The sequence below is a fragment of the Euleptes europaea genome, chromosome 12, assembly GCF_029931775.1.
Source record: "Euleptes europaea isolate rEulEur1 chromosome 12, rEulEur1.hap1, whole genome shotgun sequence".
NCBI lineage: Eukaryota > Metazoa > Chordata > Lepidosauria > Squamata > Sphaerodactylidae > Euleptes > Euleptes europaea.
The window spans coordinates 23,359,711-23,421,618 of NC_079323.1; the positions used below are offsets into that span (position 1 = coordinate 23,359,711).

The 61,908-nt window shown below is 47.1% G+C and overlaps 1 protein-coding gene across 1 annotated transcript; it reads left to right on the top strand.

Annotated features, from left to right (window-relative positions):
• Positions 1–35,761: 35,761 nt before the first annotated feature.
• GSX1 (GS homeobox 1) lies at positions 35,762–38,382 on the top strand. The gene is made up of 2 exons (XM_056858690.1): positions 35,762–36,203; positions 38,018–38,382. The coding sequence occupies exons 1-2, from the start codon at positions 35,762–35,764 to the stop codon at positions 38,380–38,382; spliced, it is 807 nt and encodes a 268-aa protein (XP_056714668.1).
• The last annotated feature ends 23,526 nt before the right edge of the window (positions 38,383–61,908 follow it).

Below are 61,908 nucleotides of genomic sequence, written 5' to 3' on the forward strand. Positions count from 1 at the left end.
TGGTGGTAGTGATTTTTGTTGGGGGGGGGGAGACTGAAAGGAATGGGGTAAATATCTCCTCTCTGCCACCCAGCATGGACTCTGCCTTTCAAGCGCAGCCCCAACAGCTGCATCCTGTGAGAAGATGGGGGAGAGGATCAGTGAATTACACATAACAAGTAGTTCTAGATTTATTTAATTTATTAAAAATTCTTAATATCTTCCGTTTCCAAACTGGTCTTGTAAAGCCTGAAATCTTGTCAAGTTCCTCAGAGTTCTCACCAGGCCACTTCCCTATTTCAGCACACCTGACTTCTTTATCATAAAAGTCGCCTTCACACATGAAATGGATTCATAAGCAGGTGCCACAAAAACATCTTCTCCAAGGCCTGTGTCGACCACAGTAGCTCTGTCAGTTCTATCTGACTTGAACTCTCAGAGTTAATTAACATTCCTCTTTTTCTTATCATTTAAAAAATTAGCAGTATACCTCTGCACTGTTATTGAGAGCCAGTGTAGTAGTTAAGAGAGTGGTGTAGTGGTTAAGAGGGGTGGTTTGGAGCAGTAGACTCTAATCTGGAGAACCGGGTTTGATTCCCCACTCCTGCACATGAAGCCAGCTGGGTGACCTTGAGCTAGTCACACCTCTCTCAGTCCCACCTAACTCACAGGGTGTCTGTTGTGGGGTGGGGAAGGGATTGTAAGCCGCTTTGATTCTTCCTTAAGTGGTAGAGAAAGTCGGCATATAAAAATCAACTCTTCTTCTTCTTCTTCCTCTTCCTCCTCCTAACAGGACCTCACCCAAGTGGTGGTGGTGGAAAGTGCTGTTAAGTCACAGCTGACTAATGGTGACCAAGCAGGGTTTTCAAGGCAAGAGGTGTTGGGAGGTGGTTTGCCATGCCTGTCTAGGCTGAGAGAGTTCTGAGAGAACTGTGACTGGCCTAAGATTACCCAAGTAGGTAAATGAAGGAATGATAGGAATCACTTGTGAAAAGTCAGGGTAGCACCTGGTACTAAGTGCCTTAGACAACAGACTCTTTGGTGCAAGTTCTGATATTTGAGAGTTTATTGAATTCAAGGCCATTTCCACACAGGTTATCTGCCCCGGATTAAATGCTGCTGGGAAGTTTGTATTTTTCTCCTTCCCCACAACATTGGTGCATTTGTACACCTCTTGGGGGCTTCCCCAGCTTTTCTCAAATCTTCCTCAAACCTGGGCATGGAGTAGGGGTCACTGGATGTGTGTGGAGGAAGTAGTTGTGAATTTCCTGCATTGTGCAGGGGTTGGACTAGATGACCCTGGTGGTCCCTTCCAACTCTATGATTCTGTCTTGCATTCTGTCACCGTAGTAGGAGTCTGTATTGCTTGTTGGCCCTGGCCATTCTCTAAACCTTTATTTATGGATAGTTTGGATATGGAAACTACTTCTTGTGGCTGATTAAACAAATAGGTCATCCCATGCTCTCATCATCATCATCAACCCCCCCCCCAGTTATGCTTTGTGACTATGGAAAACATAGCGGCATCAGAAAGATTCTTCCACATCCATTAGCATTCCACCTGCATGTACCGAGGTGACCACATCAAACAAACATGACGGGTAAAGCTGATAGTGGAAAATCTCATGCAAGTATATAAATTTCTGCTAACAACAGCATGGATATTCGTCATCCCCAGACAAGCTTTTGGCTTGGCAATTCATTTTGGGCTTTCATGAAGTACGATCAACTGTTTGGGCAATCAATCATTCGAGCTGACCACGGCTCTGGCGCCTTTGCAATAAATGTTCATGGTTGTCTCTATTAACATCATTTAGTTTTTAGACTTTTCCTAATTAAGAAAGGTTCCCACCAGCAACAGCAAAAATCCTTACCACCTCTTTCATTAGCTTGGCTTTTCTTCCCTTTAATTACTATTGAGGTTCTGGCTGATTAAATTAGTTTTCTCGAAGGTCCTTTCTGAAAATCTTGGGGAAATTATCTTTAAAAAAATCATGAAATCAATTCCCTTACGCTGTTTTAATCTTTTATGCCTGGGGCTTCCAAAGGGACGGGCAGACAAGGGCAAGTCCTCCGAGAAGTGTGCAGCGCTGGACTGCTTGCCAGTCTTCTATTGCCTTTGTGGACCATCTGGGTCAATTTCCTTCCAACTAAATGAAATGCAAATAAAAATTCCAGCAGTTTTTCAGCTGCGGGCTGCCCAGCTAATTAGCATGATAGAGGCTGGGAGATGAGGCCTGACCCTGTGCACTTCCCCTCATCTCATTAAGTTGTAACTCTACCGTGGCTGCATTCATGGTGTTTATTGACGCTGAAAGGCGTCTTTATCCAAAACTAGCTAAATTCACATTCAGACTTTCTCTTTCCTCGGACGGCTTGGCCTGCTGCAGCCTCCACATGAAAGTGAACCTATTGTCGCTTGGCAACGCGCGTCCCGCTGGTTCGGTAACAATCTAGACGTTCACCCGCACCCCTCTAAAAATGTTTGGTTCGTCGTTTTAAGTCCTAAAGGTTTTCTGGAGAATTTAGTTAGCTTCATCTAAGAAGGATAAATGTTCAGTTGGGGGGATTGGCAAAGCAGATGACTGGGTGGATCCAACTGGTTTTTTCCAATGGGGAAAAAGGTGACCGCCGAAAAAGGCTACATTTGGGATTACAGGACCAGCATGGACAAAAGCTATTGGGAACCTGCACTGTAATAAGGCAGGGAATTGGCCTAGATTGAGTGAAAAAGCTGGCTGGATCCAACCCAGTTGCAGCATATGGAGCAATGTTATGAAATGTTACCCATACTAGGATGTGCTGAATAGAACTAGAGCTAGATTTATCAAAAAGATGGTTTAGCTCAGGGACCCAAACTAGGATTCCTCACAGTAATGAGATGGTGGGAATTCTTTTGTGTAGTGACTGCATTTAGGAGCCTTTAGAACAGTCTCAACAATGTGGATTATCAAAACTTTTCCTTATGATGCAATAGGCAAGTAGTAATGACCAGCCTAGAATGAAATGCTGTGTGAACCAAGGCTTCCAATATGAAGAGCAAGAGACCAACCACAGTGGAAAGAGAGTACTAGAGGAGAAGGAGAAGAAGAAGCCATCACCACACCCTGGCGCAGGGAGTTCCACAATTTAACTATGTGTTGTGTGAAGAGAAACATCTACACACACAAGCTGCCCTGATGGGATCAGGATAAATGTGTGTTAAAACTTGGACACAACTGTGTTAGATGTAGGATTGAGAACATGTGGCATAATGTGTGCCTCTATGTGTATTTTTTTGAATATTCCAATAAGTGTCTTGGGAAGCTTGGGAGAAAGGCAGGTGTAGAAATATACTTAGCATGGTATAGTGGTTAGAGCATCAGACTAGGATCTTGGAGACTCAGGTTTGAATCTCCACTCTTCCATGAAAACTTGTAGAGTGACTTTAGGTTAGGTTAGGCTGAGAGTGTGACTGGCCCATCTCGCAGGGTTGTTGTGAGGATAAAATAGAACACCTCTCTAGGTGCTTTATGCCATGCCAGTCATATGGATCATTCCAAGATGTTACCCAGTTACTTCCATTGAGCTATCTTGGTGTGCAAGACTTCCACACAAGCATGGGTACAGTACATAGATGCATTCTAACAGAAATTGATTGAAAAAGTGAACTGCACATCCCACCCTTTAATATAGTTTTCTGATTAAAGGTTTCCCTCCTAGCCTGACTCTTGACCAATCGCTTCAAATGTCTGTAGGGCTGTCAACCTCCAGGAAGTAGCTGGAGTTCTCCTGCTATTACAGCTGATCTCCACCTGATAGAGATCAATTCACCTGGAGAAAATAACTGCTTTGGCAATTGGACTCTATGGCATTGAAGTCCCTCCTCTCTCTAAACCCCACCCTTCTCAGGCTCTGCCCCAAAAATCTTCCACTGGTGGTGAAGAGGGACATGGCAACCCTAAAAGTCTGGATTAAAAGAGTTTTAAGGCACCAAGGAAAAACCAGCAATGATCCATCACCCCCCTCCCCGACAGTTTAGACAAATAGAGCAAATCCAGTAGACATCCCATACTTGGACTTCCAAAAAGGCTTTTGACAAGATACCTCTCCAAAGACTCCTGAGTAAGCTTAGCAGTCATGGGATAAGAGGTCAGGTCGTCTTATGGATTAAAAGTTACTTTGGCAGGAAGCAAATAGTAGGAATAAATGGACAGTTTTCTCAGTGGAGGGAAGTGAGTAGTGGGGTTCCACAAGGATCAGTATTGGGGCCCATGCTATTTAATATGGAATTGATTTGGAATTGGGAGTGAGCAGCATAGTAGCCATGGAGAGAAGGCAGCATAGTATAGCCCAACCTCGTCAGATCTTAGAAGCTAAGCAGGATCAGTACTTGGAAGGGAGACCTCCAAGGAAGGCTCTGCAGAGGAAGGCAATGACAAACCACTTATGCTTCTCACTTGCCTTGAAAGCCCCTTGCTGGGGTCACTATAAGTGGGCTGCAACTTGACAGCACTTTACACACATGGTATAGTAGCTAAGTTTTCAGACAACACCAAATTGTTCAGGGTGGTGAAACCCAAGGAAGATAGTGAAGAGCTACATGAGGATCTTTCTAAATTGGGTGAGTGGGCAAATGGAGTTCAGTGGGAGTGTAAAGTGATTCATATTTGAACAAAAAATTCCTAATTTAAAATGTATATTGATGGGATCTGAATTGACTGAGACTGAAAGAGAACTTGGGGTTGTAGTGGAAGCTTGATGAAAATGTAGCTCAGCAGTGTACAGCAGTTGGAATTCACACTAGGAATTCTTTGGAAAGGTAGTGAAAATAAAATGGCCAGTATTGTAATGTCTATATATAAAGCAATGTACATATATTGTAATGTCTATATATAAAGCAAAAACAATATGGTGCATTTCCAAAAACAATATACCATCAATAATTAATAGCGTGGTTTTAAAAATATGTTTTCACTCAGAATAGTCTGAATCTCAATCAAAGAAAGAGGACTCTGTAAGAGGAGAGGAAAGATATCATAAACTCATTCACTGAGATAATTTGAGTAAATATTGAGTAAATATTTCATTTGTGTATGAAAGGAAATACTTCCTCCCCCTCTTTCTTTCATTTGCATCTTAGACTGAGTGTGTGACAGGCCCAAGGTCCCCTAGCGTGCTTTGTGGATAAGTGGGGATTTGAACTGTGGCCTCCCCAATCTTAGACCTACACTCGAACAACTATACCACTCAGTGTTCTCTTCAGTGTGGTATAGTGGTTAAGAGCAGTGGCTAGGAGCAATGGACTCTAATCTGGAGAACCGAGTTTGATTCCCCCTCCTCTACATGAGCGGCGGACGCTAATCTGGTGAACTGGGTTGGTTTCCCCATGAAGCCAGCTGGGTGACCTTGGGCTAGTCACACTCTCTCAACTCCACCCACGTCACAGGGTGTCTGTTGTAGGGAGGGGAAGGGAAGATGATTGTAAGCCAGTTTGATTCTTCCTTAAGTGTTAGAGAAAGTCAGCATATAAAAACCAACTCTTCATCATCATCATCATCATCATCTACCATCAAAGGGAGCTTGAACTCTTGAAAGCATATACCCCAAAAGTCTCGTTGGTATGTAAGGTGCTACTGGACTCGAATCTAAGCTGTACTTACATCAGAGTTTGTGTTGCAGGTTATAGGAAATACATTCTTTGATCCAAACATTGAGACCTCCTGATTGCTAGATGGATTGGTCTTTCCCTTCCCCCTTCTTTGCTTTTTCTCTATCTCTGATGTTTCTTCACAGACAGTATTGTTCACTCAAGGCCTCCTCCACCTGTTATCTTTACAAAAACAAACAAAACCATCCCTGTGCCTTCTACAAACTTGTTAAGTTGCTACTAAGACAAACAGTAGGAGCCCCATGGCGCAGAGTGGTAAACTGCAGTATTGCAGTCCAAAGCTCTGCTCACGACCTGAGTTCGATCCCGACTGAAGTTGGTTTCAGGTAGCCGGCTCAAGGTTGACTCAGCCTTCCAGCCTTCCGAGGTCGGTAAAATGAGTACCCTGCTTGCTGGGGGTAAACGGAAGATGACTGGGGAAGGCACTGGCAAACCACCCCATAGGGCTGTTGATTCGGTTCGGCCCGAACTGAAAATCAGCCGAATTTCCCTTGATTCAGCGGTTTTTAGTTCGGGACGAACCGAACTCAAAACTGGCGGGCAACCAGGGAGCCGAATTCAGCGAGTTCGGGAGTTCACGAATAAATCCGGCAAATTCGGGGCGTCAGTAAGCAGCATAACCGTCAGTAAGCAGCATTCTCCTCCCCTGGCCAATCGGTGGCCAAGCTGGGTCTCCTTCTGGCCAATCAGTCAGGATTGAATACTGGAGGAATCAGCTGATGTGCGGCCCGGCCGGGGAGAGAGAGAGAGAGAGAGGGAAATCCTCCTGTGTGTGTGTGTGTGGGGGGTGCTTGTGCACATTCACTCCTTTCCGTGGCTGCAGGGGGTGCATTTTTGAGGGTACAGACCCCAAACGTTCAGCAGAGATTCAGACAAGCCTTCTTAAGAGACCACCCAGGTTTTGTAAACATTGGGTCAGGGGGTCCCGAGATATGGGCTCCCCCCTTTTTTCTTTCCATGGCTGCAGGGGGCGCATTTTTGGTGGTACAGACCCCAAACTTTCAACAGAGCTTCAGATGAGCCTTCTTAAGAGACCCCCAAGTTTTTTAAACATTGGGTCAGGGCCCCCCGAGATATGGGCTCCACCCCTTTTTCCTATCCTCCCTTTTCCATTTCCGTGGCTGCAGGGGGCGCTTTTTGGGGGGTGCAGCCCCCAAACTTTCAGCATAGCTTCAGACAATCCTTCTTAAGAGACCACCCAAGTTTTGTAAAGATGGGTTCAGTGGGGGCAGAAATATCGGCTCCCCCCTTTTCTCTTTCCGTGGCTGCAGGCGGCGCATTTTTGGGTGTGCCAACCTCAAACTTTCAGCGGAGCTTCAGACAAGGCTTCTTAAGAGACCACCCAAGTTTTGTAAACATTGGGTCAGGGGGGCCCGAGATATGGGCTTTCCCCTTTTCCCTATTGGATCACCCTCGAGAGATGCATACATATGGATCTCATATTGGATACAAATGGAATCATATTGGATTACCCAGCCTCCCAGCCCCTCCTGATGGAACAGAAGACAGCCACAGTAAGACCCCTTTGGGGGCTTTAATCTATAATTCTCCCTTTCTCTGTGTGTGTGTGGGGGAAAGCAGAGTCTGTGTGCGTGTGGGGAGGGAGCAGTTTCTTTGGGTGGGGGGGAGCCAAAGGGGGCTTTTGCCGGTTCTGCCTGGGGTGTGTGTTCCCCCTCCAGTCTCTCTCTCCCTAGTTTGAGTGGGGGCTTCAGTTTTGTGTCTTCAGGTTTTCCCTCATTCATAAGATCAGTTAGGTTATTTTGATGCTTGCTCAAAACTGGTTTTCAAATGGTGACTTAAAGAATGCATCTGCCTGGTCCCAAGTCCAATGCAAAAGGAGAAATTCCACCCCTTCCTGCTCATTATGCATAGCTAGCTGCCTCTGTCCCTTTCCATAGTTTGCAAACTCCCAGGTGCCAGGTGTTGCTTTGCACTGTTGCAAAGGTGTTGCATTGCGTGCTTGTGTTGCTTTGCAGTTGTATTGCTTTGCAAATTTTTTCACACGTGCCCCGCCCTTGCTCTCAGCTGTTTGTCGGGGCTGGGAGCTTTGTGCATGGGCGGCAAGCTCTACTCGGAGATACACATTAAGGGTGGGGGGACCCCTTTTGGGGCCCATATCTCAGCCCCCCCTGACCCAATCTTTACAAAACTTGGGGGGTCTTTCAAGAAGCGTCCTTTGAAGCTCCTCTGAAAGTTTGGGACCTTTACCCCCCAAAATGCCCCCCAGAGCCGTGGAAAGGCGCGGTTGTGTTTTTAATGGCTTTATTCGGCAGAATTTTTTTTCTGAACTTTGAATTCCCGCCGAATTGCATGGACCCGAAGCGGGGGAGTTCGGACTTCGGCATATCCCGAATCTAAACGGGCCGAATTCAGCCGAATCTGAACTATACCGAATTTTTTTAATTCAACAGCCCTACCACCCCATAAACAAAGTCTGCCTAGGAAATGTTGGGATGTGACGTTACCCCATGGGTCAGGAATGACCCGGTGCTTGCACAGGGGACCTTTACCTTTTAAAGACAAACAGTACTGAGCTCGAGAACCTGACAGCCTGAGCAGCTTCATGCTGCTACCTGGCAGCCGAGGGGGGCATTACCCTCCCTGGGAAATCCAGGGGGGCTTGATCCCCGCTGCCCCCCCCATAGTTTATGCCCCTGTTTGTGCATACTTCTTGTACAAATCCTTGGTGACTGTCCCAGCAGGGACACAGCAGACCAATAATCGCTGCTGCTGTCTCCCAGCAAAGGGACACCCACCAGGCAGAGGAGAAGACTGTAGGAAGGACTTGCTTGGGTTGCATTCCTTGGGGTCTCCAGCAAGTTCCACCGTCGTGGCAGAAAAAGCCCACATGAAGCGGCACGTGGCTCTGTTGTACCACATCCCTGCTCTCATTCAAGTGCAGCTCATACTGCTGCCACTTATATTGTGCAAGCTTTGCTAAAGTAAATAGAGCTTGGTCCAGAGTCTTTTGTGGGATTTGTGTTGGGCTGAGAAGCTCAGTGGCTTGGCCTTCCTTACCCATGGCTGATGTGGAGTTCTCAGAGAAGAGAAGGATTCTGAACACTGGAAGATCTTCTACCTGAGTGGTGATAACTGGCCCCTTTTGCTCTCAGACATTCAAAGAGCTTCTAGGTATACCATTGTTTAGGAATAACTGCAGCTAGATGGAATGTGGAAGGAGCCCCGTGGCGCAGAGTGTTAAGCTGCAGTACTGCAGTCAAAAGCTCTGCTCACGACCTGAGTTCGATCCCAACGGAAGTTGGTTTCAGTTAGCCGGCTCAAGGTTGACTCAGCCTTCCATCCTTCCGAGGTCGGTAAAATGAGGACCCAGCTTGCTGGGGGTAAAGGGAAGATGACTTGGGAAGGCACTGGCAAACCACCCCGCAAACAAAGTCTGCCTTGGAAACGTCGGGTTGTGACGTCACCCCATGGGTCAGGAATGACCTTTACTTTACTTAGATGGAAGTCTTGTCTGAGATGTGCACCATTAAGTATGTATGTTATGTGTTTTGTACTGTACTTAGTGTTTTCTGTTGTCTTGGGGGAAAAAGTAAATAATAAAAATTTAACAACAACAACAATAATAAAGAGCTTATGTTTGGTTTTTACCACTGATAGTGATTGGAAACGTCATCAGTCCTGGACAGATTATCCTTCTACACATTGACTCACCACGAGGAGCGAGACAGCAGGTGTGAGTGTGCCCCATCATGTGACCATTGAATCATCTGCATGGTGTAACTGTGTGGCAATAGTGTTCACATGCACATCCCCTTCCTCACAAACAGCAATTTTGAAAAGCAGCATCATTGGTCAGGGGTGGGGTGGTAGGCAAGGCACTTCTTCTACCAATTCTCACCTGGCAGATGACTCAGCAATTGCACAGAGGTAGGGCCAGCACTCTCGTGCCCATTCTATCTCCCTGTATTGTGACTCAGTGGGTGGATGGGTTGTCTGCACAGGGCACAGTAGGATACTAGACAAAATTCAAACAGCGATCTGGCCTAATTTATCCAGTAGCAGTGGTTACAACGGGGTTGGAAAGTGCCGTCAAGTTGTAGCTGACTTAAGGCAACCCTATAGGGTTTTCAAGGCAAGAGACGTTCAGAGGTTGCCTGCCTCTATGTAGTGACCTTGGACCTCCTTGGTGGTCCCCCCATCCAAGTACTAACCAGGGCTGAACTTTCTTAGCTTCTGAGATATGATGAGATCGGGCTTTCCTGGGTCATCCAGGTCAGTGATTACATTGTGCTACCTAATTTGGGGTCTGCTGTTCAAAAAAATAAAAATAAAATCCAAAACGCAGAGGTGAACAGAATAAGTCGCATGGGGCTATGGATCTAAACTGGATCAAGCAGCCTGAGATCGAAGTACCTCTGGATCCAAGCTCAAAAGTTCAATAGTGGCTGCTGCATCCTCCTCCCAGGAGGCCATTAGAAGAAGTAATCAGAAACAGCACATCTCCAAAAGAAGATGCAACAAGAATCATTGTTGAGTCAGCAGAAGTTTTCTCTTTTGTGAATGAATTTTACTTGTCCAAGAAGAATTTTTTTTTGCTCAACTGGCTGTTCCTAGAGACTGAAACTCACTGTCTTCTTGACTGCATATCCCTGAAACCAGGAAGTAATTCCCAGCAAATAAAGAACCTGCTCCTCCAATACTGGGCTGGGGGAGAAATCTGGTGTGGTGAGAGTTGCTTTTTATGTATTTATTTTAGATATTTATATGTGCCATCTCTCAACATCTACAACAAAAAGGTTCCTAGTTGGTGTAGCTGGTGTAGTTTTCTCCCTTTTTCATAACACTAGAAAAATCACCTAAGGATGTTGATAGGCAACAAGTGCATGACTGAACAAAGAAAATACTGTTTTCAATTACCTACAGGAACTCCCTATCACAACAGATGGAAATAGCCACTAGGCTAGATGGCCTGAAGAAAAGAGTTACACAAAGTCATAGCATGTATATCTAACAACTGTCCATGATAAAATGGAGCCTCCATGTACAGCAGCAGTATATTTCTGAACATCAGATGGTTGGGCCCAGCAACAGGGAGAGGTCATTGCCTTCTTGCCCAGCTTGTGAGAGCTGCTCAGGTAGCACGTGGGTGCAGCTGTTGGCAAGAGATTCCAGACTGGATAGCATTCTTCTGTTCTAACAAGCAATTCTTCTGCTCAAACATCACAAGGTCTTAATGCCAAGGAGGATTATTAAATTCTCACATATAAGCAATCCATGACAAGAACAAACATTGGTGGAGGACAACCACACTGTAGACACACAGTTGTATATCACACTGCTAAATCTGGATGGGGGGGATGCCACATCTGGATGAGCTGGGAGTCAATCTCTCACCTAAATCAAGACAATTGTTGAAATTCAAGGAACAAATTTTTATGTTATTTGTTTTTGTTTTTGTCTGTTTATATGCTGCTTTCTTTTCCAATAAATACCCCAAAACGCCTCTTCCTGAGGCAGGCATGTTTGTTTTTAATCTTCTACAGAAGCTCTATAGGGCAATAAAATGTAGAAGAAAAAGACATTTTTTAAAATGATCATTAGTTGGCGACTCACTTTCTGCCATGGCCTGCAGAGGGCAGCAAAGACTCTCCTAAACAAAGAGGGGAACTGGCAAAGATTCATAGAGGATCCTGCCACTTGTCGCTGCTATGCTGAACTCATTACTGGTGGTGGGGAAGAAATTTCAGTGAGCAAACCTCCTTCTGACTAGGACAGTTTCATAATCTAATGATTCACTACTTGTAGTTTAAGCAAAACTAGTAGTAGTTTTTGGGGAAAGAGTTAAGAGGCAAACCAGCAACAATTTCCCATCAACAAACCTAGTCAAACTCTTTTTTAAAAAAATCTATGGGATGGGGAGATTTTTCCAGGAAAGTTTGTCTTTTGCCATTTATTTCCTGATGATGGTTGTTTTTCTTGAGTCAGTGCATCAGGAGAAGCAAACTATCTGGAAGGGGAAAAAAATCTCTTGGCAATCCCCAGCAAGTGAGATGGGGGGGGGGCATATCTCAGACTGCTCTTCCCATTAGCTCAGTGAAGGTTAACGAGGAAAACCTTTCTTCATTTTGATTAAGGATCACTTACAATACCTTTGGAAGACCCCTTGTTGGTTAATGAAAGATAAGCCACTATATTCTTCCCAGTAAGAGGGCTGACATGCATATCTGATTGAGCCATGTTTTTTTCCACCACATCTCAATGATCCATACAACAAGCTAGCTCAGAACTTTATTGTTGACCTCCTAGGATGGATTTTCCAGTTGCTGCCCCTAATCTGTGTAACTCTGTATCCCAGGAGGTGAGATTATTGCCTTTGGCACAGGCAGGTTAAAGACCTTGATATTTATTTCCTCCTTCTTCTCTTGCCCTTTCTTCAGATAGTTCAGGGTAGCATATATGCTTCCCCCCCCCTCTCCCATTTCATGGTCTAAGAGAAAATGACTAGTCCAGGGTACCCACTGAGTTTCATGGGAAGCAGGGATTTGAACCTGGTTCTCTCTGGTCTGAGTCTAACGCTTTACCCACTACACCACACTGGCTGTCTTGTTTTGTAAGGGCATTGAATGATGTTGATTTGAAACATGCTACTACTTTACCTAAGGTTGGGTGGAAACTGTTTTATGAAATTGTTAATCTTTTACCTGTTTGCATTTTTATATTTTTGGGGTTGTTAGGCACCATGTCTCTGTGTGACAGATAGCGTACAAATGAACTCAATCAATTTGCTTATGGAAAATGTAGAGCTTAAGTTCATGGCTTAAGTGGAATTTGAAACAAGGATTTCCTTGTTTGCTTTCTAAAATACTAATCTATAGCAGCTCTGTAAGTTTCCTAATAGATTGGAAATGCTTTTGTTACTAAAAGACTTGGGATGCTCTTCATAGGATTTAAAGTTGTTAACATTATTTTTGGTATAAGTCTATTATGTAAAATACTAGATCCAGCCTCACTTCTAGAGAAACAAGTTAGTTCAGCAGGAAAAAATATTTTCTTCCATCTTCATTTAGCCTGGAAAATGGCTCTCTTCCTTGACATGGTTGACCTGACCACATGGACCCTTGGTGACCTCAAGCTAGACTACTGGAAAGCACTCTACATGAGTCTTCTCTTGAAGCCAATCTGGAAATTCCAGCTATCGCAGAAAGCTGCTGGAGTACTACCAGGAGCTAGTCGGAGTAAGCATATTAACCTATACTGCTGTTGCTCCATTGGTTAATAGTTAGTTACTAGATTCAGTTCAAGGTACAGGTTTATCACCAACAAAGCCCTTTGTGGTTCCACTTGTCTGCAGGACCATCTCTCTGAATATGCCCGCTGCAGCAGCTTTGCTAACCTGAGCCAAGCCCTCTGAAGGTGCCATCCTGCAAACGGGTAAGATCAACAGCTGTCGTTCCCAAACCTTCTCTGTTGTAGCTCTTCCACCTGGTGGGATGACCTATTTAAAAGAGGGCCAGGAAAGCTCCCATATTTTTACCATTCCCCAGAATGTTTGTAACAAAATTTTTTTGGGAGGGGGGAATTTATGTAAACAGAACAGGGCTGTAGTCATGCTTCTGAAATTTTAGACAGTTCGTTGCATTGTGCATTGCATATCCACTACTATTCTTTATTTTGCAGCCTGGTTTCATTGCATGGTTCAGTGTATGTATTATATTTTCCTTATTTGCATCGTTTTTAATTGTGAATCATGACTGTTCAAAGAAAACAAGTAAAAAATCCCACTAGGCATGTTCCCAAGACTCTTGGATCCTGGACTATATATTCCCGTCTGAGAAATGAGTGGCATAACCCATGTTGGTAGGATCTAGCTTTTTAGGAATATCTGCTTCGGATTACATTGGGTGGATCTTATTCTCTCTTCCAGATTCTACTGAATGTTAGAACTGTGCTCTGAAATCCTTCCTGCATCCTCATGTTCTCATTCAGTGTTAAACTAGCTGGAACACATTTAGTCTGACAATGTCAGGATTTTCACTGTAGTAGATGCCTTGTTGAGCATATCTACAGATCTGTGACAGGACCTGATAGATTCTAAATGAACCCCCTGTGGTTTGTCACAGATGCAACTGTTTTGCAGTCAAATTCTGCCTTTGGTCAACCTCCCTGGCATCTTTGTTTGAGATGATATGAATAATTTAATCTCTCTTAAACGAATCACTGGCCAAATGTTTAGTTTCTGCATATTTAATCTCAAAAACAAATTATGAAGAAGTATGACTTTCAAAGTTTTATTTACTGTGTTGGAGAGACTCTAGCACCTCAGAACTGTGAGTGACAAAAAGTATATTATTCTTTCTGAATCTGGAAATCCATTTTTTATCTTGGAGAAGTACCTCATATACTAACTGTGGTATAGAAATTGGGTTATATCACATTTCTATTACAGCATGGTTTCACATCAGCACAATAGAATTCTTCAGTCACTTGTAATTTAACAAAACAACAAGAACAGATCCATTAAACATTAATTTTGGCTTCTGTTTTATTAGTTGGGCATCAAAAGCTCTGAATTTTGTTGACCACAGTTAGAATAAACAAATAGATTAAAGTCCCAGTTAGCACCTTAGAGGCCAACATGATTTGTGTGTGTGTGTGTGTGTGTGGGGGGGTTTATGAGCTTTCAAGAGTCAAAACTCCCTTCATCAGATACCATATGCCGAAAATCTTGTTGGTTTCTAACGTGCTAGTGGACTCGAATCTGGCTGTTCTACCACAGACCAGCATGGCTCTCCTCTGGAACTATCTTCTTAGAATAAGAAGTCTTTAAAATCCAAGGTCATACTGCTTTCCTCAAACATATTGGTTAGAGGATTCTAGGTAAATACTCAAACAAGTTAAGACTCACATAGCGAAATGAAGCCTGCCCCCCAGCCATGAATTGTGGCCTGCCACGTACTGCATTCCGGACAGACAGAAATGAAGTATTTGCTCACGCAATGCAGATTTAGCTTCTGGAGGAAGACACATTGCCATGAGATGTCGTGACTCTCCACTAGCTTTGGTGGCTTTAACAGAGGACTGGATAAATATTAAATTCATGAAGGGTAGGTCCATCAGTAGCTAGTTGCCATAATGGCTAAATGGAACACCTACATTCAGATGCAGAATACCTCTGAACAGCAGTTGCTGAGGGGGCAGCAGCGGAGGCTGGGGGGGCTTGGCCCAACATACTGACCTGGTGGAACATCTGAATGGCCCTTGTAGGAAACAGGGTGCTGAACTAAATGGACCAATGTTATGATCCAGCAAAAACAACCTATTATAATCTTAATCAAGTTTCAATATCAAAGTTACAAGTTCTGTGGTTACTACCCTCCCTGCGATCCTGAGGGGAAAATATTTTCAGTTCCCAACCTCCAGGGCTCTCCTGGAGAAAAAATATCTGTTGCCACCCTCCAGGAATTGCCTGGAGAAAAGAATGTTTGCCAATCTCAAGGGCTTTCCTGGACTGAAATTCGGTGGTTGCCAACCTCCAGGGCTTGTGTTCCAGCAAAAACAACCTATTATAATCTTTATCAAGTTTCCATATCAAGGTTGCACATTTAATGGTGATATTCCTATGCTATATATTTTTACTATAACTACAATGCTGGACATAAACCAACTCAATACTATACATACAAAATCTCCCACCTATATGAAATACAAATACCATACAATATCAGTCATCATATACAATCTCAGGGTCAGAGGGTACAGTCTCCATATGTAACCAGTAGAGTCCGTGAACCATATTACTATTACTTCTTAAGGTAAGTGTCCATATCTATTGTTGTTTTTTCCAGACATGTCCATGTGGGAAGTTGTTTTTTTCCCTTTTTTTTACAGGTTACCGGTTGGTTGTTCCTGTTTCAAAGATTTCTTCCTCAGGAGGTGCACATGGATTCTTATTGTAAGCTTGAGTTTTACTCTCAGTTTGCCCAGAGCTTTTTCCTTCCTTGCTGGTGCCACAAAATGGGCAACCTTGTAGCTTTATTTTATTTATAGGCTGCCCTTTCCTGGCCAAGACCAGGCGCAGAGCAGCTTCATATGAGCTATCGGTTTTGCAATACTGCTGACTGACTACCTAGGAAGAAAATAGGTGGGAGGACAGATCCCCCGCCCTTATAAGTTATCTTAAGAACATAAGAACATAAGAAAAGTCGTGCTGGATCAGAACAAGGTCCATCAAGTCCAGCAGTCTGTTCACACAGGAGCCAACCAGGTAGAAGAAAGTGATGCGGTTAGTAAGCTTCAGCTGTTCTAAATGGCTAGAGGGAGCCTATTCCTACTGTTGAGATTCTATTGGGATACTGCCCCACCTACAGGCTGTTACATGTGATTATGCAACACCATAGAAAGTCTTCTGATACTCAGTTCCACAATGGTAGATGTCCTCATCACTAGTGTTTAAGAGATTGCTACGGTTCCAGCGGAAATTATCTCGGAACCATACTGAAGCTCGGAAAGTGGTGGCAGTATTTTCCTTTAGAGCTTTCAGTCCATCTACACTGTAGCTACTTCTCAAGAAGTTATCACTTTTGTCTTTCTTACAGTCTGATCTATGTCTTAGTTTGTTAAAGAAAACACTATAGGAATTATCTTTTTTTAAAAGAATGTATTTCTTTGGGTTAACCCATTTAGTGTGTTTTGATTGGAGGAGCATTTAAGGTTCTGTTAACTCTTGCTGCCTAGTTTGTTTGTTTGCTTGCTTAAAATATTTGTACCCCATTTTCCAAGGGAATTTCCAGTAATTAATACGCACGTAAAATTCCCCAATGAAAATACAACAGCAATATTAAGGACAACGTCAGCAACCAGGTTAAAACAGCAAGAGTTACAATGACTGAGAAGAGTCATTTGTGTAGTCAAAAGCTCAGGCCAATAATGGGCAGTAAAGTGGACACCAAGTGGATCTCTCAAGGGATTAAACTGGATAAGACACTGTAAGGACTATGAGTGGATCTCTCCTGCACTGTTTGACTCATCAGCAACCACAGAGGCATTAGTCAGACTAAAGCTACACTTTTTTTTTTTTACAAATTTTATTTTATTGTTGTTCTTAACAATATTTAATACACAACCCTTACTATCAAATACCTGTTTCCCTTCCATAAACCTGTACCTTTTCTTAGCAGGGGCTGCAGCTTTGAGGAGGGGAGGTTAATTCTCCCACCTCCAATTTCCCAACCTCAAGCTACTTCAAGGAAAGGTGAGATTCAGATATGATGAATCAATATTTATTTATTTATTTATTTTTGTATTTCTAGCCCTCCCTCTCCCGGCAAGGCCGGGCTCAGGGCGGGTTACAACACCAAAATTTCCAATATAACAATAACAATAAAATATATAAACCATAAAACCACAGAACAACCCGATTAATTTAAAAGATGGTTGCCGTATGTAAGTGCATACTGTAGCAGGTAAGGCCAACCATAGTATACAATAGGTTCCATTATGTTGTTGATGAAATGTGCTGTTTGTTATGTTTGAAGTCCAGTACAAAAAAATTATACTACTGATTTTTGACACTTAACGGGTTACATAACAGCTGCAAAATACATTCACAGAAAGAAATTAAATTATTATGCCAGTCCCTCTGCCTCTCTAGAGCATCTGTACTGAATTTTGTTTTGGGATTTTTCTTTGGACGTGTGTTGGTTACCTGGAACCTCTGGCAAGAGATAGTATGAAGCATCTATAAAATGACCAGATGTAACTCCCTTAAATCCTAGAAGAGCACTGTTAGAAAATGTCCAAAATATTTTATTTGTTTGTATGTTCTCTTGCTTCCTTCCTTTATACCTGCCTTTCTCCCGAAAGTGGCTTTCATCGTTTTCCTCTCCTCCATTTTATCCTCACAACAACCCTGTGAGGATGGTTTGGCTAATAGTGTGTGTCTGGTCCATCATCACCCAGCGAGCCATCATGGCAGAGTGGGAATTTGAACCCGGGTCTCCCCGATCATAGTCTGATACTCTAACCCAGGGGTGGAGAACATCAGGCCCAGGGGCAGTTTAAGGCTTGCGAAGTCATTTAGTCTGGCCCTTCATGGGTCCTAGCAGATCTCTATCTCAAAAGGATCTAAGACTGGTGATCCGCCCCCTCCCCTGGACAGGAATAGCCTCTATTCAAGGCGGATGTGAGTTTGTTTTGATGAGAAAAGGAACCTTTCTCCCCCCCCAGCAGAACAGTCATTAGCTATGGAGCTGCTAGGACCGCCCAAGGAACTGTGTTAACCCTTTCCCACCCGGGCCATGGAGAAACGTATTCCCTCTGTACTACAAGAGGGCTGGGGGCAAAAGTGGCGACAATGGAAGGGTTAAGGGGGCAGGGCCAGAATGCGAGGGGGGGTGAGTTCTTAGCCAGTGTGTCCTCATTTCATCCCTGCAGGTGGAAGTAGCAGGAGCTGGCTGTAGAATCCAGCCCCAGCCATGCAAAGCAGGAGCAACTCCGGTGTGCGGCTGGACGGTGTCAGATTCTAGGACTCCGTTGCCTCTCAGGAATCATCAACTTTACTCCAGACGTTAGCAGAGAGTTAAAGTAGAATTTATTTGAAAGGAAGGGTACAGTAATCTAAGAAACACAACGTTACAATGGCGCAAAATCATTTGGAGGGCATTCTTATAGAGTGCACAAGCTAGAATGTTTACAAGTAAAAGCTTTGAAATGCAAAACATCAGAGGTTCCCCAACACCAAGAGAGAGAATTCACACCTTAAGACCAGAGCAGGATTACAATCAGGAAGTCACTTTGAAATGGAGATCTCTCGAGCCTATGGCTGTTGCTTCTTCCTTCCTTTCTCTTTCCCACGGGAAGGAGAGGTGAAACAGAAGTCACCTCGCTATCCAGGGTCCGATTGCATGCCCTCGCTGACACTCCGCCTCCCCAAAGGCCCCCCCCCCCAGATTTCCTGGTTTGTCAGGGTAATGGCGATGGAAATCCGCTACAAGGGTTGGAGCCTGTACGTGAACAGCGGACACCCACTCATCGTGACTGGAATTTAAATGTTTCCAACGCACAAGATATTCCAGTCGCCCCCTGCGCCTCCGAGAATCGAGCACCCTGGAGATTTCAAAGTGCTGTTCGCCCTGCACCATGATGGGAGTTGCTGCTTCGGGTTCGGGGTGCCATTCTGGTGCTTGTAGAAAGGGTTTTAGCAGACTCACGTGAAACACTGGGTGTACCCCTTGTAAGGATTTGGGTAGCTCCAACTCCACCGTAACCTCATTGATAACTCGGGAGATAGGAAACGGGCCCACAAACCGTTGGCCCAATTTTTTACAGGGGCGTAAAGACCTGAGATTCTTAGTGGAAAGATACACCTTCTCTCCGACCCTCAATTCCCACTGAGGTGCTCTGTGTTTGTCTGCTTGTATTTTGTACCTGTCTTTAGCCTGTTCCAGGTTTTTTACAAGCCAGGGCCAAGTGTTCCTCACTGTGTGAGCCCATTTAGACACCTCGGGGGGATCGCCTTCTGGTGGGGTAGATACAGCCCCTAATGGTCCAAAATCCATCCCATAAACCGCTTTGAATGGGCTCATCCCGGTTGCAGAGTGTACCGAGTTATTGTAGGCATATTCTGCCAGTGGCAGCAGGTCAACCCAATTGTCTTGGTGATAATTAACAAAACAACGCAAATAACATTCTATCACCGCATTGACCCTTTCGGTCTGCCCATCCGTCTGGGGGTGATAGGCAGATGACACACCCAACTGCACACCTACAATTCCTAAGAACGCTTTCCAGAACTTAGACACAAACACCGAGGCTCTGTCCGAAATTATCTTCTTCGGAAATCCGTGTAGTTTAAATATGGTATGTATGAATAAACGAGCCAGTTTGTGTGCAGATGGCATCCCTTCGCACGGCACGAGATGAACTTGCTTAGAGAAAAGATCCGTGATTACCCACAGGACAGTCTTCCCCTGACTGGACGGGAGGTCTGTTATGAAGTCCATCCCAATCACTTGCCAGGGTGCCTCGGGAGTTTCTAGGGGCTTTAGTAATCCCGGGGGCTTTCCCATCAAACGTTTACTAGTTGCGCACACAGGGCAGGATTTGATAAATACCTCGATGTCTTGGCGCATCCCAGGCCACCAAAACTGTCTTCTTATTAGGTGCAAGGATTTAGCAAACCCAAAATGCCCCCCTATAGTTGAACTGTGGCTCCGTTCCAATATTTCCCTCCTCAGCTCCCTGGGCACGTAATGTTTGTTCTTACAGATACCGTTTTTGTCCGTCACCTGGGATGGGATAGATTCATCCTCCCGCTCCCGCTGAAGAGCCTCCCCCCACCTTGTCTTGACTACTTCCGGGAGGCTTTCTGGAACTGCCCAGAGGCGGGGAATGGCAGCATCCGACCCCGGCAAGGAGGTGGGTACCGGCCCCTCAGCCTGGTCCCTTCGCTCTATTTGGGAGATTTCCCCCCCCCTCCCCAGCGGTTGTGGTTGAAAGTTCTCCGGGGACTGCTGGGGATGAGGAGGTGGGAGCGACCACTTCTCGAGGGGGACTCGAACTCGAGTCTTGTGCCGCCGCGCGGCTTTGTGCTCTGGTCAGAACTCCTGCACTATTCCCCTCTGGAGTCAAACCCAGGTGTTCCCGTGTGAAAAGAGAACCCACCGGCCGCTCAACCTGACACTCATATTGCGGCATGCGAGACAGTCCGTCTGCTAAGCAATTTTCTTTCCCAGGCATGTGTTTGATGGTAAAGTGAAACTTAGAGAAAAAAATTGACCAACGCACTTGTTTGGCGGACAGCTTCCGCTGACCCAAAATCGATTCGAGGTTACGGTGATCTGTACAAACCACAAAGGGCTCGGCCGCTCCCTCCAGGAACTGTCGCCAAACCATGAGGGCACGTTTAATTGCCATGGCCTCCTTTTCCCCAATCGGCCAGTTGAGTTCAGGGCCAGAGAATTTCTTAGAAAAATATGCGCAGGGTCTAAGTCTCCCTTGATCATCCCTCTGAAGGAGTGCGCCTCCCATCGCCTTGTCAGAGGCATCTACCTGTAAGGTGAATGGCCTGGAGCAATCTGGGTGCGCCAGAATGGGTTCAGAGGTAAAGCGCTCCTTAAGAGTTTCAAAAGCCGCCTGACACCTGGCGGTCCAAGGTACCTGGTATTGTGCAAAGGTGGCCTCTTGCCCCTTCCCTTTGGTTTTAAGCAAATCAGTAATAGGCAAAGCTATTTGAGCGAAATCCTGAATAAAACTTCTATAAAAGTTCGCAAACCCCAAAAACTGCTGAACCTGTTTGCGAGTTCTGGGAGGTTCCCATTCTAACACTGCCTGCACCTTCTCCGGATCCATGCTTAACCCTTGGGGAGATATCACATAACCCAAAAACGACAATTGGTCCTGGTTGAATGCACATTTTGATAACTTAGCATACAAATGATTGTCCCTTAGACGACGCAATACCTCCCGCACCAACTCTCTGTGCTCTGCGGGATCCTTGGAATAAATAAGCAAATCGTCGAGAAAGACTATTACACCTTGAAATAGGAGATCGTGTAGAATCTCATTAATTAATTGCATGAAGCACGAGGGCCCCCCCGACAGACCGAATGGCATGACTAAAAATTCAAACAAACCATAACAACAAGAAAAGGCTGTCTTAGCTTCATCCCCCTCCTTGATCCGGACCCTGTAGTAGGCTTCCGCCAGGTCAATTTTCGAGAAAACACAACCCTCCTGTAACGCACTTAGGAGGTCCGGGATTAAGGGAAGGGGGTAGGCATTAGTTTCAGTAATCGCGTTAAGCCCCCTATAGTCTACACACAGTCTGAGATCAGATGTACCTTTCTTCTTCACAAAGAAGCAGGGAGAAGAAAATGCAGCCTTGGACGGCCGTATGAAACCCCGCTTCAAGTTCTTGTCCAGAAATTCTCGCAGCACTGCTTTCTCTTGAGGACTCATGGAATAAACTCGGGCCTTGGACGGTTTAACGTCCTTAATCAGTTCGATGGCACAATCCGTAGTGCGATGAGGAGGCAATAAGTCACAGTCTGTCCCCTCAAATACATCTGCGAAATCACTATATTCTGGGGGCAACGTGGGTTCCTCCAACGCAGCGGCGCTTCCCCCTTCGCCTCCGGGTAAATCATCCCGGCTGTGTTTTTCGCACTGGGGAGCTCCAAACACCACCCGCCTTTGTTCCCAATCAATGCTCGGGTTATGCCCCGCCAACCAATTGATGCCGAGAACCACCGGGTAGGAAATCTTAGGAACTACCGTGAAGTGGATCTGTTCCCAGTGGTTTCCCACCCCCAGCCACATCTTGCGAGTGTGTAAATGAACCGGCCCTCCCCACAGGTCACTCCCATCCATTTGATGGAAATGTAAGGGCTGATCCAGTTCTCGAGTCCCAATTTTCAGACGTTCTACCACTGCCTGATCAATTAGGGTCCGGGAGCACCCGGAGTCCAAGATAGCCACAACGGCCACCGGTTCCCCCCCTTGGGGGTTTCGTAACACAACAGGTATCAGCAATGTCTCTCCCTGGTCACTCACCCTACATGGATCCGGTTTGGTTTCTTCCGAGGGTGCCCTCCGTGCCGGTTCCCTCACAGAAGGCCGTCCTCGTTTTTTGCCGGTGAGGGGCTTCGGAAACTATCTCGGTTACAACGGTTGTGGAGCTCCGATGAGGTTTCAGCTTGCAGGGCCGCCGCCCCACGGCGACCGTTCATCCCCTCCGCTCTCCTGTGCTCCAGATTCCGAGGTGGTGTCGCCTCCCGTTCTTGTGTCGCCCTGTTGCTCGTCCCTTCTGATGGCGTGTTGGTACATTTTGCTGCAAAATGGCCCATCTTCCCACACTGAAGGCAAGCTCCCTCCCTGAACCGACGCGCCCTGTCGAGACTGTAGACTCCTCGATGTCTTCCCTCTTGCCGGGAGCCTGCTGCGTTGTCCCCTCTCGCGGGCGGGATAGGGATCGTCTTCGAAGGACGATCCTTGGAGAACTGGAGGGTAAGCTTGCGATTCTCCACCAGGGCTGCCAAACTTATCCACTCCTCCACTGATTCTGGATCTCCCAAAGTCAAACAGCCATCCAGCACTTCCCACCGCAACCCTTCGCGGAAGTGCTGGACCTTTGTGGCCTCACTCCACTCCCGTATCTTGCACGACAAAGATAAAAAGTCCTGTGCATACTCACTTACTGAGCGGGTTCCCTGCTTCAAACGACGCATGGCAATCTTTGCCTTTTCCCCCCGGTGGGGGTCTTCGAACCGGCGTCGCAGAGCGGACAAGAACTCATCCAGGGATGCCAAAACCCTAGGCATAGTTTCTGCCGCCGTCACTGCCCACTCCACCGCTTCCTTCTCCAGCAGGCTGATCACATACCTGACCCGAGCTTCTTCCGAGGCAAAGGTCTCCCCTTGGTCCTTCATGAAGCCGGAGATTTGGAGTAAAAAGTGAGACAACTGTGAGCTGGATCCGTCGAAAGATACCTTCAGGTCTCTGGCCGTAGGGCGTCTGGGCGTGGGAGCCTCCCCAACAACGAGCGGCCCTGTAGTCGGCCGCGAATCCGTTTGGGGTGGTTGCACGGGCTGTCCAAGCCCCCTCACTGCCCCTAGAACAGCTGCCAGATCCCGCTGCAAGGTGTCTAGCTGAGTCTGCAGGTCCCGATTCTGCAGAACGAGCATCTGATTCTGTCCGCGTATCAGAGTGGCCGCTTCTGCAGTGAGGGTAGGGGTGTGAGCGAGCGTGGGGTCCTTCCACCCTTCCCCTTCTCCATACCAAGCGGCCAGCGGTCCCCGGTAGAAGTCGCCTCCTGGTTCCGACGCTGCTCTCTGCCGCTGCCCGGCCCCCGAGAGTCGGGGGGTCCACGTTAGCCTCCCAGGGACATCGGTAGGCCCGGGTGAGGGCTGCTCCGGGGTCGCTCCTCCTTGGCCAACCTCAATATCAGCGGGAGTCTGCCGAAGCCCCTCTCCCGCGTTGAGCGGCACCGAGGGTGGTACAGACATCCTAATACTACTTCTAACCTGAAAACAAAAAAGGTTGGGATTGTAACGTACTGTCAGATTCTAGGACTCCGTTGCCTCTCAGGAATCATCAACTTTACTCCAGACGTTAGCAGAGAGTTAAAGTAGAATTTATTTGAAAGGAAGGGTACAGTAATCTAAGAAACACAACGTTACAATGGCGCAAAATCATTTGGAGGGCATTCTTATAGAGTGCACAAGCTAGAATGTTTACAAGTAAAAGCTTTGAAATGCAAAACATCAGAGGTTCCCCAACACCAAGAGAGAGAATTCACACCTTAAGACCAGAGCAGGATTACAATCAGGAAGTCACTTTGAAATGGAGATCTCTCGAGCCTATGGCTGTTGCTTCTTCCTTCCTTTCTCTTTCCCACGGGAAGGAGAGGTGAAACAGAAGTCACCTCGCTATCCAGGGTCCGATTGCATGCCCTCGCTGACAGACGGCTACGCCCAGCTGGTGCAACAGACCATCCTGTGCCACCAGGTGGGCGAGTGCGTCACTGGTTGGATGCCTGCCTGCTTGCCCGTGTGTGTGTGGGTGTCATCTGGGGCAGCTGCCTGCTTGGGGCTAATTTTTAAGTTAATAATTTTGTATGGCCCTTGAATGATGTTATAAATATCCAAATGGCCCTTGGTGGCAAAAAAGGTTCCCCACCCCTGCTCTAACCCGACAGCACTCACTCCCTGGATCTTCCCACTAGTATTGAATGTTAGCTGGCCCTTGTGTATCTGGAGGGAAAAGTCAGGCTTGGAAGTCAGGGTTATATCATAAGACAGTGCACAGGCTTCCAAGTTCTCCAGAGTTCTAAGGTTGGATGCTAAAAAATGAACACTTCTCTATGTTCAAAGTTCCCTTCTAGTTTTATTCTACTTCTGAAGGACAAGGCTTAGTTCGAGTCTTTCTCCCTGCTACATCTTCTCCTTGCAGGTAGCTTTGTTTTATGGGCTATAGTGTTCAACAGTGATAAGCCCTGGTCTACTACATCAGAGCCCCATGACGCAGAGTGCTAAGCTGCAGTACTGCAGTCCAAGCTCTGCTCACGACCTGAGTTCCATCCCAACAGAAGTTGGTTTCAGGTAGCCGGCTCAAGGTTGTCTCAGACTTCCATTCTTCCGAGGTCCGTAAAATGAGGACCCAGCTTGCTGGGGGTAAAGGGAAGATGACTGGGGAAGGCACTGGCAAACCACCCCGTAAACAAAGTCTGCCTAGGAAACGTCGGGATGTGACGTCACCCCATGGGTCAGGAATGACCCGGTGCTTGCACAGGGGACCTTTACCTTTACTACATCAGTAAGCTTCCTATGTTGACCCAGACTCATACACAAAACTCCTACAACTCCACAAGCTTGATATAATCATCATGGAGAAGTTGTGTGGCATTTATTTGTTAGTTTTTTTTTCTTGGGCCATCAGTACTGATGAAATTACCCCAATTTCTAAAGAAGTTGTCCCCTTTCCTAGAAGACAGGGTGGGTGCCGTGGGGAACAGTGCTCAGAAAAGCCACAGGTACCGTGTCCAAGAGCCACATGTGGTTCCTGAACCACTGAGTGAGTATCGTCACTCTAACCACTGCACCACACTGGCTCTAAAGAGGATTCTCGAGACAGTAGTGACCTGGTAAACACATTTACTTCTTCTAAACGTCTTATGGAATGATATTGAAAATCACCTTAGATGCCATGAGCCTCTAGGGGGCCATTGTTGACTATGGCAGCCATTAAAAATATTTATCTTGTATCAAAGGATATGGCAATAGACATGAATGTTATCTAAAATGGCTGTGCTTCAGATTGGAGGTCTAAGGAATGCAAGGGTGCCATTTTGTCATGTATATATTCGATGTTACAAATACCATAATAGTGATAGGGTAGGATTATACTGAGGGCTTTGTTACCAATTCCTTCATAACAGTCCTGTCCTATGACACTCTCTGGCTAAACTAGATCTTATGACTCTTTCTGCTTCAGTTTCCTTAAAGTTAGAAAGACTTCTTCCAGTGGAGAATTCGTTGTTGTTTTTGGTTACAAAGGATTTCTCTGATGGAGAAAACTCTTCCTTTGTTGAAAGAAGCTTTTCTCTGTTAGAAGAAAACTTGGCGAAAGGGAGTCATCAGATTCAGCTTAGTGGAAGATGGTCACAGGATCTAACCCTTAACATCTATGGCAGTTTGGAACAGGTCTTTCTAAAGACACTTCTGAAGTGTTGATGGTTGAGCATTCTCATAAACTTTCACTGAAAAGGGCTGAACAACACTGATAGGAGGAGGAGGAGAAGGAGAAGAGTTGGTTTTTATATGCTGACTTTCTCTACCACTTAAGGGAGACTCAAACTGGCTTACAATCACCTTCCCTTCCCCTCCCCACAACAGACACCCTGTGAGGTAGGTGGGGCTGAGAGAGCTCTAACAGAGCTGCAACTTGCCCAAGGTCACCCAGCTGGCTTTGTGTGTAGGAGTGGGGAAACAAATCCAGTTCACCAGATTAGAGTCCGCTGCTCATGTGGAGGAGTGGGGAATCAAACCCGGTTCTCCAGATCAGAGTCCACCGCTCCAAACCACCGCTCTTAACCACTACACCATGCTGGTTGGATTATTCTTAAAAGTATTAATGTCTGCCATTCAGCTAATTCATTTACTAATCATCAGCTTCTTGACATAATCCATACACTTTCCATGAGACCTAGGCAGGTCGGACATACATCAGGGTTATCACTTCCTGACTCCTGCCCAACCCTTGAAAACATCTTGCTGATACTACTGCTTATTTACAAAATGATGTACAATCAGTGTGTACTACCATAATGATAACAATATTAAGGTCCAAGAAAGCAGAGGGGTGGAATGAAAACTCAGGAGCAGAGGAATCTCTTTAATTGTCCCACACTTGTTGTGATAGGAGACAGAGATGTGCACAGACATTTTATTTGGACTCCAGTGGGAATTGTTCAGAGCCTTGCCCTGGAACGTTTAAGCAAAACAACAAACAACACCAGTCATGATTTCTGGGAGATTTTTGGGAGATGATTTATCAGCATCCCACGGTATTCTTGTGTGGTTGTGGCTCTGCCGGCCAGGCAGACGGGAGACCCTCCTTTTCACAGCCACACACAAACATCCCCCTTGTGAGAAAAAGAAGCAGCAAAGAAAAGGTTCGCAGCAAAGGCCGAGGGGCAATGAGAGGTCTGAGCCCCCCAGCTGAGTGCAGGGCCGGAGGGATGCCATAGGCACGGCTTGTTCTTAATGCAACCTTGCTGTGAGAAACAAACGAGTCTGACCTTTGCCACTGCGCCTGGACTTCTGATCCTTCCAAGAAATGGCTGGCGAATTGAATTGCCAGGGATCAGTGAGAAGTCTGTGCCTGCTCCACATCTTCCATTCGGCCAGTGAGTCTGGAGGTACGCTCCGAAGCTCACCTGCCCTGCAGGTATCTCATCTGTTTGTTGTAATGATGGGAGGGGATGAAATGGGCAACCACTGGGAGGTCTCCCATTTCACAAATTAGCATTGTGATTGCTAATCCACATATGCCAGTTATTTCCTGAAGAATTGATCCTCTGATTATCTGCTCTAGCAGCTGTGTGTAGCCACGTAATAACCACACAACATTACAAGGTTAGCATGTTGTGCCAGTTTTTTTTAGTGAAGATGGGATGGCCCAACGATACCATGCCATGCTAAGCAATTGGACCCCTCTAAACCCATTGACATGGGCTTTGAAGAGGGCATCTCTGCTTCTGATGGCGTTGCCCATTTTATAGTGCCGTGAAGATCTTGAGAGATCAGTCTGGCAGAATGGGGTGGGTGGGGGAGTTGGGACTATATGAGACATAGGAGAAAAGGTATTTTTATACCCACAGAATCTATGCATAATTTTTTAAAAATTAGATCTACATTCTGCCCTCCAGGCAGAGATAACATATTTTATATAAAAATAGTACTATGTAAAATTAGTAGATCAACAGTAAAATCCTGGGCAGAGTTACACCCTTCTGAGCCCATTGACTCCAATGGATGTAGGATGGTAAAAGACTAAACAATATTTCACAGTGGGTAGCTGTGTTAGTATTTAAAAGATACTGCTAAAATAAACGATCTCAAAGCAGATTCCCTTTCACCCACTGCAACACATCTATTTACTTCATTTACACCTCATTTTTCTCCCAAGCGGGGACTCAAAGGGGCTCACAGCCTTTTCCTCCTCCTCCATCTTATCCTCACAACAACCCTGTGAAGTGGGTTAGACTGAGTGTTTGTATGACTGGCCCAAGGTCACCCAACAAGCTTCTATGGCAGAGTGGGGATTTGAACCTGGGTCTCCCAGATCCTAGTCCCACACTCAAAGCCCCACACCGTGCTGGCTTTTGGAGCTCCTACTAACACGGCCGACCTCTTTCATTTCAGTGGAGAATCTATAGCTTCATGTAGAAAGGAACACACATGTAGAGGTGTTCCTTCCATTGAAGTGAAGGGAGAGCCATTGCCAAAAGGCCTCTGTATACTCAGAAAATAACTCTAGTAGTACCTCAGTCACTACTTACTGGCAGGAATTAAATACCATGAGAATACCAAATAAGAATAAGTAACTTTGCTTTCCGGATTTCAGGCATATGGGAAAGGAGATTAAAAAAACAACACACAGAATAACATATAAATAACTATTTATCCAAACAGAAAAGTCTTGCAATTCCTCCAAAGGATGTGCAACAGTAAGAAGCACACCATAATGAGTACCATTCAGATATAGTAAACATATGATGGTGAAGATTACTAGGCTCAAAGTGGGTGTTTCAGCTCAGAAGTAAGCAAACCAGATCAGCAGTACAAAGAACTTGGACACAGGGAAAAGTTATTAATATTATTAATATCCATGAGATGACTGTCAATAGTTTCCAGACTATCAAAAGAATGTACTTCTCCAAACAGCACCTTTAATTACATTTACTTCACAAGACATTATTTAATCCCAATTTAGAAGCCTGGTTTGTGGAGAGTAAACAGTCTCCAGCTCACTGAGGTGCCTGGATTGGAGCATCATGGAGAACTGAAGTTTGATTAAGCCCAGTAGATATGCTTTGAGCTTTGTGCTCCCTGACTTGGATAGTCCCAGGCTAGCCTGACTCATTAGATCTCAGATGCTAAGCAGGGTCGGCCCTGGCTAGTATTTGGATGGGCAACCCCCAAGGAATACCAGGGTCATGACATGGAGGCAGGCAATGGCAAATCACCTCCAAACATCTCTTGCCTTGAAAACCCTATGGGGTCACCAGAAGTCAGCTGTGACTCAACTGCAATATATATATCTTTGTGCAGTTGCAGAACTACTGCAAATAACCCTCTGTGGTTCTTGTTCAATGCTGAGTCATAAGTTAGCACCACGGATGCTGTATTTCTGGTATAATGCTGGTTTCTGGTATAATAATGAGCACTGTTAGCTCACAGCCTATAAGCTGTACCATTAGAGGAGGTATAATGAGCACTGCAAGAAAATACTCCTGTTGTGAGGATGACCATCCAGTTTCCCCCCTTCTGATTTAAGCTTCTGTATTACAATTTTAAGGTGAATACTGCTTGCCCACCATGTACAGAGGTTTTATCCATCTCTACCCTGCCCTGCCTACCTGGGACTGCAGATTCAGTGAAGGGGCCACAAGGCAAGGCTGACAGGCTGAATTTGGCCCAAAGAATCACAAGTTTTACAGGCCTGTTAAGCCCTCTGGGGAAGGTAAAGACACTCCTGGCATAACCAGAGCACTGCTAAATAAATGGATAGCTGCTGTAATTGCAGGGAGACACTTCTTAGGAGTTCTGCTGCTCCTTTCCCCCTTTGCTTCCACTGGACCAGGACTCATTTTGACTCTTCATCCTTAACCCAGGCTCCTGCTAGGAGAAACAAACTGTCCCCAGACCCAGTCTGGGAAAAGCCCACCCCAACGTCAGATTTCCAGGGCTCTGCTAGCTCCCAGCTCTCCTCAAGCCAGAACTGGAGAGAGGAGAATCGGTTCCTTCCTCCAGCTCCGAGTTTGCACATGAAACCATTCCCAACATTTCAGCACAAACCTGAGATTCCAAGGGCGGGGGTGGGAAGGGGAGGGCTGCACATTAGAAAGTGTTCTTGGCTTTGAAGTTTTTGTTTAATGGCTCTAAACTGAAAGAAAATGTTTTCCTATTACTTAATTCAATCATAGCGAAGAGGCTTGGTAAAAAGCCCACGGATTTTGCCCAAAGTGTGACAGAGTTCCCTTTGTGTTTGCTTATCCTCTGCTGTCACACACTTTAATTCGCCTCTCTTTATCTGGCATTCAAAACTTTCTTCAATGACATTCAATAAGGTCCAGCGGCTGGAGGGAGAGAGAGAGGGCGCAAAAAAAGAAAAAAGAAAAAGAAAGAAAGCTGGTTATTTCCCCCTGTTCATATTCTTTCCCAGTAGCTTTGGGCTGGGTGTGTATTCAGGGGTTGTTAACCCTTTGCCTTCTTGGAACTAAAAGATCCAAAGATGGCAAGATCAGTCCAAAGAGGGCAAGAATGCCTTAGGATCTCTCTCTCTCACACACACACAACCCCCGGCCCCTAATCATTTTCCCAAAGAGAATATCTACCCCTTTCCTCCATTCAGCTGGCGGTGTGTTAAAATCATCATCATCATCGGCTAAAGTAATAGGAGTAAAGCGAAGGGTCACCTCCCCAGCCGTCCACATTGGGATCCTGCGGTGTTCTGGCATCATAACATCAATCGACTTGGACTTTGGGAGAAACCTTCATGGAAATCAATGGGATTTCCTGCCCAGGATGTGCTTTAAGGTGGAGGCATTTCCCAGGGTTTGTCTTGCAGGCTTTAACCAAACTAGGAAAAGGCTGCCTCTTTATATCCCCTGGATAGAAAGTCTCGTGTGATTATGTAGGGTTGATTATCAGAGCAAGGGGGCTTTGGATCCAGGTGTGGCGCTGCCCCCCCCAATCGCTTGATGTGTGCAAAAGTGAAAGCGAAAATGTCATCTAGGGGCAGCTCAACCCCCCAAAAGAACAAAGCCTTGTCTCGAGTTGAGGTCGTCTTGAACCAACGTGGTTTGCTCTGGAGTAAGCGTGCACAGACAAAGAGCCTAGATTATGTGGGGGGTTCATGTAACAGGCGATCCCAGTCTATGGCATTCATGCATGGGAGGGTTTGCCTTGGGTTTGCCACTCTTTAGATGCACATTTTCCCCATCCAAATTCTCAAAACTCAAAAATAAGCCCCCATGCAAAGTTCTGAGAATTCGGATGGGGAAAATGTGAATCTAGAGAGCAGTAAATCCAAGGCAAAACATCCCACGCATAAATGGGGTATACGTTCAGCACAAACCCGGGGCTCAGGATTACATGCATTATAGCCACACGCGCTTATTTTTCTAGACTTTCCCTCACTGAATAGCCACCATCCTGCCGAAGTTCGGCACCTCCGATCAAACCTCATTGATTTCAGCGTTGGTCTGTCCAGAAGAAATCAGTGACAGGCAGAAGTGCTTGGGCAGGAACGTACCGATTGCTTTTTTTTTTTTTTAAAGATACAGACCCTGGGTAATTTGATTTCCAAGAATCATTACAGAAAAGGAAAGTTGGGAAGATTGCGGGAGGAGGGGGTCGGTCTCAGTATAATCTGTACACGTGAGCTGTGTTTTCTCTTTCATGCCTGTTTTAATCCGCTTCAGCAAGGAAAACGAAGCAACCCTTTATTTATTTTTATTTTAAAAAAAATCTTCTCCAAATATTTTATTTTACGCCGAGATCCTGTAGGGTGCTTACGAAGAATGCCTGTGAACATGTTCCTGCAGGAATATGTTTGCGTGTGTTAGAAGGGGGGTGGGGAAAGACTGCTCAACGGAAATTTTTTTTTGCCTTGACAGCAATTCATAGAATCATAGGGTTGGAAGGGACCACCAGGGTCATCTAGTCCAACCCCCTGCACAATGCAGGAATTTCACAACTACCTCCCACACACACACACCCCAGTGACTCCTACTCCATGCCCAGAAGATGGCCAAGGTGCCCTCCCTCTTATAAACTGCCTAAGGTCATAGAATCAGCATTGCTGACAGATGGCCATCTAGCCTCTGCTTAAAAACCTCCAGGGAAGGAGAGCTTACCACCTCCCGAGGAAGTCTGTTCCACTGAGGAACCGCTCTAACAGTTAGAAAATTCTTCCTATAGATGGAAACTTTTCTGATTTAATTTCAACCCCTTGGTTTTGGTCCGACCTTCTGGGGCAACAGAAAACAACTTGGCACCCTCCTCTATATGACTGCCCTTCAAGTACTTGAAGATGGTTATCATATCCCCTCTCAGTCTTCTCCTCTTCAGGGAAACTCCCTCTATTTGTATTCAGTTCATAAACAAGCTTACCTGGGTCTTTGCAGTGGACCGGCCTCCCCAGTAAGTTTCTCCAGGATTCTAAGAACCCATCGAAAGCTACCAGGTAGGTGCGTTTGGGTCCCAGGTACCTGAAGGGCCAGCAATCCCAAATCCACGCGCACATCTTAGCGTGCGGAGGTTAGCGCCCATCCCTTTGGAGCCAAAGGCGAGGAATCTCACGCCGGTCACCCTGCATCCCCAAACGGGCGATTTTCCGGGCGTTACACTGTCCTGGAGACCTGGGGTGCTTCTCACTCTCTGGAGCGACCGATCCCGAGGGTATTCGGCCGCGAGCAACATCGCGCATGCAGTCAGGTGTGAACTGCGCTAGGTGGTTCTTCAGGTATCTCAAATTATGCCGACCTTTTCGATTTCTTCGCCGCTGTGAGGCTTCTTTTAGGGTGGAGACGAGTGTCGATCGTCAACCGTCCTCTAGAATCACCATCATCATAAAAACGCCCCTGCAAAAAGCCGAACGCCTTTGAAAAAGAAATCGCTGTAAACCAACGGGTGAGTCGAGGCAGGTAAGTTGCATCGGGTTCAACGGGGTGTTCTCCCCAGGAAGCGCGTCGTTCAGGATTGCCACCTGGTTGTCCCCAGAGACAGGAGAAATTGCCTGTTGCGCTTCCGTTCCTGAAGCGTTAAAGGATGGACACGACCTTCCTCTGGAGTAAGAGAGGGAGAAGGATTCTCCTTCCTCAACAGAAGCCCGTTTTTCACTCCCGCGGTCTCTGCTTCGTCCTCCTTTGCGCGACTCACTGCGTGGTTGTTTCAACCTGGGGATGCGAGAAAGCCTGCCTGCGTTTTAACCATATTGAAATAGGCTTCTGCTGGGTGCTGTGGGGAGGTTTGGGAGAATTTTCTTCGAGAGTACAAAAATCATTGTAAAAAGAACAGGACTTTGGTGTCTCTGGCGAGATGGTGCGAAGGTGTGTATGTGTAGGTGTGGAAAGAACGGGAAATCATTGTGGGGGAACCATTCCAGAGAGGCAGCCTTGTTTGTGTGCCGCAGCAAAACTGTACAGGAGGCTTGTGGTACCTAACAGACGAACACATTTTCCTTCTCGCTTTCGCGAACGGAGGGCCACTTCAGCTTGCTTTTTCTGGCTGTGGAGCAGAATCTTATTTTCTACCCTGCTTTTCTACTGAATGGAGACCCAAAGCGGCCTACGACATTGTTGTTCGCTCCTCCCTGTTATCAGGACAACGACAGCCCCGTGAAGTAGGCTAGACTGAGAGGGAATGACTGGTCCGAGGTCTCCCAGAGAACATCCATGGCAGACTTCGGATTGGAACCTGGGTCTCCCAGATCCGAATCCAACACTAACTATTATGCTGGCTCCCAATATTAATTTAAAAGGGATTTCCTAGGGAAAGGGAGAATGGCAGAACTGTCTGCTACACCCAGGGTGTGCTTGTGCGGGGGAGAGATCCCGTTCATTTCAACTGATTACTCTGACAAGATTAAAGGGTGGCGTCATTAGGACAGGTTCACGGGCAAATAATGATAGTTTCCAAGACAAGCTGTCACCCACCCACCCCCAGCCTGCTTACTTGGAAATAAGTGCTGCTAGATTGCCTCTCCCCTGTCAAAATGTAGTTTCTTAGCCATACCGGGTAAAGGTTTCATATCACCCCGGCAATACTTTTATTTTTTTTATGGCATTGCATGAAGAAGGTGGAGAGCCAGCGTAGTGTAGTGGTTAAGGGGTAGGACTAGGACCTTGGAAACCCAGGTTCGAATCCCCACTGGCGCCATGGAAGCTCGCTGGGTGACCTTGGGCCAGTCACGCACTCTCAGCCCAGACCCTGGCTAATATCTGGATGGGAGACGGGGAGGCAGGCAATGGCAAAACACCTCTGAACATCTCTTGCCTTGAAAACCCCATGGGGTCACCATAAATCAGCTGTGATTTGACTGCAAAAAAATAATAATGGCGAATAGTTATAGTACCGTATTACTACCCTTCTTGTAGTATACTGCTGTAACTATTCATCATCATATAGTTCTCTATCAACTGTCTCATATGTGGCACTCTATACTAGTCTAGCAGCAATCAGAAAAACGGCAATGTAAGGAGTGGGAGGGGAAAAAAAGGTTGTTCCTGAAGAATAGAAAGAAGAAGCTAACCAGGTGTTAGGAGAGTCTGCCTGAGACCCTGGAGAACCAAGGCCAGTCAGAGGAGACAATCCTGAAGCAGATGGGCCAGTGGCCTGACTCGGTGTCAGGCCGTTTCATTTGTTCACAAACCAATGCAGGGATTAAAAAAACACACACATAATCCGGGCGCAACAAGGTCCGTGGTAAGGTGTCAAATCAAAGTGGCTGATTATTAAAATGCTACTGGGAAACTGAGATCAAGAGAGAGGTAGAAATCAGCTTCCCCGAAAGCAAGGCGGAGAGAGCACGTTTACAGGGATCGCAGGTCGAAATCAACGGGCTCCATCTCCAGTCAAAGTTCTCGGGATCGCAGCCCGGCGCCCTCGAGCCTAAGCGTGGAAACGCGCTTAACTTGGAGACGAACTCGAAAGAAACGTGTTTGGGAATCATCTGGCGATGGCTAACGCTACCAGGAGGTACCCCAAACCCAGGTCACGCGCCCAGTCCCCGGAGCGCGCTTGATTTCCCTTGGAAGCTGTCCCCATTATTTCCTGCTTTCCTTATGCGCGCAGGCGGAGCAATCCTTCGGATTCCTCCGTTTCCACCTGTTGATCCCGGCGCCCTGGTCCCAAACGGAGAAGAAGAAGAGTTGGTTTTTATATGTCGACTTTCTCCACCACTTAAGGGAGAATCAAACCGGCTTACAATCACCTTCCCTTCCCCTCCCCACAACAGACACCCTGTGAGGTAGGTGGGGCTGTGAGCTGTAACAGAGCCGTGACTAGCCCAAGGTCACCCAGCAGGCTTCATGTGGAGGAGCGAGGAAACCAACCCGGTTCGCCAGATCAGACTCCACCGCTCCAAACCCCCGCTTTAAACACTAAGCCGCGATCGGCCTGAGCTGGGGAGGCTAGCCTCGGGTCTCCTCCACCTGAGCTGCTATCACAGTGGGTAGCCGTGTTAGTCTGTCTGCAGTAGTAGAAAAGGGCCAGAGTCCAGTAGCACCTGAAAGACTAACAAAAATATTTTCTGGCAGGGGATGAGCTTTCGTGAGCCACCGCTCACTTCTTCAGATGCAGCTAGAATGTGAATCCATCTGTCTCTAAGTAGAGGAGAGTGAATTCAGACAAGCGTTAGTATGTAAATGTTAACAGTACGGAAATGTGACTAGCAGGCGTGATGGGATTAGGGGTGGCATGCAGAAGAGTCTGTGATGTCCCGGGGAGAGATGGGTGTGGAGAAATCAGAATGAGCTGCTCTCGCCACTCCTGGCTGGAAGCGACAGCCGGGCCGCCCGCCCCAGGCGAAGGGGAGAGCCTGGCCCGTCCCCTTCCTTTGCCGGCCGCCGGCGCGCCGTCGAAGGAGCCAATGGAGTGGCCGGGGAGGGGGGCGTGGTGGGTGGGGCCGGCCCGAAGAGGGCCCATTGTGCGGCGGCCCCTCCGCCGAGCCGGGGGCAGGGTGCGGGCAGCGCACCGCAAGCCCCTCGGCGGGGGCCGGGGCCGCCCTGGTCACATGGCCCCCGGCGGGGCTACTTAAAGCGGGCGGCGCGGCCCTTTCAGCACCACTGGCGCTGGTCAGCGCCCCGGCAGCAGCAGCAGCGGCAGCAGCCTCGGAGGCAGCAGCGGGCGCGGCGGTCCAGCGGTGCAGGCTGGCCGGGCGGGAGCCATGCCGCGCTCCTTCCTGGTGGACTCGCTGGTGCTGCGCGAAGGCGGCGGCGAGAAGAAGGGGGCCTCGTCCCCGGGCAGCCCCCCGCCGCCGCCCCTCTTCCCCTACGCCGTGCACCCCTCCCACCCGCTCCACGGCCTCTCGGCCGCCTCCGGGGGTGCCTGCCCCGCCGGCCCGGGCCAGGGGGCCGCCGCCTCGGCGGCGCGCAAGGCCGGCCTGCTGTGCGTGTGCCCGCTGTGCGTGGCCGCCGCCTCCCAGCTCCACCCGCCGCCGCCGCCGCCGCTCCTCAAGGCCGCCTTCCCGCCCTTCGCCGCCCAGTACTGCCCCGCGCCCCTGGCCGCCAGGCAGCCCGCCGGGGGGGCCGCCGCCGGACACGCGCCCGCCCTCTACCAGAGCGCCTACCCCCTGCCCGACCCCCGGCACTTCCACTGCATCGCCGTCGGTGAGTCCCCTGGGCCTGGGGGGCGAGGGGAGGGCGCCTTCCAGGGAAAGGGGGTTCTGACCCGGGGAGTGGGGGCACACGGGCTCCAGAGCCAGCCTGGCGGCAGTCGGTGGGCGTGCTGTCCTGGAGCTCCCCAAAGACGGAGGCGAACAGAACTTACTTCCAAGTCAATGAGCTAAGGAAGGGCTGTGCTTAGGGGGTGTCCTTGGGTTGGGATGGGCCATTTATGCACGGGAGGTTTTGCCTTAGATTTGCCGCTCTCTAGATGCACATTTCCCCCCATGCAAATTCTCAGCAGTCAACAATAAGCCCCCATGCAGAGTTTTGAGAATTTGGATGAGAAAAATGTGCGTCTAGAGAGCGGCAAATCCAAGGCAAAACCACCCGTGCATAATGGCCGTGTTGCATGGAATGGGGCGGCCGGGCGGCCTGGCCAAATGTCCCAGGCGCAGCCTCGGAGGCCGAACCGCAGGGAAAGCAACCGAAAATCGGCGCCATAATTGGCATGGCGGCACCTTTGGGGGTAGATCCTAAACATCGACAAGGATCTCGAGAGCTTCCAAGTAGATCTGGCGCGGGCTGCCGGCTCGTCTCTGCATCCCGGCGGCTGCAGTCTCACATTCCCCCCCGGACCTCGCCGGGTCTCTCCCAGAAGGGTAGAAATGCCGGCTGCGCCCTTCCCCCCAGCGCCTGTTGAGCCGCCTCCTGCCGGCGAACCCTCTTGCAGGGCGGCCCGCAGCAGAGCGACGGCCTCCGAAACCCCCTGACTTCGAAGGGCTTGGAAGGATGCAGCTGGCGTCTTTGCAGGGGTTATAGCGCAAACCGATGTGCTAGGAAGCGAACCCCATTGGAGTCAGAAGGGGTTCCGAGTAACCACGCGAAGGCTCAGGCTGCCTGTCGGGGTGCCGGCCTTTCTAGGGTTAAAACTGGGGCAGCTTAGGAGGGTGGGTGTGAATCGGTGAGGAGGGATTTCTATAGGTCTTGAACACATGAGCACAAGAAGCTGCCTTACTCTGAATCAGACCCTTGGTCCATCACAGTCAGTATTGGGCACTTTCACACATGCCGGATAATGCACTTTCAATCCACTTTCAATGCGCTTTAACGATCGTTTGCAAGCTGATTCTGCCAGTTCACACAGTAAAATCCAGCTGCAAAGAGGATTGAAAGTGGATTGAAACTGCATTATCCGGCATGTGTGAAAGTGCCCATAGTCTACTCAGAGCGGCAGCGGCTCTCCAGGGTCTCAGGCGGAGGTCTTTCACATCACCTACATGATGATTAGTCCCTTTAACGGGAGATGCCGGGGTACCAAGCAGAGGCTCTAGCACTGAGCCACGGTGAATACGCGCAGCAATATTCAGAGGAGGTTTAGCATCCCCCTGTAGTGGAGATCTGGCAGCTTTCCCTCCTCTCCTTACGGAGGAGCATGGGGATCATCTGCTAGCTTCAAAGGCCATTTACGCACGGGAGGTTTTGCCTTGGGTTTGCCGCTCTCTAGATGCACATTTTCCCCACCCGAATTCTCAAAACTCTGCACGGGGGGCTTATTGTTGAGTTTTGAGAATCTGGATGGGGGAAAATGTGCATCTAGAGAGCGGCAAATCCAAGGCCAAACCTCCCAGGCATCAATGGCCAAAACGTCAGACCTGGTTCACACGACCAGCGGGTTTCTCCGGAACGCACGCGGATTCCTGGTGCTCTTTCAAGAGCTGCTGGGGGGTGGAGGGCGGAGGGAGGCTGGGGGCCTGGGGAGGCCGGGCAGGCCGGGCTCGGGGCCGGCCTTAACGGCGCGCCTTTTGCCTCCCCTGCAGACAGCCCGTCGGGCCAGCTGCCCAGCAGCAAGCGGATGCGGACGGCCTTCACCAGCACGCAGCTGCTGGAGCTGGAGCGCGAGTTCGCCTCCAACATGTACCTGTCGCGGCTCCGGCGCATCGAGATCGCCACCTATTTGAACCTCTCCGAGAAGCAGGTGAAGATCTGGTTCCAGAACCGCCGCGTCAAGCACAAGAAGGAGGGCAAGGGCGGGCCCCACCGCCCCGGGGGCTCGGCCCCGCACAGCTGCAAGTGCGCCTCCCTCTCAGCAGCCGCCAAGTGCCCCCAAGACGACGACGACGACCTGCCCATGTCGCCCTCCTCGTCGGGCAAGGACGAGCGAGACCTCGCCCTCACCCCCTGAGCCCGCTACTCCGACGCGCTTGGCCCAGGGCCTTGGACGGGGTGGCCCCGACGAGAGACTCCTGGCCGCCGGGCCCGGCTGAGGGGAGGCAGGGCGGGCTCTGTAAATACTGTGACAAATAGTTCCGAGGGGGAGGGCGGAAAAGGTCCTGTCCCACTTCGGGTGTAGCTCTGTTCCTGGGCTGCCGGGAAGGAAGAGAAGGTTCCCCTTTCCCGGACAAGGGGACGTGCAACTCTGGGGCTTCTCCCGGGCAGAAGAGGACAAGGGGAGGAGGGGAGAGAACAGAGGGCGCCCGCGGGCCAGGGCTTGGGGAAGGTTTCCGGGCGCTCTTCCTTCCACCTGCCACGAAAAGTGGAACCCAGGGAGGGGGGGGGGTCTTTCCAGGCTCCCTAAAGTGACCAACCCAGTGGGAAATGTGAGACAGCTGGACAACAGCTGGTTTATTTTGTTTGTACTTAAAAGAAAGATAGGTGAAGCCCCTTCTCCTATCTAGTGGTATGTGGTTGTACTGTTTTCTGTAATGCCAGCAGATATTTATTTATTTATTTATGTAAAAAAAGGGGGGGAGAAGAAAATAAAGATTTTTTTTCATTAAATACCTTTTCTGTGTAGAGGGGAAAACCTATCCCAGAATTCACACCCTTTACTTTGCAGAGTCTGTTGGGCACGGTCCAGGCAAGCCGAAACATTTTTAGGCCCTACGCTGAAGTCTCTCCCGATGAAATCAATGTAGCTTAACTGTACTTAACTCCTGCCTGGATCGCGCTCAAGCCTTGGGCGAGCTGTCAATCGGCGCAACCCACTTCCTCCTCCTGGTTCATTTAAGCATCTGCTTAAGCATGTCGTGCTAAAGCCTGCCAGGCTTAAAAACGCCTCGCTGGGGAACTAAGCCGTACCCAGCCTGATTGAGGGGCAGGTGTGCCTTCATCCGTTCACAGGAATCTCGCCTACCTTTGCTGACACAGAGGACGCTTCAATATGAGGTATAAGTATTGATGGCTAGAGCATCAAATTGACACATTGATAGGTTGGTCTATAATGTTTATTCACTTGCCAAAACTCTAGGTGGTCTTTTATAGATACAGGCGGCTCTGAATAATAATAATAATAATAATAATAATAATAATAATAATAGTTGGCTTTTATAAGTTGACTTTCTCTACCACTTAAGGAAGAATCAAACCCGGCTTACAATCATCTTCTCTCCCCCTCCCCACAAAAGACACCCTGTGAGGTAGGTGGGGCTGAGAGAGCTGTGACTAGCCCAAGGTCACCCAGCTGGCTTCATGTATAGGAGTAGGGAAACAAATCCAGTTCACCACATTAGACTCTGCTGCTCATGCGGAGGAGTGGGGAATCAAAGCCGGCTCTCCAGATCAGAGTCCACCGCTCCAAACCACCGCTCTTAACCACTACACCACGCTGGCTCTCTGAATAAAGCCGGCAAATCACGTTGATATGATATAAATCATATCAGACATATGAGATTTATAAATAGGCACACTTTTAAAAATAAATATTTCTAGTTTTCTCTAATGCTTTTCTTCTTCTGACCAGCACGCTCTTTAAAACAGGACTCGTAATATTTACTAGAAGTATCAAATAATGATACTAAAACAGTGATCTGACCCTCAACCCATTATTTACAAGCTGGTTTGAAAATGAAACTGGTAAAATGAAAATGTTACTTCGCCAGACCTTAATTTTAAGCGCTAGACCTTCAAGCAACAAAACAGTTTCCCCTCTGAGCAGGCGGCTATCTCCATTTTCGTACTGGGGAAGAAAAGAGAACGGATTTTTAGACGTCTACAATAAGGGGTGTTTTTTGACACCCCAAAACGACAGGTAATTGTTAAAATAAAATGTATCTTCCCCTTCCCTTATTTGAAACACAAGCAACACATAGGATTATATTAATTAGGTACTAAATCATTAGCTGGAGCTTTATAGGATTAAGCGGAGACGCCGCCTGCAGCCCCTTGGAGCCAGCATTCCAAGATTGCCTCTGCTTATTTCTTGCGGTAGGCTTTGGAAACCAAGTCCGAAAATAACCAGAGGATTTCCTTCCGCGGAGAACGGAGGTCTTCCGCGTCTTTTCTGCGGCTCTCCACCCGTTTCTCGGACTGCGAGTTCGATGGATTCTGGCGTCCAGCAGGAATCCCGCGCGCTTCTTTCGGCGCGCACTGGCGGCTTTTGCGCGTTTTCTCCAAAGCGCAACAGGCGGCCTCCGGCTCATTCCTTGAGCGCCGATCTCTGACTTCTGGGTCTGTTCCAGCGGGATAGGCAGCCAAAACCACGAGGCACAGAAAAAGCTAAGATTTATCGGTGGCGTACACTTTTCATGGACTAGGAAGAGCTCAGCTCAGTTCAGCAGATTAATGGAGCAGGCGCTTAGATGGGAGACAGACCCAGACAGACAAACAGATGGATACATATATAAGAGGGAAAATATACATTGTGTTCTGCTTAGATCGCGGCGGCTGGAAGCAGTGGCCGGAAACTGACTGAAAAGGAGGACGCCCCAGCAAAATGTTTTATCCGCCCTCAACACTAAGCTCAGGGATTCATTATCCTGTTTGGGTGTTTGTGTGTGTGACAGAACACCAAATCCCCGATTTCAAAGCAAACCGAGGCACGAACATGAAAACCACTCCTGGTTGTCCGCTGGCTCGTTCTGTTCGGAAGAAACTCCATTTATGCACGGGAGGTTTCGCCTTTGATTTGCTGCTCTCTAGATGCACATTTTCCCCATCCGAATTCTCAAAACTCTGTATGGGGGCTTAATTTTGAGTTCTGACAACTCAGATGGGGGAAATGGAGAGAAAGGCATCTAGAAAGCGGCAAATCCAAGGCAAAACCTCCACTGCATAAATGGCGGGCGGGGAGGCAGATCTATGCAGTTTGGATGGGAATGGAGAAGCAGCCGAGTTTGGCGCAGCCCTCGGAATTGCACACCTTCTCCAAATTCGATTTCAACTCTTGTGATTTCATTTTAATGTTCTGAAGAAAGGAGGAGGCACAACCCCCCTCCCCAACCTGTATAACACTCGATCCAGGTAAAGCTTGGGGTTCAAGCTTTCAGGTAAGTCCCAGCATATGGGATGGAACTCGGAGTCTTGGCTGATTCTCCATAGTGTATTACAACCCTCTTCAATGATATTATAAGATAACTGCATTCAAAGTATTAGGGTTGCAGTTTTGTATAAAACACTCACAGAACAGCAGCTTTTAGGTTTGTAGGCAGAATTCGACAGTAGAACAGAAGAGATATGGGATATTACTATGCAAACCAGCACTGGTCAGAATGTGCTTTAAAACATGAAACTAGCAGGTTGTCATGGCAACTCTGAACAGAGCTGGGTTCCTACACATTTGTCTGCAAAACTCAACTTTTGCAAAATCATTCTGATGATCAGGTTGTTGCATTCAGTCTGGTTTAACGCCTGCTTTGCTCTAGAAGTCTTCTACGCTGTCTTTGTACAGGTTTAAAATTGTGTGTGTGTGTGTGTCTGTGTATCAAGCTGGTAATGCAGTACAAGTTCTGTCCACTTCTTTCATGATAACTCTTTGTTTACACAGCCACAGCCCATTTGGTGTAGTGGTTGGACTAGGTTCGGGGAGACACAGGTTCGAATCACCATGATGTTTGTTGGATGACTTTGGGCCAGCCACACTTGTTCAGCCTAACCTACCTCGCATGAATGTTGTGCAGATAAAATGGAGGAGAGGAAAGTTATATTAGCCACTTTGGGTCCTCACTGGAGAGAAAGGCAGGGTAGTAAATAAATAAATACACAATGCTGGTGTATTGTAGGCAAGATAACTAAATCTCAGCCACTAGGCCTCATTTAAAAATCAGCTGGAGGTGAGCAGTATTTTATTCCAGCATAAGCCCACCACTTCTTCTGATGCAATACAGGGGATGCACGCTAATACAGTTCAATATATCAGGCTAGCCTGACCTCATCAGATCTTTGAAGCTAAGCAGGGTCAGTCCTGGTTAGTACTTGGATGGGAAACCACCGAGGAAGTCCAGGGTCTCTACACAGAGGAAGGCAATGGCAAAACACCTCTGAACATCTCTTGCCTTGAAAGTCAGCATTTTACACACACACACACACACACACACACACACACACACACACACACACGGTTAAGGGGGGAAATATACAGGAGCAATTACATTGTAAAAAGTAACAATGTCAAATTCAAATGAATCAAGAAAGATGCAGAGACCATTCACTAGCTTGGTAGAGTGGAGTGTCCCAATATATTAAAAGGTTAAAAGGTTGTCTGATGAGGGTCCATTGCTGTACCTTATGCTCCAATAAAATTTTGTTTGTGTCTAAATAAGGATGTCATGAATGTTGAGGTCAACGTGTTTGACTGTTGAACTTAATGTGTTTGACTGTGACAATCAGACATGAGCTGAGCACCAGATCTATTCAGTTCAATGCCAAATGCCCAAACAGGTTGCTCCTTGGTTTCCTTCAGAATTGTGCATGCATGAAAATGCTGCAAATCCAAACAGATTGGCAGCTGTTAATATCACTAAGGATGACTTAAAAAAAATCAAATGGCAGGATTCCTCCCTCCCAAAACAGTATTTCTATATGACTCGTTTATACAGTATGTGACCGATTTAACTGTCTCATTAAACAGTTGCTTGCCAAGCAGAGCAATGGCCCAGTGAGGCAGGCGAGCAGAGAAGCACTCAATCGGGTTGTGTGATTATTAGGGCTGTCGATTCGGTTCGTCCGGAACCGGAAAAACAGCCGAATTTCCCCCGATTCGGCAGTTTTCAGTTCAGATGGAACTGAATTAAAAAAAGGCGGGAAAACAACGTGCCAAATTCGATGAGTTTGGGGGCTCAGAATCAGCAGCATAACCGTCAGTTAGTAAGCAGCATTCTCCCGTGGCCAATGATGGCCAAGATGGGTCTTCTCCTGGCCAATCAGAGCAGGGATTCTCACTTTTGAAATGGCTAGGAGAAGAGTCTAAAAACTCCCATCCCTCCCCTCCCGTCCCGACTGTATTCATTGCCTTCCAATTTGGTGGCAATTTTGGGACCTCTACCTCCAAACATGCCCCCACGGAGCCGGGGAAAGGGGCAAATGTGTTTTTAATGGCTTTAAGCAGCCGAATTTTTTCACGAGCTCCGAATCTCACGCCGAATTCCACGGATCCGAATCGGGGGAGTTCAGACTTTGGCATTTCCCAAATCAAAATGGGCCAAATTTTGCCGAATCCAAATTTTACCGATTTTTTTTCCCAACAGTCCTAGTGATTATGCACATGTGCAAAAAACCAACTGGGCTGTACTGCACCCTTAGGAAAGAATATGGTGAAGCAACCAGGCAAACATGTCAACAAATGGTCTATCCAAAAAATTTCTCCTTGTTTGTGATGGCAAAGATTACATGAGTCAAACCAGCATGCCTTTTTTGTATCCCTATGGGTTGAGTAAACTAATGGGGTGTAATACTTAGCATGGCTGACCAGGATGAAGAGACCCGCATTCAAAGACCCCCTTCAGCCATTAAGGGCATCGGATGAAACCAAATAGACGAGGTGTCACACTCGGTCCAACCCACCACATAGGTTTGTCATAAGAATAAAGTGTTGGAAGAGAGAACCAGGGATGCTGCCCTGAGCTCCAAGGAGGAAGGAGGGTTCAAAATGCGACAGACAGATGAAGCCTGTTGCTGTGGAGGCTGTGGTTTCAAATCCCACAGTCTGTGAGGCTGAAAAAGATATGCTTTGCATGTCCTAGGTCCAATAGGTGGCATCTTCACTTAAAGGATCTCAGGTGGCAGTGCTGCAAGAGGTATATAGAGAGTATAGGCTTGGACCAATCAATAGTTGAATTCAGTCAGCTGTGTTGGGGAGGGGCTGTGGCTCAGTGAGAAAGTGTCTGCTTTGCACACAGAAGATCCTAGATCCAGCCCCAGGCATCTCCAGTGAACAGTAGCAGGTGACGTGAAAGTAAACGGCGGTACCAAGTGTTCAATATGTGAAAAGGAATGATGAAATACCCCTTTACTATCACCTTAAGTAGTGTGAGACATCTGATTAAATGTATTTGTAAATGTATACTGATTGTAAATGTGTGTCTCCATTTGTGTGTTTGTGTTACTGTTGCTGTTACAAGATAAATGTGAAAACTGGGATGGAGCCCAGGCTCAGTACATGCACAAGTTCCCCAATTCAGTTGGTAGCATCTCCAACTAGAAGGATCAGGTAGTCGGTAATGTGAAAGACTGTGAGCCTGGAGGGCCGAGCACTGACCTAAATAAATCCATGGTCTGACTCAATGTAAGGCAGCTTCATGTGTTCACATTACCTCTTTTTAAGATGTTCTGTAAACAATTGACTTTTGGCCAGGCATGCTTTCTCAACCTACCCTACCTGTGGAGGGGCTGTGGCTCAGTGGAAGAGCCTCTACTTTGCACACAGAAGGTCCCAGGTTCAATCCCTGGCATATCCAGCTAAAAGGAGGTGATGTGAAAGACCTCTGTTTGAGACCCTGGAGAGCTGTTGCCAGTCTGAGTAGACAATACTGACCTTGAAGGACCAATGTCTGATTCAGTATAAGGCAGCGTCACGTGTGTTCATGTGCGTACCTCACAGTGTTGTTCTGAGGACAAGATATTAGAGGGGAGATCCACATATAATGCTCTGAGATTCTTGAAGGAAGGACAGGATAGAGGTCTAACAAAATTTAATTAATAAATCTGTTTTGTGATAGGAATCTGCTACCTATAAACATGGAGTAATGAAGTTATTTATTATTTCAATTTATTATTTCAGTATCTCATGCCTCTGGAACAGCCTCCAGAAGGGATCAGGGGACGTCAGTGACCCTCCTGCCTTTTCAGCAAAGCTGCAAAACAGAGTTATTCTGGACAGCGTTTGCGGGCAGGCTGAGACTGGGCAAAGGGAGAATGCCCTGCTGGTGCTGGCATAAGCTATTCTTGTTTATTATTTTCATATTGTCACCCTCCTTGGGTCCTGAAATGCTTGGGATAAAGGACTTGCATGTTTCTTTCATTATACATTAGAATAATTATGAAAATGGGGTGTTTTGTGGAGAGAGGCTCTGAGCTTTCTTGATTGGATGCAAGCTGTAGTCACTAGGATTATATATATGTGTAAGCAAGATTAATCAACAAGATTTCCAGGGTATAAGCTTTCAAGAGTTGAGTGTTGACTCTCAAAAGCTTATACCCTGGAAATCTTGTTGGCCTTTAAGGTGCTACTGGACTTGAATCTTGCTCTTCTGCTCCAAACCAACATGGTTACCCACCTGAAAATATATGTGTGAGGTATTCCAATTGTGAAGGATATGGGGTGGGATTTTGCCTTCCTCTCTCCTTCCAATGCTTAGCCTGCTGTGCCAAATTTCCCCCTGCACATTCCCTGCTTGCCTGCTGTTCTCCAAACCACATCCCCCATCCAAGCAAATCTGCGTCAAGGTCCCTCCTGCTGCCTGCCTGCCCAGATGCCTTACCCTCCTTGTGCCACCAAATACCCTTGCCTTGTCAGTCTGCCTGTTCCTCATGCAACTATTCTTCAAGTTCAGTGGTTGCAGTACTATCCATGTTACTGTTTAGAATCTCTCCATGTTGAACATGGGTGCCTGTCATTGCCTTCAAAAGGGTGGACTTTATCTATCTGAAATTTGGCAATGTGGGTGTCATCAGAGAACACCCCTGAGTTTTGTTCAATTTGGATGGAAAACCATTTGGGGGAGGCTTCCATAACAACAAAGTAGAATTATGAAAAGAAAACAATAATAACAATGGAAACAATAATGGAACAAAACCTTACAAAACAACCCAAGAACTGAACAGCCCCTTTTGGAATTAATAACAAAAGAAAAGAAAAGAAACTCCAGATCACAAATTTTGTGAGCGTATACATATTTTAAATAAATATGCCTGTAGTTGTCCAAAGGTATAAGCCAAAGGGCTTTTGGCCCTTGATTTCCAGCCTTCAGTACTGTGTGAGTGAGAATCAGGTCTCACATCAGCTTGAATAATCATCAGTGGATATCCCAGTGCCTGCTGGAAGATTGCTAATACTTGCCTGTATCTACTCTGTTTAAATTGTGGGGGATTGAGGTAGTGGTTGTATAGTTTGTGTCCCCAGTTGTATAGTTTGTGTCCCCAGTGAGGGTGAAAAGCAGTGAGGGTAAATATTTAAATAAATAAATAAATCATATCAGCCATCTAGAAAAATCAAAGCTATCAAGATTTTATTTTATTTACTTATGAGCCTTTCTCACTGAACCTATCTCAAGGCGGATAACAAAATACAGAAAACAATTCAATCAGACAGTATAAAACATGCAATAAATCATGCAATGTGTGAAGTGCCATCAAGTCGCAGATGACTGATGGTGAACCCATAGAGTTTGCAAGGCAAGTGATTAATCATTGCCTTCCTCTGCAAAGTCTTCTTTGGTGGTCTCCCATCCAAGTACTGACCCTGCTTAGTTTCCAAGATCTGATGAGATTGGGCTATACTATACCACACCAAATCCCAAATGATGAAGTAGGACTAGAATTACAGAACTGGAAAACAATGGAAACAGAACAACTGTCTAAGGCATCACATAGCATCACGCTGAAAGTGGGTTATCTCCAAAAGTGTAGCACTCCATTTTTCACAGAGGGGGTTTCATATTCATAATTTAAATTTTAGTTTCAAAACTTTATATTTTAGTGGTGAAATCAGACATTTAGGCAAATTTAAAATTTATTGTGAAGTTATTTTTTTCACTAGGAAATCTTATATTTGTAGGCAGGATCGCCAGACTGACTTCTAGCAAGGCACCTGTGACCTTAACAGCTACACGGGAGGCAGAAATATATCTGTTGAATCTTGTCTTGGCATGGAGTTGCAGTAAAAAGGGGGGGGGCTTCCATTCTTAAATTTGAGAGCTCGATGAAAATATTGGTGGTTTGTTTATGTCCCACAATTTTGACCTGCTGAATTCACAAAAAGGACTTGCATACACGTAAGAGGGAGGGAAGGTGGCATGGAATAGCCCAACCTCGTCAGACTTCAGAAGCTATGAGGGGTCATTACTTGGAAGGGAGACCTCCAAGGAAGACTCTGAAGAGGAAGGCAATAGCAAACCACCTTTGCTTTTCACTTGCCTTGAAATCCCCTTGCTGGGGTCACCAGCAGTCGGCTGCGACTTGACAGCACTCTTCACGCACACAGTGCCCTGATCTCTCTTTCGACTCTAGTTATGATCAATTTGAAAGTGACCTTAGCTGAGTGTCTTGATCCCTCTTAAACGATGGTTAGCTAACCTAAGTTTGGACTGGCTTTTGGACCAGCACCAGTTTATACTGCCATGGTGGAGTCATAGAAACATAACGTCTGAGCATGCTGTTTTCACATTGAAATATCTACCGCTGCATCATCCATGTTTTCAGGATCAGGGCAAAGGATTTCAGGGTGTGCGTGGGGATCAGACCCCATAAAAAATGACACAATACAAAGGAAGCTATCCCTTGCCCATACAAAGAAAAGCACATGCAAACTGCAATTCCAGTATCTAATCCCATGCAAAGCTGGAGTTGGTTTCTAGTTCCTTATCAAAGTTCCTTGTTCCTTATTTGTGAATCCAATCACAAATATTAATGATCCTTTAAAAGCTCTGCACCCCAGAATAAGCTTTGGAGCATGCCAAGCTATGCACCTCACACTCGGGAGGCTCTGCTTCCCCAGAACTGGGAACCAGCTTCAGCTTTGTTTATTCCATGTTACAACCCTAATACATTTATGCAATTATAATATTATTTTAAAACTTTGTCTGTCTCTCTCTGTGTGTGTGTCAGCGAGGGCATGCAATCGAACCCTGGATAGCGAGGTGACTTTCTTTTCACCTCTCCTTCCCGTGGGAAGGAAGGGGCAACGGCCAAAGGCTCGAGAAATCTCCATTTCAAAGTGACTTCCTGATTGTAATCCTGCTCTGATCTTAAGGTGTGAATTCTCTCTCTTGGTGTTGGGGAACCTCTAATGTTTTGCATTTCAAAGCTTTTTATTTGTAAACATTTCTAGCTTGTGTACTCTATAAGAATGCCCTCCAAATGATTTTGCGCCATTGTAACATTGTGTGTCCAGATTACTGTACCCTTCCTTTCAAATAAATTCTACTTTAACTCTCTGCTAACGTCTGGAGTAAAGTTGATGATTCCTGAGAGGCAACGGAGTCCCAGAATCTGACAGTACGTTACAATCCCAACCTTTTTTTGTTTTCGGGTTAGAAGTAGTATTAGGATGTCTGTACCACCCTCGGTGCCGCTCAACGCGGGAGAGGAGCTTCGGCAGACTCCCGCCGATATTGAGGTTGGCCAGGGAGAAGCGACCCTGGAGCAGCGCCCACCCGGGCCTACCGATGTCCCTGGGAGGCTGACATTGACCCCCCGACTCTCGGGAGCCAGGCAGCAGCAGAGAGCAGCGTCAGAACCAGGAGGCGACTTCTTCCGGGGACCGCTGGCCGCTTGGTATGGAGAAGGGGAAGGGTGGAAGGAGCCCACGCTCGCTCACACCCCTACCCTCACCGCAGAAGCGGCCACTCTGATACGCGGACAGAATCAGATGCTCGTTCTGCAGAATCGGGACCTGCAGACCCAGCTAGACACCTTGCAGCGGGACCTGGCAGCTGTTCTAGGGGCAGTGAGGGGGCTTGGACAGCCCGTGCAACAACTCCAAACGGACTCGCGGCCCACTACAGGGCCGCTCGTTGTTGGGGAGGCTCCCACGCCCAGACGCCCTACAGCCAGAGACCTGAAGGTATCTTTCGACGGATCCAGCTCACAGTTGTCTCACTTCTTACTCCAAATCTCCGGCTTCATGAAGGACCAGGGGGAGACCTTTGCCTCGGAAGAAGCTCGGGTCAGGTATGTGATCAGCCTGCTGGAGAAGGAGGCAGTGGAGTGGGCTGTGACGGCGGCAGAAACTATGCCTAGGGTTTTGGCATCCCTGGATGAATTCTTGTCCGCTCTGCGACGCCGGTTCGAGGACCCCCACAGGGGAGAGAAGGCAAAGGTCGCCATGCGTCGTTTGAAGCAGGGAACCCGCTCAGTAAGTGAGTATGCACAGGACTTTTTATCTTTGTCGTGCAAGATAAGGGAATGGAGTGAAGCCACAAAGGTCCAGCACTTCCGCGAAGGGTTGCGGTGGGAAGTGCTGGATGGCTGTTTGACTTTGGGAGACCCAGAGTCGGTGGAGGAGTGGATAAGTCTAGCGGCCCTGGTGGAGAATCGCAAGCTCACCCTCCAGTTCTCCAAGGATCGTCCTTCGAAGACGATCCCTATCCCGCCCGCGAGAGGGGACAACGCAGCAGGCTCCCGGCGAGAGGGAAGACATCGAGGAGTCTACAGTCTCGACAGGGCACGTCGTTTCAGGGAGGGAGCTTGCCTCCAGTGTGGGAAGATGGGCCATTTTGCAGCAAAGTGTACCAGCACGCCATCAGAAGGGACGAGCAACAGGGCGACACAAGAACGGGAGGCGACACCACCTCGGAATCTGGAGCACAGGAGAGCGGAGGGGATGAACGGTCGCCGTGGGACGGCGGCCCTGCAAGCTGAAACCTCATCGGATTTCCACAACCGTTGTACCCGAGATAGTTTCCGAAGCCCCTCACCGGCAAAAAACGAGGATGGCCTTCTGTGAGGAAACCGGCACGGAGGGCGCCCTCGGAAGAAACCAAACCGGCTCCATGTAGGGTGAGTGACCAGGGAGAGACATTGCTGATACCTGTTGTGTTACGAAACCCCCAAGGGGGGGAACCTGTGGCCGTTGTGGCTATATTGGACTCCGGGTGCTCCCGGACCTTAATTGATCAGGCGGTGGTAGAACGTCTGAAAATTGGGACTCGAGAACTGGACCAGCCCTTACATTTCCATCAAATGGATGGGAGTGACCTGCGGGGAGGGCCGGTTCATTTGCACACTCGCAAGATGTGGTTGGGGGTGGGAAACCACTGGGAACAGATCCACTTCACGGTAGTTCCGAAGATTTCCTACCCGGTGGTTCTCGGCATCAATTGGTTGGCGGGGCATAACCCGAGCATTGATTGGGAACAAAGGCGGGTGGTGTTTGGAGCTCCCCAGTGCGAGAAACACAGCCGGGATGACTTACCCGGAGGCGAAGGGGGAAGCGCCGCTGCGTTGGAGGAACCCACGTTGCCCCCAGAATATAGTGATTTCGCAGATGTATTTGAGGGGACAGACTGTGACTTATTGCCCCCTCATCGCACTACGGATTGTGCCATCGAACTGATTAAGGACGTTAAACCGTCCAAGGCCCGAGTTTATTCCATGAGTCCTCAAGAGAAAGCAGTGCTGCGAGAATTTCTGGACAAGAACTTGAAGCGGGGTTTCATACGGCCGTCCAAGGCTGCATTTTCTTCTCCCTGCTTCTTCGTGAAGAAGAAAGGTACATCTGATCTCAGACTGTGTGTAGACTATAGGAGGCTTAACGCGATTACTGAAACTAATGCCTACCCCCTTCCCTTAATCCCGGACCTCCTGAGTGCGTTGCAGGAGTGTTTTCTCGAAAATTGACCTGGCGGAAGCCTACTAGAGGGTCCGGATTAAGGAGGGGGATGAAGCTAAGACGGCCTTTTCTTGTTGTTATGGTTTGTTTGAATTTTTAGTCATGCCATTCGGTCTGTCGGGGGGGCCATCGTGCTTCATGCAGTTAATTAATGAGATCCTCCACGATCTCCTATTTAACGGCGTGGTAGTTTATTTAGACGATCTCCTTATTTACTCCAAGGATCCCGCAGAGCACAGGGAATTGGTGCGGGAGGTGTTGCGTCGTTTAAGGGAGAATCATTTGTATGCTAAGTTATCAAAATGTGCATTCAATCAGGACCAGTTGTCGTTTCTAGGTTATGTGATATCTCCCCAGGGGTTAATCATGGATCCGGAGAAGGTGCAGGCAGTATTAGAATGGGAACCTCCCAGAACTCGCAAACAGGTTCAGCAGTTTTTGGGGTTTGCTAACTTTTATAGAAGTTTTATTCAGGATTTCGCTCAGATAGCTTTGCCAATTACTGATTTGCTTAAAACCAAAGGGAAGGGGCAAGAGGCTACCTTTGCACAATACCAGGTGCCTTGGACCGCCAGGTGTCAGGCGACTTTTGAAACTCTTAAGGAGCGCTTTACCTCTGAACCCGTGCTGGCACACCCAGATTGTTCCAGGCCATTCACCTTACAGGTGGATGCCTCAGACAAGGCGATGGGAGGCGCACTCCTTCAGAGGGATGACCAAGGGAGACTTAGACCCTGCGCATATTTTTCTAAGAAGTTCTCTGGCCCTGAACTCAACTGGCCGATTGGGGAAAAGGAGGCCATGGCAATTAAACATGCACTCACAGTTTGGCGACAGTTCCTGGAAGGGGCGGCCAAGCCCTTTGTGGTTTGGACAGATCACCGTAACCTCGAATCGATTTTGGGTCAGTGGAAGCTGTCCGCCAAACAAGTGCGTTGGGCGACCTTTTTCTCTAAGTTTCACTTTACCATCAAACACATGCCTGGGAAAGAAAACTGCTTAGCAGACGGACTGTCTCGCATGCCGCAATATGAGTGTCAGGTTGAGTGGCCGGTGGGTTCTCTTTTCACACGGGAACACCTGGGTTTGACTCCAGAGGGGAATAGTGCAGGAGTTCTGACCAGAGCACAAAGCCGCGCGGCGGCACAAGACTCGAGTTCGAGTCCCCCTCGAGAGGTGGTCGCTCCCGCCTCCTCATCCCCAGCAGTCCCCGGAGAACTTCCGACCACAACCTCTGGGGAGGGGGGGGGAAATCTCCCAAATAGAGCGAGGGGACCAGGCTGAAGGGCCGGTACCCACCTCCTTGCCGGGGTCGGATGCTGCCATTCCCTGCCTCTGGGCAGTTCCAGAAAGCCTCCCGGAGGTAGTCAAGAAAAGGTTGGGGGAGGCTCTTCAGCGGGAGCGGGAGGAAGAATCTATCCCATCCCAGGTGACGGACAAAAACGGTATCTGTAAGAACAAACATTACGTGCCCAGGGAACTGAGGCGGGATATATTGGAACGGAGCCACAGTTCAACTATAGGGGGACATTTTGGGTTTGCTAAATCCTTGCACCTAATAAGAAGACAGTTTTGATGGCCTGGAATGCACCAAGACATCGAGGTGTTTATCAAATCCTGCCCTGTGTGCGCAACTAGTAAACGTTTGATGGGAAAGCCCCCGGGATTACTAAAGCCCCTAGAAACTCCTGAGGCACCCTGGCAAGTGATTGGGATGGACTTCATAACCGACCTCCCGTCCAGTCAGGGGAAGACTGTTCTGTGGGTAATCACGGATCTTTTCTCTAAGCAAGTTCATCTCGTGCCGTGCGAAGGGATGCCATCTGCTCACAAACTGGCTCGCTTATTCATACATGCCATATTTAAACTACACGGATTTCCGAGGAAGGTGGTCTCGGATAGGGGCTCGGTGTTTGTGTCTAAGTTCTGGAAAGCGTTCTTAGGGCTTGTAGGAGTGCAGTTGGGTTTGTCATCTGCCTATCACCCCCAGACGGATGGGCAGACCGAAAGGGTTAATGTGGTGATGGAATGTTATTTGCGTTGTTTTGTTAATTATCACCAAGACAATTGGGTTGATCTGCTGCCACTGGCAGAATATGCCTACAATAACTCGGCACACTCTGCAACCGGGGTAAGCCCATTCAAAGCAGTTTATGGGATGGATTTTGGACCCTTAGGGGCTGTACCTACCCCACCAGAAGGGATCCCCCCGAGGTGTCTAAATGGGCTCACACAGTGAGGAACACTTGGCCCTGGCTTGTAAAAAACCTGGAACAGGCTAAAGACAGGTACAAAATACAAGCAGACAAACACAGAGCACCTCAGTGGGAATTGAGGGTCGGAGAGAAGATGTATCTCTCCACCAAGAATCTCAGGTCTTTATGCCCGTGCAAAAAATTGAGCCAACGGTTCGTGGGTCCGTTCCCTATCTCCCGAGTTATCAATGAGGTTACGGTAGAGTTGGATCTACCCAAATCCTTACAAGGGGTGCACCCGGTGTTTCACATGAGTCTGCTAAAACCTTTTCTACAAGCACCAGAATGGCACCCCGAACCCGAAGCGGCAACTCCCATCATGGTGCAGGGCGAAAGGCACTTTGAAATCTCCAAAGTGCTCGATTCTCGGAGGCAGAGGGGGCTACTGGAATATCTTGTGCGTTGGAAACATTTAAATTCCAGTCACGATTAGTGGGTGTCCGCTGTTCACGTACAGGCTCCCACCCTTGTAGCGGATTTCCATCGCCATTACCCTGGCAAACCAGGAAATCTGGGGGGGGGGGCTTTGGGGAGGCGGAGTGTCAGCGAGGGCATGCAATCGTACCCTTGATAGCGAGGTGACTTTCTTTTCACCTCTCCTTCCCGTGGGAAGGAAGGAAGGGGCAACGGCCAAAGGCTCGAGAAATCTCCATTTCAAAGTGACTTCCTGATTGTAATCCTGCTCTGATCTTAAGGTGTGAATTCTCTCTCTTGGTGTTGGGGAACCTCTAATGTTTTGCATTTCAAAGCTTTTTATTTGTAAACATTTCTAGCTTGTGTACTCTATAAGATTGCCCTCCAAATGATTTTGCGCCATTGTAACGTTGTGTGTCCTAGATTACTGTACCCTTCCTTTCAAATAAATTCTACTTTAACTCTCTGCTAACGTCTGGAGTAAAGTTGATGATTCCTGAGAGGCAACGGAGTCCCAGAATCTGACAGTGTGTTTGTGTGTGCCGTCAACTCACAGCTGACTTCTGGCTACCCCATAGGGTTTTCAAGGCAAGAGATATTCAGAGGTGGTTTGCCATTGCCTGCCTCTGTGTGGGCTGAGTGAGTTCTGAGAGAATGCAAGGTCACCCAGCAGGCTTCATGTAGAGGAGTGGGGAATCGAACCCAGTTCTCCAGATTACAGTCCTTCGCTCTTAACCACTGCACCACACTGGCTCTCTTAATTTTACTTTTTTTCATATTTACAGAAGCAAGGTAAATGTTCCTTAATCACAGCAACAAAAGAAACACTGGATAAAAATAAACATACAAGTTTGACAATGGCTGTATAAAATAATTACTAAAACAATGTAATATCCCTCAACATTAGTTGAATCAAGAATAGTTTAAATACAGCCAAGTATAATGGGAGATTCCCTCCTGCATTTGGTGAGAGGTCTGAACTAAACACTTTCCAAGGTTTTGCCTCTGTAAACTGTTTAGCAGCAAAGTTGTCTAGGACTGATCAATTAAAGGATTATTATCAACCTTTAATTCTGATGATACAAAAGAGTAAGGGGGTGAATTCGGTTCTTTGAACTTTAACCAACAAACCAGTCAGAAAACCTGTAGAGATTTTTTTTATTTTTCATTGAGAAAAGAAATTGTTCTCTTTATTAAGCAAGACAGAAAAAAATCCAAGCAAGTAAAAATTAATCCTACAATTAATGTAAAGGTGAATGCTAAAACTATCAGAAGTTCCTAGCATGGCTTAATCACATTATAACAAATAATAGTTCTTAAGGCAAACCAGGTTTCAGCTTTTTCTCTCTGCTTTTTGGGATTATCAGAACACTCAAGTTACATACCCAGAAATCTCACTTAGTTATTTTCTGAGACTTCCATCCAGAGACATCTGATTTGCTTGTCACAATAGTGCATATTTATAGGAAAATACCTATCTTAACTTTTTCCAAAATCATGTGATTATTGTCTAGGTAACTGATCGGATCATAACCAAATATGAGATAATCAACACAAGTGCAAATAAGCCAATCAGCATGTGCAAATGGGATACATCTGATATAGCAAAATAAGAGAGTCAGTCTCAACTCTGAACCTCTATTAAAAGGCAATCAGTCTCACTTTTCTGTAACTGCTTCAAATAACTGTCCAAGACGAAAGTAACTCTAAGCAAACAGAGTTCACGGACAGTTGGAAAGCGCTTGAACTCTCAGTTAGCTTGCAAACTCAGCAAGAAAACTTTAGTGAAATAGCTACCGCTATAAGGGAGTGTTGGTTATCCACCTCTGCACTGGCATAATCTGTACAACACAAGACAACATCCAAGGTGCCGAATAGGAACAGCAAGATCCAAAGGTCCTAGAAAATCAGGAGAAAATCCATAAGCAAGCAGGCTAAAGTCTGATGTGGGGGGGTGGGGGTGGCAGCTGATGGCTGTCAGTGGCCCTACACAAGGCTTTGAAAGGCAAACAAAGAGGGAAACACCCAGAAACCAACCAACAGGAATTCTGTGGGGGCAAAGTCTAAACTTCTGCCTCTATCACCCCTAGTGTCTGTACCATCCCTCCAGCTTGCCTGCCAGTGTGTTCAGGCAAAGCTTTTCCTTATTTCCCCCTGTCACTGACAGGAAGGTAAATGTAGCCTGAGGCAAAACCTTTGCTTGATCTTCCCAGCCCCACCATGTCATGCAGGTGTGCAGGCAAATCCTTTGCTCCTGCTAACAGGTGCCACCCGGAGAATGAAATAGCTCATGAACACCTGACCTGTGCTTACACAGAAGCTGGGTACCCAAGGTCGGGGGGGGGGGAATTAAAATATATATAAATAATGAAAATATAATTTATTAGAAGTGCTATGTCAGGATTAAAATTGTTTAAAAACGTTAAAACAGGACAATGGAATGTCCTAAGGCTGATATCTATAACCACATGCCAGAAGTATTTCGGCCTATATGGCCTTCCTCAGTGGTCTATTTGAAACCCATGTAAAACATGCATACATTTACAGATATATATACTTATACAGATAATATAAAACAGACCAGGCATGTAATAGGTTGTCTAAAAATAGATTAATAATGGGTTAGTCTCTATCTATTAAGAAGCCAATTGTATATATCTTAAAAGAGATGTTTGGAATTACTTACACAATATGTTACCAATTACACAAACATCTGGTAAGATTGTCTCAAGTTGTTATGCTGTAAAACATAATTAAACAACAGGTTGGCAAACCCAGTTCATTATTAATCTATCTGGAATAATTACTTTTATATATATATTAAATGTACCAATATAGACTTCACATACCTGGCCTGTATATGTCTCCCAGAATCAGAAGCTTCCTCACGGCCACTGAGACAATACATTGATAGTCAGTCAGTGGAAGTACCAGGAAGAGAAACACTGATTAAAAAAAGGTAAAGGTCCCCTGTGCAAGCACCGGGTCATTCCTGACCCATGGGGTGACGTCACATCTAGATGTTTACTAGGCAGACTTTGTCTATGGGGTGGTTTGCCAGTGCCTTCCCCAGTCATCTTCCCTTTACCCCCAGCAAGCTGGGTACTCATTTTACCGACTTCGGAAGGATGGAAGGCTGAGTCAACCTTGAGCTGGCTACCTGAAACCAACTTCCGTCGGGATCGAACTCAGGTCGTGAGCAGAGCTTGGACTGCAGTACTGCAGCTTACCACTCTGCGCCACGGGGCTCTTAAAATACTGATTAGGACGGCAAAAAAATCAGCTAACTGTTGTGGTTGGGTGACACCCTTGTCACATTCATATCTGCTGAGTGGCTCCCCACCTACTTGCATCTAGCTGGTAAAATTAAACCAGACAGTGAGGCCCCCTAGCAATGGAAAAATCAGAAGGTTTCCAACTACTTCCAAATGCCAGGAAAAAATTCTGTTCAGATTTGGATCATATTATCTCTTAAATAAACTCTCTTAAAATCAGGAGCTATCAAGGTCCTCTCTTAAATAAACTTAAGGGCACTTGAGTTTTCAGAACAGCATAGTTGGACACATTGGCTCAGTTTGTTTCCAGGCTCAACTTGAAGTTGATTTTTGACTTTTAAATGTACTGATTTAAAACATGTATATACCTGCCCTTTCACCCAGGCAACTTATATGAACAGATTGTTCAGATCAGATCTTGACAGATAAATTCCCAACTGCACATTTCTACTGATTCATATTACAGTGATTGCCAGCAAAAGAGAACAAATATACAATATAAACATTATAAATACAAAATAAGCAATTACTAAAAGCTCAGATAAAATCTTCTCTCCCTAAAAATATGGCCAAAATTTTAATAATTTAGCATTTAAAATTATTGATTATACTCACCTTTTCCGAGCGAATTTTGATCGCTACAGAACAGAATTTAGCGACCTCACCTTGGTTATTAAAAAAAAAACTGAAGGGAAGGCACCCCAAAAGTGCCTTGGGGAAAGCACGCACGGTGCTTTGAGGGAAGAACACATACAGTGTCTTGAGTTCCAGAGATCAATCTGAATTGCCCCAGTGATCTCTCAGTTTATTAGGCATTTAGACAATGGATACCAAAGTTAATGAACAATGAGGTATTCTCTTCTTACAACAGAGTTTCCATGAATTCATTCATCAGGTAAAAGGATTAGCTTTGGCTAGCACTAATTATAGACAGCAGAGTTTAGGCAAACATTCTATCTAGTAAATAAAGGGATTAGCTGATGATGAACAGCATCACGGAGGTCTATGTGACAAGGTCCGAAAAGTGGACTTTGGCCGGGATCCTTGAAGAGGTGAGGTGCAGAAGACTGATGTAAGCAATGTCTTAGTGCCAAGGGCCTGCCCAGCTGACACACAAAATACCCGCAATAATCACTACAAAAAACAACATAGAGAAGCCTAAAATCATATCTATAAAGCAGTCAAGGGGCTAGAAGCAGACCTTAAAAACCAGTAAAACAAGGGGAAGTCCCTTCAGTTAAAAGCCTGGGTAAAAATAAATGTTGCGGCCTTGTGCTCACATGACAGTAAGGCTGGAAAGTTATTATCCTCAAGGGGGAGGGCATTCCACATTTATTTAATGATTATATTGCCTTCAATACACCAAGGAACTAATTGTGCAGTGGCTGGCACATTTTATTTTATTTTTGGTGGCAGGGCAGCTAAAATCCCACAGTCCATAACAGAACAGACTCCTCAGAACAATAATACTGTCAGATATTTGTGTCTGACAAGTGATTCTGTCCAACTGTAACAGATACTGAGAAAGCATGTGCCTGGTCAAAAGAGGATCACACCTGGTCAAAAGACCTACACCTGGTTCAAAAGAGGGCACAGCCAGCCAGCCAGCCAGCCAGCCAGGCAGACTTACATCAGCTGGTGACATCGAACCCATTCAGAAAACTTAAAGGCACCTTGAATTTTCTTAAAAGGGACAGTAATTTCCACTCATTCCTCTCCATTGCAACCCCCCTGTACTGTTCCTAAGGGTCTGCTGACCTCCAGGAACAAAATTGGAAGGGGGGGATCAATGGGCTGGAGGGGAGGGGCAAATCAGGAGATATCAAGGTCCTCTCTTAAATAAACTTAAGGGCACTTGAGTTTTCAGAACCGCATAGTTGGACACAGGCTCAGTTTGTTTCCAGGCTCAACTCGAAGAGCTGATTTTTGACTTTTAAATGTACTGATTTAAAACATGCATATACCTGCCCTTTCACCCAGGCATTCCAGGTGACATCTCAAGACTCTGATTCATAAGCATTTCAGAGAGCATCGTACATTATACTACTATTGGGGAAGGGCAGTGGCTCGGTGGTAGAGCATCTGCTTGGCAATCAGAAAGTCCCAGGTTCAATCCCCGGCATCTCCAGATAAAGGGACTAGGTAAGTAGATGATGTGAAAGACCTCTGCCTGATACCCTGGAGAGCCGCTTCTGGTCTGAGTAGACAATACTGACTTTGATGGACCAAAGGCCTGATTCAGTATAAGGCAGCTTCATGTGTTCATGTGTTTACTACACAAATGCTAAGAGCTGGCAGTAAAGCCCTGCTGATTCCATGATCTTTTGTGGATGGTGCTGACATTGATAAGAAACAGCCATCCTGCACCAAACCAGAGTGGTCCATCTAGTCCAGTATCCTCTTTCCAACCATGGCCAATTAAATGATACAGGGAAGCCCACAAGTAACATCTGCTGACAACAGCCCTCCTCACTTGCTGACTGACCCCCAGCACCTGACAACCAGAGGTCCCATTTAACTCTCAGGACTAAAGGCCAGTGATAGACCTCTCCTGCATACATTTGTTCAACGCTCTTTTAAATCCACCGAAGCCACTGGCCATTGCCACATCTTGTGGCAGTGAGTTCCACCAGTAGTCCCTGGAGAGCAGAGCTGTGGGAGCGATAGGCCCAGTGTAGGACAATTTGCCTTTTGGAAATGTGCCTAGTTTTCTCTCTTGCCTTCTTTCAGAAGCACACCGAACATTTCTGTTCCACCAGGATTTTCAGGCTCACGTAGGCTTTAGAGGGGCTCAGAGAAGAGCGATTCGGTTGCTGGTCTTTATTTGTTGTTAACTCTAAATGATTTTTAGCTGCTTGTTAGTGTTTAACTTGAGTTGGTTTGAAGAGTGTTATGGTTTTATCATTACATATGACCTGGGAAACAAACAACTGTTCAAAAGCAGTCAATAAATATTGCAGGTAAATAAAGGCTAATGTTATTTAATTCATTTTAGCTTAGGGACAAATTATGATAGGTTTGTGAAAGGCTAATAAAATTATGCCTGGTGGAAGCAGATGGAGAGAACCTTTTCTCCCTCCCTCCCTCCCTCCCTCCCTCCCCCTCTCTCTCTCTCTCTCTCTCTCTCTCTCTCTCTCTCTCTCTCTCTCGTGGCCTCTAATGACACTGAATGGCAATGAATTCAGTACCTCTTTTATCACCCCAAGGCAATTAATGGTTGGAATCCATACCCTAAGATGCAGTGATGGAAGGATGGCTTTTATAGGCAACTGGACACCTTCATGCAGGATAATGGCTATTAGCCACGATAACTGAGTAGAACCTCCATGTTCAGAGGCAGTGCTCTTCTGAAGTGCTGAGTGGTGGGCTGTTGTCTCCATGTTCTGCTCAAGGGCTTCCCAGAGGCACCTGGTTGACCACTGTCAGGGTGATGGACCATTCGAGTCCAATCCAGCAGGGCCCGTGTTGTTCATTATTTATTTTATTAGGCTTATAGCCCGTCTTCCCCAGCAAAGCTGGGCTCAGGGCGGCTCACACAGTAATATAAAGATAAAATAAAACATAATGAAACATATTGAAACAATGATTAAAACCTGCCCTATATAATCAGTAAATGAAAAACACATAAAACCAATGGCACACTGACCTATGGGCCCCAGTAGGGCCTGCAGATTGTCCGATCCCAATAAGGTAGAACATATTCGGGGGTAGGGTAGAGTTGGGTAGGGAGGCCAGCGCTGATGAAAAGAAACTGTTGCTAGCCTCAACCCTCGGCCTGGTGGTATAGCTCTGTCTTACAGGCCCTGCGGAACTCCTTAAGGTCCCTCAGGCCTTGGTCTCATCGGAGACTCTATTCCACAATAGGGCTGTTGAAATTTTTTTGGGGTAAAATTCGGATTCGGCAAAATCCGGCCTGTTTTTAGTCGGGAAATGCCAAAGTCCGAACTCCCCTGCTTTGGGTCCGTGCAATTCGGCATGAGATCCGTAGTTTGGGGAAAAATTTGGCCGAATAAAGCCATTAAAAACATAATCGCGCCTTTCCGCAGCTCTGGGGGGGGGGGCATTTTTTGGGGTAGAGGTCCCAAACTTTCAGCGAAGCTTGAGGGGACCCTTCTTGCAAGAACCCCCAGTTTTGTGAAGCTTGGGTCAGGGGGGGCTGAGATATGGGCCCGAAAGGGGTCCCCCCTCCTTAATGTGCATCTCTGACAATGGGGGTTACAATTAGCAGAGCTTGCCGCCCACTCCCAAAGCTCCCAGCCCCGACAAACAGCTGAGCTGAGGGGAGCAAGGGTGGGGCAGGTGCAAAGAAGTTTGCAAACCATGCAAAGCAACACATTTGCAACCATGCAAACCTTGCAAAGCAACACTTTTGCAACCATGCAAAGCAACACGTGACGCCTGGGAGTTTGCAAACCATGGAAAGGGACAGAGGCACGCTAGCTATGCATAAGGAGCAGGAGGGGGTGGAATTTCCCCTTTTGCATCAGACTCGGGATCAGGAAAATGCATTCTTTAAGTCACAATTTGAAAACCAGTTTTGAGCAAGCATCAAAATAGACCTAACCGATCTTATGAATGAGGGAAAACCTGAGGACACACAACTAAAGCCCCCCCTCAAACCAGGGAGAGAGAGACTTGAGGGGGTACCCCCCCCCAGGCAGAATGGGCGAAAGCCCCCTTTGGCTTCCCCCCCGCCCACAGAAACTGCTCCCTCCCCACACACACACAGACTCTGCTCCCCCCCCCCACACACAGGAGAAAAATTATAGAGAATAGCCCCACAATGGGTCTTACTGTGGATGTCTTCTGTTCCATCTTCTTCGCACCTGCCCCGCCCTTGCTCCCCGCAGCTCAGCTGTTTGTTGGGGCTGGGAGCTCTGGCCATGGGAGGCAAGCTCTGCTAATTACAACCCCCCATTTTCAGAGATGCACATTAAGTGTGGGCGGGACCCCTTCCCGGGCCCATATTTCAGCCCCCCCTGATCCAATCTTTACAAAACTTG

Coding starts and splice junctions, on each gene's coding strand:
- GSX1 (XM_056858690.1), top strand. CDS start 35,762: ATGCCGCGCTCCTTCCTGGTGGACTCGCTGGTGCTGCGCGAAGGCGGC. Junction 36,204..38,017: donor CTTCCACTGCATCGCCGTCG/GTGAGTCCCCTG, acceptor CCTCCCCTGCAG/ACAGCCCGTCGGGCCAGCTG.